The 71,258-nt window shown below is 47.1% G+C and overlaps 2 protein-coding genes across 2 annotated transcripts in view; both read left to right on the top strand.

The window, feature by feature from the left end:
• The first annotated feature begins 21,674 nt into the window (after positions 1-21,674).
• Neurl3 (neuralized E3 ubiquitin protein ligase 3) lies at positions 21,675-30,127 on the top strand. Its single transcript, XM_032900916.1, has 5 exons — positions 21,675-21,712; positions 22,194-22,436; positions 25,999-26,487; positions 27,022-27,075; positions 29,556-30,127. Exons 2-5 carry the CDS (start codon positions 22,409-22,411, stop codon positions 29,747-29,749), a joined length of 765 nt encoding a protein of 254 aa, XP_032756807.1. The 5' UTR covers positions 21,675-21,712; positions 22,194-22,408; the 3' UTR covers positions 29,750-30,127.
• A 28,870-nt stretch (positions 30,128-58,997) lies between these two features.
• The window catches only part of Uggt1 (UDP-glucose glycoprotein glucosyltransferase 1), a 110,425-nt gene continuing 98,164 nt past the window's right edge, over positions 58,998-71,258 (top strand). Inside the window, exons 1-2 of the mRNA XM_032900915.1 lie at positions 58,998-59,217; positions 67,350-67,485. Of these exons, the coding sequence (XP_032756806.1) occupies positions 59,160-59,217; positions 67,350-67,485 (194 nt within the window). The 5' untranslated portion in view covers positions 58,998-59,159. The remainder of the gene's footprint in view (positions 59,218-67,349; positions 67,486-71,258) is intronic.

The raw sequence follows: 71,258 nt of genomic DNA, 5'->3' as shown, positions 1-71,258 counted from the left end.
ACACATACAATGGTGGGGATACAGGGAGGGCGTGTGTGCCTGACACATTCACAAGGCTGAGCACCCAAAGTGGCCAAGGCCATGGGCCACACAGGGTCAACTGAGCATCTAAACAGGAATATACTTGTCTGTCACCTCTAACCCCATCTTGGGTTCTAGGTAGGCAGACTGGCTGTCCTAGCCCAAGATCTGTGGAAGGGGCTGGTGCCCCATGCTGGTTCTACAGTGGGGTCTTGGGGGTAGCTCCCAATACTTGTACTAAAGTGTGATAGACGGTCTGGGGTGGGGAGGCACCTGTTAATCCCACGGAGGGAGCTTTTGACTCCAAGTGACAGCTGGGAGCATCTTCCCTTTCTGACACTTCAGCGATGACCTGAAGGCAGGACGGAAAGTGGAGGAGGTTCTGCATCGTTGTGGCATGCTCTAGGGAGCCTCTTGGGTCTGGTGTACAAATGTATGTCTGTCACTGAGGGGTGGCATGGGCTGCAGTAGAGCTAGCACAGAAGAGTTGGCACTTTGGTGGCCCCTCAACTCCTCCTTAAACTACTGGGTACGGTGTTGGGGAGGTATGGGTGCACAGGCTGGTGGCAAGGGCATGCTAATGTGGAATCAGAAGGCATGTGCTAATGGGTTGGGCTCAGGAGGTATGTGCTAATGGGTGGGACTCCCTCCATGTGGGAGAGCATCCTTCCTTTTTGCTGAGCTCTCCCATCTCCGCTTCGGCTGTCAAGGGGAAGTAGAGACAAGGACTGGCTAAGGATAACAGGCTATGTTGTCCAGCCAAGAAAGCCAAGGTCAGCTGTGTAGGAAGATTCCTGCCAGACTCCAGAGTCTGCAGAAAGACCCTTTCCTCCTTCCCATGATGCTCCATCCGGGGCTTCCCAAGATCCAAGAACGCCTGGAGGGAGAAGCCTCCCGAGGGTCCTAAGTTCTGAACTGGCAACTAAATCCACAGGATTTCCCTCTGAGCAGGCTGCTACCCTCTGATTTGTAGATGGGGCACTCAGGACTGAGACAGGGAAGGAGACCACACTGTGGGTGAATGGCTGAACGCCAGCTGCTTTTTCCTTGAGCGCTGTAGAGGAGGGGACCCACTGGGGGTCCCACCGGGAGCTTGTAGCCCTAAGGCTCATAGATGCAGCAGCTCCCGTCTCTAGTTCCGGGAATCTCCAAGCCCTCGGTAAATTCAGAGAACATTGCTTCTGATTTCTGAACATTTTTCTTCCTGTGGTTGGCCCTGTTTACTGAGGGCTCTGCCGTTAATCAGAATACTGAGCGAGTGCATGCACCTAGCCACACGCGGTGTGCAGGGTGTTCTGGGGAATTCACTTTTCTGGGTAAGGCAGGGTTAACTGGAATTCTGTCTTCTTAGGCTTTATTGAAAACTTTTCTACAAATGACGGTCATTCCCCCCCACCCCCTGCTGCTTCGTATTTTGAAAAGCTCTACCACTTTCTAAATATGTGACCTTGGTCAAGTTACCTAACCTCAATAACCTCAGTTTCCTGATCTGTCAAATGAGCACAGTGCTGACTCGCAAGGTTATAACAGGAAGGAGGAGCCATGCTTGGCCTGCATGGTTTGCTCAGAAGCAGCCAGTCCTGTACTGTCTTCAACGTTGGCAGTGGGTCCTAGGAACTCAAGGGTCATCTGCTCCAGTGACACCGTCCCAGGGAGACAGTGTTCTGCCTTCTCAGACAAAACTCAGTGTAGTCTTTGCACAGATGAGCCCAGGACCCTGGGGCTGGAGCCTGTGTGTTCCCTGGGTTTGTTGTTTCCCCTGGGAAAGCAATCCGTTGGTGAAGGGAAAACCTGGGCCCTGTCTTCCTGACAATCATTCCATCTCACCGTGTCCTCCACCTGGCCTCTGAGCGTAGTGTAGGATCTACTCTTCCCAGGAAAGAGACAGGGAAGTGGGTACCCAGCCCCTAGCAAGGCAGGGAAGATATGGGATCCAGGGAGAAAACTGGGTAGGCTCTGGATTCTGGGCAAATGGAGGAGACTAAGAGAGTACTGGGTTTGAATCTCAGCCTGAGGTATCCCAGGAAGCTTGTTTCTACCCCACTCTCCTTCCCTTCCTCCCTCCTTTCCTTCCTGTCTTTTCTTTCCTCCCCCCTCCTTCTTTTACTCCCTCCGTTTTTCATTTCGAGATTGTGGCTCCTGAGTAGCTTGTGCCCCTGCCGGGCTTGGGAAACTTTTATTGTCCAGCCCCTGGATTGACTTAGGTTGAGAGACCGAAGGGCTGCTCAAGTGGGGGTCTCAGGGGCCACCAAGTTATAGATGGTTAGAAGCTGGATGGTGAGTTCTGGGAATCAAACTCAAGTTCTTGTTGGCCATGGTGAGGGAGGAGTCAGTCAGAGAAGGACACTGAGAGAAGAGACTCAGGACACCTTATGACAGCAAATCAGCCACAGTGTTCACATAGATCCTATGAGCATCCTGTGTCCTTGAGAAGAATAAGTCTTTTGTGTGTGTGTGTGTGTGTGTGTGTGTGTGTGTGTGTGTGTGCATATGCATGTTTGTGTGTGAGTCAAAGGTCAAAGGACAGCCTCTGGCATCAATCCTGGTCTTCTACCTTGAGACATTCTCAGCACTGATGTGTAGGCTAGGCTAGCTGGCCACAGGGTGATTCCTAAATCTGATCCCCATCTTGCCACAGGACTCGCTGGGATTATAGACATGTGCCCTACCACGTGCAACTTTATGTGGGTTCTGGGGATGTTAACTCAGATCCCCACAGTGTGTGATGTCTTAGTTAGGGTTGCTAATTGCTGCGATGAAACACCATGACCAAAAGCAACTTTGGGGGAGGAAAGGATTTATTTGGCTTACATATTCTGAGTCACAGTTCATTGAGGGGAGCCAAGGCAGGAGCTCAAAGTGGGCAGGGATCTGGAGGCAGGAGCTGATGCAGAGTCCATGAAAGGATGCTGCTTACCCGCTTGCTCCTTCTTATAAGCCTGCCAGTGGAAGAGACCTAATCCTTGAGAGACTTAAGGCCCAGGGAAGGCAGATGCTGGGGGGAGGGGGCAGTGAGATGACCCTCTCCGAGGTAAGGGAGTGGGGGATTACAATGAGGAACAATGGAAGGGGGGGTCAGGAAGGAGACAATGAATGGAATGTAAATAAATAAAATAATTAATTAAGTAAGAGGGAGAGAGAGAGAAAAAAAAAAAAAAAACCCCAAAAAACAAAACTAGCCAGCCCGTGTGGCAAGTGCTTAACCCACCGAGCCATCTCCCCAGCCCACATCCTGCCTATTGCAAACCATCTTTAGATGGTTTATCATACCTGACGCGATGCCAATGCTCTAGAAAATCATTCTTTAAAACAATTCTTTTGAATGTTCTGTCTGCACCCATGTCTGTGCACCGTCTGTGCACAGTGCCCATAGAGGCCAGAAGAGGGCGCTGGACCTCCTGAAACGGGACTGAGCTGTGAGCCGCCATGAGCAGTGTTGGAAATGGAGCCTGGGTTCTCTGCAAGAGCAGCCAGTGCTCTTAAGTTCGGAGCTAGCTCTCCAGCCTGCAAATCATTTGTTTTATGGGACAGTGACAAGAAGAAAAGATAAGTGCCCTCTGCTGTTTTACTTTTTTAGAATATTCTGTATGTGCAGCTGGTTGACTCTGCAGATCCGGAAACGTAGGTGTAGAGAGGGCTGATGTATGGATGACTCCGGATTTGTAGCGTCAACCAGCTGCGCATACAGAATGTTCTAAGAGAGCATGAAATGAGAGCTTCGTGTACGGATGAGGCTCACTATCTGCCTCCTGCTTGGACTGTTGATATTTCCAGTGATTAAGTTATATTTCTGTCATGTATATCTGACTGGAGGAATAAAATGACTCAGTATCCTTTGTGCGCTTTCCAGGCAATGTCAAGACTCTTAAAAGAGCTCCAATGACCCTCCTCCCATTTGTATACATTGACATCTAACAATGCTTCAATGTTTCAATCTGACTTTACCGTTGTAAATTATTTAGTATCACTTTTGATAAAAATCAATGACTCTTTAAGCTTGAAAATTGTTGAGCGTTTTTTTTTTTTTTTTCGTCGAGTGTGGCAGGTTCTATTTTCCCAAGACAGGGATGACTATGTCTCCACCCCACAGGCCGCGCCTTTGTACTCTCCCCCAAGACAAAGTATAATTCTTCAGCATCTGGGCTAACCATGGTGACTTATTTGAGTCAGCGGATGTGGTGGAAGGGGCACCCTGTGACGTTCAAGGCTGTGTGGCTGTCCCTGATTTCTCAGAACTCTTGCTTTGGACACTGCCGTGCATAGGCCATTTTTTCAACAGTCTCCATTAGGTACTGTCCTTCAGGTCCAAGCACAGGTGCTAGGCTTGTGGATGAAGAGGACTCCACATGCTCCCAGACCTCAACATCTCAAGACGCTGCAACAGAGGTCCTGAGCATCAGAGAACAGAGTCTAGGTCCGCAGCCAGGCATGATGGGACATACCTGTAATTCCTGTACCTGGGAGGGTGAGGCAGAAGTGTAAGAGTGAGGCTAGCCTGGGCTACACAATGACCTCCCAAGGAGCCTGAAGTACTTATAGAAGCTATGGGTGCACACCTGTGATCCCAGCACTTGGGAGGCAGAGGCAGGAGGATCAGAAATTCGAGGTTATCCTCAGGTACATAGCAAGTTTGAAGCCAGCATGGGCTATATGAGTCCTATCTCGGAAAAACCAAAACCCCAAATAATAATAAAAATAACAATAACATGTTCAACTCATTTAAATAGACAAATTTTTTTTTATTAACTTTGGGGTGTTTGTGACAGGAAAGTTAATTGGACACGTGACAGGAAAGTTAATTGGACACGTACACTCTCGCACATGTTTTCTGAGTTCATGTTCTTTCTTTTCACCACATAAACCATGAGCAATTCTTTTATTGAGAATCTTAAATGGGGGCTGGAGAGATGGCTCAGCCGTTAAGAGCACTGTCTGCTTTTCCAGAGGTCCAGCATTCAATTCCCAGCAACCACATGATGATTCACAACCATCTATAATGGGATCTGATTCCCCCTTCTGGTAGGTCTGAAGACAGCAACAGTGTACTCACATACATAAAATAAATAAATAAATTTTTAAGAAAAAAAAATATTGAATGACAGACCTTGTTTTTGTCTGTAAGTATCTTTCCCCCATACCTTTAAATATTTATTTATTTATTTATCTATTTATCTATTTATTTATTTGTTTTAAGATAGGTCTTTCTATATAGCTCAGACTGGCCTTACACCCTTGCTTTAGTCTGGCTGAGAATTACAAGTGTATATTGTAGCCAGCCTTGCTAATTATTTTCTAACCTAAAAAGAATTGTTTTTTTGTTTTGTTTTGGTTTTTGAGACACGATCTTATGTAGCCTAAAACTGACCTCAAACTCATCATGTAGTTGGAAACGATGCTGAATTCCTTGTGAGGGTGTCTGCAAACGATTCGGCCATCAAAGAACTGATCTTCAAGAGGCAAGGAGGAAACCCAGTTCAGCACGACTCAGTAGCTGATGCTGGTTCAGACTTTTAGCACCTGAGGCCAGGCTGTTTATTTTAGGAATACTTAAGCACAGAGCAATTTTGGGGAAAAAAAATGTCTCCTGGTGACAATGAACTCAGTCCTTAATATGTTTAGACTGAAACTCTTTGCAGAGTATGAACAGCCTCTTCTACAAAGATACATTCCGTTGACTCAGAAACAGCGCTCCACACAAATGTCTAGGGAGCAGAAGCGAGGTAAACGTAATGTCTGTGGGGTCAGGGTTGGCCCGGCCCTAAGAAAACAGAGAGGCTATGTAGGCAGGCGTGAAGTACAAGCAACACCTCTCATAAGGATGGGTTTTATGGTCTGAAAGGTTGTGCCCAAAATCTGAGGGTGGGAGGGTGGGTGGGGAGTCTAGGGAGAACATACATAATACCCAGGGGATCTTGGGGAGCCTGGCCTTACAAATAAAATAGCAAATGAACCCCTGGCTATAAACTACCTCTGTTCCCAGCATTCTGGGTGGGAAACAGGTAAGCATCTTCCTTTGAAGAGACAAATCTGCATGTTTCACTTCCCTGGTTTCCTAGCACTTAGCCATGTGCACTGGGATCTTGTACCCTCTTCAACTCCTCATCCTCCTGCCTCGGACAACAGAGGACTGGGATGACAGGCATGTACCAGTCTTGGGTTCTATAATTTATTCCTCCCCATTACTTTTAAAATGCTCATTAAAAAAAGATTTACTTTAAATGTATGCGGATGTGTGTGTCCATAGTGGGAGATACGTGTATATGAGTTTGGGTGCCTGGGAAGGTCAGAATGATTGGCAGTTGTGAGCCCCACAGTGTGGGTGCTGGGAAGCGAACTCGGGTCTTCTGGAAGAGCAGTGTGTGTTCCCAACTGCTAAGCCATGTCTCTGACTCTCCCCTAGTACGTTTGAATAATGCTTTCCATAGATCTGAATTTGAATTCGATACTAACATTTTTTCAGTATCTTAAAAAGCACACACGCACACACGCGCGCACACACACACACACACACACGTATTTTATTGCTGGGTATGATGGTGTACATTTTTAACCTCAACACTTGGGAGGAAGAGACAGCAGGATCTTTGTCAGTTCGAGGCCAGCCTGACCTACAGGGTGAGTTCCAGGACAGCCGGGGCTACACAGAGAGATGCTGTGTAGAAACGAGCAAGGAAAACTGTTCTTACTGCTGAATGACTTCTATGTGAAGATGTCTCCAAGTCTAACTATTGCCCAGGCTGTGGTTCTTACTATCCCTCACTGGATCGTGTGCCTAAAGACTTGTTTCCAGGGTGACATCGTTAGGAGGTGTGTGCATCTAGAAATTGGAGGTCTTTAGGCATGGCCTTATTTCTTTTAAAATCTGACTCATTTTGGATTTGCAGATAGGGTCTTACTCTACAGATCAGGCTGGCTGGCCTGGAATTTATCATGTAGCCCAGGCCACCTTCTCTACCACCACTTCCAACTCCTCCTCCTTGTCCTCTCTACAGAGAGTGGTGTCTCCACCATGTGTTCCTGCCAGGATGCATCCAGGATGACCTCATCAGGGACTGTGAGCCCAGAAAACTATAAGCCCTAAAAAAAAAAAAACCTTTTTTTTTTTTTTTTTTTCTTTTTTTCGGAGCTGGGGACTGAACCCAGGGCCTTGCACTTTCTAGGCAAGCGCTCTACCACTGAGCTAAATCCCCAATCCCAAAAAAACAACCTTTCTTGTTGGATGTTTATTCTCTGGGGTATTTGTTGTAAACATGGAAAACTTAGTAACTCCTATTTAAAGTTTATTATTATTTTATGTGTGTATGTCTGTGCACCACAAGTATGCTGATACTCTAGGAGCCCCGAAGAAGGTGTTTGATCTCCTACAACTGAAGTTACAGAAGGCTATGAGCTGCAACATGGAGGCAGAGAATTGAACCCGGGTCGGCCAGAAGAACAGTCAGCCACCAGGCCAATCTCTCCATCCCCACTAACTTCCTCTTAAGTGAGATGTATTTTCTTTCTGATTGCTTTTGAGATTTACCTGCAATGCTCAGCAATACCCATCTTTAGAAATTTATTCTTATGTTCTTGCCCAAGACTGAATAAGCCTCTTAAGTTTGAAATACCATGCCTATTTCCCATTTAGAAAAAAATCATCTATTTTTTAAATATTACAAAGATGCCTCTCCTATTCATCTTTTGGAATTCCTATTAGCTTCTCATTTTGTCACCCAGGTCTCTGGACCTTTCTCTCAAATATTTTAACTCTTTGATAGAGAACTGTATCTTGATGAATTTTTCTATATCCCCTTGTAGCCCACATGACCTTTATCAACTCTGTTTAACCTGATGCTCTAACCCTCTATAATAAGTTTACTTACTACATTCCTTAAATTTTTATTATTTACTTAATTATAATAATAATGATGATGATGATGATAATGATGATGATAAATAATGTGTGTGCCCTTGTGTGTGTGTGTGTGTGTATCTATGTGCGTGGTGTGTATGTGGTATATGTGTCTGTATTTGTTTATGTGTGTGTGGTGTGTGTGTATGTGTATGCCTGTGTGTGTGTACCTGTGTGTGTGTGTGTGTGTGTGTACCTCTTTGTGTGTGTGTGCTGTGTATGTGTGGTATGTGTATGCCTCTGTGTGTTTATGTATGTGTGTGTGTGCATGTTAATGTGTATGGGTATATGTGTATGCATGTGCCTGTGTGTACCTATGTGTGTATATGTGTGTTTGTGTGTGTGTATGGCATATATGTATGTGTGATGTATGTTTGTGTGCATGTGTGTGTTTATGTGTATGAGCTGTATGTGTATGCGTGTGCCTGTCTCTCTGTGTGTGTGTGTGTGTACCAATACCACAGCATGCATATGAGGTCAGAGGATAACTTGTAGAAATCAGTTCTACCTTATGGGTCCTGAAGATTGACCTCAGGTAACCATGCTTGGTGGTGAATGAGCCATGGCTCTGGCCCCTCCTTTATTCTTTTTTTTTTTTTTTTTTTTTTTTTTTTTTTTTTGGGGCTGGGGACCGAACCCAGGGCCTTGCGCTTCCTTGGTAAGGCCCCTACCCCTGAGCTAAATCCCCAGCCCCTCCTTTATTCTTAAAAAAAAAAAAAACAAGGGGTTGGGAATTTAGCTCAGTGGTAGAGCGCTTGCCTAGGAAGCGCAAGGCCCTGGGTTCGGTCCCCAGCTCCGAAAAAAAAGAAACAAAAAAAAAAAAAAAAACCAAAAAAAAAAAAAAAAAAAAAAAAAAAAAAAAAAAAAAAAAAACCCCAAAAAACCAAAATCTGCTGGTTGTGATGTTGCACACCTTTAATCCCAGAACTCAGGGGGTAGGCAGGGGGATCTCTGTGAGTGTAAGGCCACTACGGTGTGAGCTCCAGTCGAAGCTGGTGCAGTGAGACCTGGGCCAGCCTCAACAAACGAAAAGCAAAACAAAGCAGGTCTTCCCCGTCATCTGCCCTCTGCCACGCTCCCCTCCCCCAGCCCCTTCTCCTTTAGGTTTGTTTGCTACTGATTTGTGGACAGGGTCTCACTGTGTAGCAAGGCTGGTCTGAAACTTATTATGTAGCCCAGGCTGGCCTTGAACTCATGTCAGTCCTCCTGCCTCAGCTTTCAGCTGCTGGAATGAGACATTATACCTAGTATCCTGCCTTCTCCACGTCTGCCCTTTCTTAGGTGACTTCACGTCTCTCTCGGTTCATCATTGTAAGGTGGTTTACTGATGGTCCTTCTGGTGGGTGGTGGCTGGTGCCATCTGCAACTGTGTGGGAGGGCGAGCTCCTTACCCAGCGAATGTTTTGCTCTGTGGTGGTCCTGAGTGTCCTGCAGTATTAAAAAGGCCACAGAGAGGTCTTATGTTCGCTATCGCCAAGTCTTATGTTCTTTTTCCGGAGCTGGGGACCGAACCCAGGGCCTTGAGCTTGCTAGGCAAGCGCTCTACCACTGAGCTAAATCCCCAACCCTATAAGTCTTATGTTCTAACGCTTCTTGGGGGAACCCTTTGGATCAACTTTTTAGCTTAGAACTCTCTTTTTTTAAAAAAAAAAATATCTATTTTATGTATGTGGGTACACTGTCACTGTCTTCAGACACCAGAAGAGGGCATCGGGTCTCACTACAGATGGTTGTGAGCCACCATGTGGTTGCTGGGATCTGAACTCAGGACCTCTGGAGGAGCAGTCAGTGCTCTTAACTGCTGACTGCTAGCTGGGAACTCTTTATCGTACTTTTGGATTCTAGCTTCACAAATAGTTTTGGTTTTAGAATTTTGTTTTTCCTAGGAAACTCTCCTCCCACCTGGAGCCCTAAGCAATGCCAAACTCCGGCCACGTCCCTGACTTGGAGGGCCTGTTCTGTCCTTCAGGGTTCTGGCTCTACACAGTGCCCTCCATTTTGTTTCTCTCTCAGGCCTCGCTTGCTCCTGGGTGGCTACTGCTTCCCTAGCCCCTGTTCTTAGTCCCTACCGTCTGGCCTGGTTCCTCACTAGGCCAAGGCCCAACTCAGGCTCTAGACTTCACTATGCACCTGACCCCTCAGTGACCCTCAGTGACCCTCAGCGACCCCTCAGTGATTTTCTGCCCTTTTCTGAGGTCCATGGCTGTGCAGGCAAAGTTTTTGTTTTGTTTTGTCTTGCCTTCTAAGCAAGCGGCCTAGCAACGTAGCTATATTTCCAGACCTGTGTCATCTTCCTTCTTTTAAAAGACTTTTAAAATCTATTCTTTGACAAGTTCATACATGTATATAGTACATTTTAAATCTTAAGTTATTATTATTAATATTTTGGGTTTTTTTAGACAGTCTCTTTGTGGAGCATTCCCTGTCCTGGAACTCCCTTTGTAGACCAAGCTGTCCTTGAACTCCCAGATATCCACATGCCTCTGCCTCCTGGTTCTTGCCCTGTTTGAATTCTTGTCTTGACTTCCTTCAGTGATAGACTATAACCTAAGGGTGGTTGTTGTTTTTGTTTTTGTTTGGTTTTTGAGACAGGATTTCTCGCAATAGCCCTGTGTGGTAGTGTGATAGGATTGACCCCATAGACTCATGTTTGAATGCTTGGTCCATAGGGAGTGACAGTATTAGGAGGTGTGGCCTTGCTGGAGTGGGTGTGGCCTTGTTAGAGTGGGTGTGGCCTTGGAGGAAGTGTGTCATTGTGGAGGTGGGCTTTGAGGTCTCATATATGTTCAAGCTATGCCCTGTGTAGAAGACAGCCTCCTTCTGCTGCCTCCAGATCAAGTGTATAACCCTCAGCTCCATTAGCACCACATCTGCCTGGATGCTGCTTTGCTTCCTACCATGATGATAATGGACCGAACCTCTGAAACTGTAAGCCAGCCCCAATGAAATGTTTTCCTTTTTTAAGAGTTGCCCTGGGCATAGTGTCTCTTCATAGCAATGAAAGCCTAAGACATTGGTTGTCCCAGAAACTCCCTCTTTGACCAGGTTGGCTTCAAACACAGAGAGATCCACCTGCTTCTGCCTCCTGAGTGCTGGGATTAAAGGCGTGTGCCACCACTGCCAGGCTGTGACCTGAGAGTTTTAAGACAAAACAAACAATTTCCCCCCAGCTCACTTTTGGTTACATTGCTCTATCGCAGTAACAGAAACCCTAAGACATGGCAGTTCTTGCTTCTTTCTGTCAGTCTGTATGTATGCACACACATACACACACACACACACACACACACGTTTGGGGTGTGTGTGTGTGTAGAGTACAAGCTGGCATGTGGGCATCTTCTATTGTTCTTTACCCTTGTTTATTGATACAGGGTTCTCTTGTTGAACTTGGAGGCTTGGGTACCACCATGCCTGGCTTTCCCCCAACCCCCAAGACAGAGTCTATGTAGCCCTGGCTGTCCTGGAAGGTGATATGCAGACCAGGCCGACATCAAACTATCAGAGATCCACCTGCCTCTGCCTTCTAGTGCTGCGTGTGCTACCATACCCAGCATGCTTAGTTTTGATGAGGGCATCAGAGATCAAAACTCAAGTCTTTATATATTTATTTATTTTATTTATTAAGATTTATTTATTATGTATACAGCGTTCCACCTGCATGTACTCGTGCAGACCAGAAGAGGGCACCAGATCTCATTACAGATGGTTGTGAGCCACCACGTGGTTGCTTGGAATTGAACTCAGGACCTCTAGAAGAGCAGACAGTGCTCTTAACCTCTGAGCCATTTCTCCATTTTTTTTTCTTTCTTTTTTTTTTTTTTTTTCGGAGCTGGGGACCAAACCCAGGGCCTTGCGGTTGCTAGGCAAGCGCTCTACCACTGAGCCAAATCCCCAACCCCCTCTCCATTTTTTTTTTTAAAGACTTATTTATTTATTATATATGAGTGCATTGTAGCTGTCTTCAGACACACCAGATGAAAGCATCAGATCTCATTACAGATGGTTGTGAGCCACCATGTGGTTGTGTTTGAACTTGGGACCTCTGGAAGAGCAGTCAGTGTTCTTTTTTTTTTTGGTTCTTTTTTTCGGAGCTGGGGACCGAACCTAGGGCCTTGCGCTTGGTAGGCAAGCGCTCTACCACTGAGCTAAATCCCCAACCCCGCAGTCAGTGTTCTTAACCACTGAGCCATCTCTCCAGTCCAACTCAAGTCTTTATGCTTGCATGGCAAACAATCGGTGATACTGGCATCTCCCCAGCTCCCAGTAATACTTTGTTCAGGATTTTTCATTGTCTGCAGGGGAAGGGAAATCAAGATTAATTCAATCCTTGGAGCTGGCAGAATGTGAAAGCACAGCCTTGACATTTAACTAAGCCCCTCAGGGTGTTTTAGGAGGTGATGCCTGTTGGGGTCCAGGCTTTCTTCACAAACCACACGAACACCGATCTCAGTCAGACAAGGATGGTTTATTGAACTCACACCCTAAGACTGATCCGTCAGGGACACAGTTTGGACTTGGGAGCTGTGACAACGAACACTGTCTAGGGTCAGTAATATAGGAAAAAACATAAGGAGCTCATAAGCAGATATGGGGTGGGAGCTGCTGCAGGGTAGCTGGCCTCCCAAGTTTTGGTACCAGTTTAGAAATAACTGTTCAAGGTGATCTCTATCTTGCTTGGTTCTGAGTGAGGGCTACTTGTAGTGGGTTTGGCCAATTGCCACTTGTATTCTAATGTTAATTTGGGTCCCCAAAAACGAATGACACAAGTATATGTGCATAGCTTCTAAGAGCCTGCCCCCAGTTGGCTTTGATTGGTAAATTAGAATACCAACAGCCAATAGCTGGGAAGGACAGATGAGGGGGAGTTTGGATTCCCCCCCCCACCAAACCCTCACCCCCAGCAGTGATCTGAAGGAGCGAGAGAAGGAGGAGATTTGTTATGACAAGAGAATGTGGAGGAGAGGAGGGATGCCAGGCCTGAGGAGAGTGCAGGCCAGAAAGGCATGGCCGCAGCATCTGAAGGAACTGAGAGAACGCAGCCCAGTTAGGCAGCCCTCTGGGTCTACAGCAGCCAAGATAGAATATAAATTTAGGAAGTAATAACTTGAGATTATTGGCAGGAGGTGGATTAACCGTGGGGAGATTAGGCAGTGACTCAGCTACTGAGCTGTTTAAGGCATATTACAATGTAAAGGGAACACAAAGCATTGAGGCGGGTAACAAACCTGACGTCGAGATTTATAAATAAATAATTAATTGACAGCCATGGTTGGGGAATTTCCAATAACAATAACAACAATAAGTCTCAGAACATTACTGGGTATGCGGGCAGCATGACCCTGCTCTGAGTCACGTTATTTTTCTGTCAATGACTGGCAGGCCTGGGACAAAATGGCTACAGCTATGCTAGGAGCGCAGGCCTCAAACCAAGTTTGGCCTGGGGACAATGTTGGTTCACAGGGAGAGCTGAACTGCTTTGCACTAGGAGCAGAGATGTGAGGTGAAGAGATTGGAATTGACTCCAAGAGAGGAAAAGAAGAGGCCTGGGTAGGGGTGGAGGAAGATGATAGCTCATAAAGAATAAAGGGTGAGGGCTGGAGAGATGGCTCAGTGGGTAAGAGCACTGGTTGCTCTTCCAGAGGCCCTGAGTTCAATGCCCAGCAACCACTGGGTGGTTCACAGCTGTCTGTAACTCCAGTTTAAGGGGATCCAATGACTTAAGACTTCCTCAGGCACCAGACATGCCCCAGAATCCATGCAGGGAAAATGCCTATATACATATATGTATAATAAAAATAATTCTTAAAAAGTATTAACAGTAAGGGATCTTGGTGTGGGAAATGCTGGTTTATTATTGGTTAATATACTATTTAACTTTGTTCTCTTTGCTAAGCTGAACTGTAAGGCCTCCCCTCATGGCTCATTCACCGTGTGACCCCAATACCCAAGACAGGGTACTTATAAGAAAAAAGGATTGTTTAGCTCACAGATGAGAGGTTTTGAGATCTGCTGTCAGTATCACCTGGCTCTGGCGAAGACCGTTAGGCTACACCACAAGGTGACAATGTCGTTATGGTGGACGTGCGAGCTAAAGAGGAACTCTCAGGTTGAAAAAAGAGTATCTGAGGGATTTTAAGGATGAGCTTTCAAGACAGGGTTTCTCTGTGTAGCCTTGGCTGCCCTGGAACTCACTCACTAGACCAGGCTGGCTTTGAACTCACAGAGATCAGCCTCCCAAGTGCTTGGGATTAGAGGAGTGTACGACCACCACCCAGCTGAGATTGGTCTTTAAAAACCAAAACAAGAAACCAAAACAAAAACAAGTGCTGTGAAGGTTTAACTATGAGCTGTCCTCCCATGTTTAGTTGAACACTTGGCCCCAACTCCTGGTGCTACCTTAGGAGGCTATGGAATCTTCAGGAGGCGCACCTAGGAGAGAAGCACTCCACTCAAATCAAGCCCTTGGCGTTTAACCCAGGCCTGCTTCCTGCCTCGCTCTCTGCTGATCCCTCACGATGTGAACAGACTCCGACATTATGCACATCCTGTGGCTGTGGAACGAGATGTTCTACGGCGAGCTTCCACTGAAATCACGAGGCAGGATAACCTTCTCTGAGTTCGCATGGCTTCTGTCAAGTATTTCACTGGTGCACTGCAAAACTCACCGTTAGTCTTGTTCCCTCGGGGGCTTCTGGTGCCCCACATCAATCCCTTCCAAGAGCGGCACCCAATGAGCTCTTTTGAAAAAGATGTGTTTCTTTTACATAATGGGTACGTATGAGTTCCAGCGTGAGTTTTTGTGTACCCTGTGCATGCTATGCCCTTGGGGACCAGAGGGACCAATGTCCCCTAGGACTAGAGTTACGGGTGTTTGTAAGCCACTTCCTGCCAGTGCTAGGAACCTAACCTGGGTCGTCTGCAAGAGAAGCACACGCTCCTCAGTGCTGAGCCACCTCAGCAGGCCACAAGGCTTTACCTCTTAAAGGTTCCACTGCCTCCCAACGCCACACCAGGGACCAAGCTTCCAGCTCACAAATCTTTGGGGGATAATCCAGATCCAAACCACGACAATGGCTGTTTGCAAATGCCTGTCTAGGTGAACTTGAGCAAAACCCAGGACAAACAGCCTTCCCAGGGTCCTCTCTGGGGAGCACCATGCTGCAGAGAAGAAAATATTCATGGGAAAGAGAATGGGAGAGAGGATAATTCCGTAGAAGGAAGGATCAGGGTGAGGAGAAGCACTCATGGGCCTCTCCTACCTGCAATCCTTGGAGGCTCTGAGCAATAGGCAGTGGCTGTCTCTATGAGCTGGAAAACAAGACTGATGTCTTTTTAATTTTTAAATTTATTTGTTTGGTGTGTGTGTGTGTGTGTGTGTGTGTGTGTGTGTGTGTGTGTGTGTGTGTGTGTTGAGACGTGGTCTTACTTTGTAGAACAGTCTGCTCTCAAAACTCACGACAACCCTCCTTGTCCGGGCCCACGCCTCCATGGTACTGAGAACCGGGTGTAGGCCTGCACGAGGTTTAAGAAAAACACATACTTTGGTCATTTGTGTTATGTGAATGCCAAATCTTTTACTGAGATTCACCAAATATATACCCCAAGTTCACAGGGTGGAGAAATCCAGGAAGCACAGTGGGGAAAAAAAGGCTTACAAAGAAAGAAGAACAAAAAACAGGAACCAATTTAACAATGTTACTGCCCAGGTGTACCACCCAGGGCAAACAGAAAGGTCGGGGTGTTCCTTTGTTAGGAACAAAAGGCTTCCATATGCATCAGCAGGGTTCAAACACTGACAGGGCCCAGGAGGGTCCAACACCTCCACCTTAACATCCTGAGTGCTGGGATTATAGGCATGACCCTCTCTGCCTGGCCTCTCTGCCAGGTTCTTGCTTGATTTGTGGGGTTTTTTTTTTTTTTTTGAAACAGAGTCTCATTATGTTGCCCTGCCTCTCTGAACTCCCTCTGTAGCCCAGGCTGGACTTGAACTCAGAGATCTGTCTGCCTCTGCCTCCCAAGTGCTAGGATTAAAGGCGTGTGCTGCTACAGAGAGAGAAAATGAGAAAGAGAGAAAGAGACAGAGACACTGAGAGAGACAGACAGGGAGACAGAGACAGAGAGACAGCGAGGGTGAGAGACAGAGAGAGACAGAGAGAGAGACAGAGACACAGAGAGAGACAGAGATAGTGAGACAGAGACAGTGAGAGACAGAGAGAGACAGACAGAGAGAGACAGAGACAGAGAAAGTGAGAGCACATGCAGAAGTCTACTTTCCAGGGTACGTTTGAAATCCTAACTCTGCTCTGGTGGGCACAGCATCTAAGGATTCATGGCTGAGGAATGGAGCTAACGGCTAGCAAGAGGCCTGACAATGGGCAAACTCCAGCAGGCCTTATGGTTCACAGAGCGAGGGAAGCATGGAAAGTTCTAGAAGGCTGGAGCAGAAGGCGGAGGTAGTAGTCTGGTACTTCTGAGACGGTGCAGCTCTCATTGCTACCTAGATCGATTGCCTTCAACTCATTCGTTTTACATCTGTCCTACCCCTAAACTTTAACTGCCTGTCTTCGTTATTGATCCAGTGCTGTGAAGAGACACCATGACCAAAGTAACTTTTAGAATAAAGCATTTAGTTGGGGACTTGTTTACAGTGACAGAGGGTGGGGAACATGGCCGCAAGCAGGCAGACAGGCATGGTGCCGGAGTCGTAGCTGAGAGTTCATGGTTTTGTTTGTTTTTGTTTTTTTTTCTGAGATAGGACTTCTGTTTGTATCCTTGGCTGTCTGGCAACTCGCTGTAGCTCTGTAGCCCACCCCTAATGACACACCCACCTCAGCATGGTCACACCTCCTAATCCCGCTGTTTGCTGTTCCACCAACTAGAGACCAAGAATTCAAATGTGTGACTCTATGAGGAACAATCTTATTCAAACCATCAAACGTGCAGCACCAGGGTGGTTGGAAAGGAAACTGGCTACGTTAAAAGATGTATTCTTTTATTTTACATATATGAATGTTTTGCTTGCATGCATGTCTGTGGACTATATGGACCCAGGGAGGCCAGAAGAGGGTGTTGGATATCCTGCAACTGGAGTTACAGATGGTAGTGAGCCGCCATAGGGACCTAACCTCGGTCCTCTGCACCGCTGGGCCGGTCTCAAGCCCTACGCCAGTCAGCATGCTTTGGCCTCCCCCACCTGGCCCCATTGCCACTAACAGCCAACTGACACATGCCTGAGGACATTTGGTATTGACTTGGAGGGCTCAGTGGAAACTCCCCCGCCCCCCAGAGTTGTTAGAATGCCCATGAACAAGCCGAGTTGGTGACTGAGACCCTAGGAACCTTTGGGACCCTGGGGACAAGACATTTTCCCTTCTGAGTATCAGGCCCACAGTCTCTCTCCTCGCCACCAGGGGGCAGTGCTGACCAAGTTTTCCCGAAGGTTCCTCTGCGCTCATTCAGAAGAGTTTCAGGTTGGAAGGGAAGTAAGCCAATGTAGGCTCACGTTACTTGTGCTTTCTGGCTGTGCTCACAGCTACCTAACAACCAAACCAGTTCTTCAAGGTACTTCTCCAGTCCAACACTTCTAGAGAGGCCCAATCCTGACTTTTGCATTAGAATGGCTGTTCCTAAACTTTGTGTGGTTAGAAGTGCATGTGGATGTGCGTGCGCGCGCGCGCGCGCGTGTGTGTGTGTGTGTGTGTGTGTGTGTGTTTAGCAGCATGCACATGGAGGCATGAGTGTGTGTGTGTGTGTGTGTGTGTGAGTGTGCGTGTGTGTGGTGTTATGGTTCTTCCCTGACATTTACTTCACAGTCTTGAGGCAATAAACATTGGTCCCTTGGTATCCATAGAGACTACTTCTAGGTCCCACTCAGGTATCAAAACCAATGATGCTCAACAATGAGCATCACTTACAATTTTTTCTTTTTGAAACAAAATCTCCTGTAGCCCAGGTTGGCCTCAGATTGGTATGTAGCTCATGATGCCCTTGGCTTCTGAGCCTCCTGTGTCCACTTCCCGGGGGCTAGGGTGACAGATTCATACTGCCATGCCTGATTTATGCACTGCTAAGGGTAGAACCTAGGGGCTTTGTGCATGCTGGCCAAACACTTTACCAACTGAGCCGTAACCCTAGCCCTAGTTCTTAAATTTAACCTATGTAAATGTTCAACCTATGTACGTTAATATTCAACCTATGTGCATATCCAGGGGGAGAAGGGTAAACTGTAAACCATCCTTCCTTCCTTCTATTTTGAACAGGGTCTCACATAGCCCAAGCTGATCTCAAACTCAACTTTTAAAACTCAGTCTATGTGTATGTGTATGTGTATGTGTATGTGTATGTGTATGTGTATGTGTATGTGTATGTGTATGTGTATGTGTATGTGTATGTGCGTGTGGGTCAGGGGATTTGGAATCGGTTCTCTCCTTCTACCCTTGTGGGTTCCAGAGATCACACTCAGGTTGCCAGGGCTCTGTGGCAAGCAAGTCCCTTCACCCATTGAGTCATCTTCCCGGAACCGTTTGTGCTTCTTGTGCCTCAGTCTCCCCTTCTGTGGAATGGGAGTGGTTACAGATAGACCCTTTCTGAGGACTGTTGGCTTAGTACAGTATTGGGTTTATAACAACGATGTCTAGGGGAATATTCTCTGTCCTTTCCCTCACAAGGGTCATGACTAGGACCCTTGGTACATGCGACAGACTGATGGAGGAGGCGCACACATTTTTGACTACTGTATGTTCACAGTACAAAGCAATGGCTTCCTCATGCCATCGACACACACATATGTAATGTGCTTTGGTCATGTTTAACCCCCACTGCCTTCTGTTTCTTTCCCCCATGGATCCCCTTCCTCTTTCCAAAGAGTGCCTTCTAGCTGAGCATAGTGGCTCACACCTGTGACCCCAGAACTTTGGAGACCAGGGCAGGGGGATTGCTCTGAGTTCCAAACCAGCTTGAGATAAACAGTGAAATCTGTCTCAAGACCATGAAGCATCCACAGAGTCCCTTGGACTGTCTTCCTTCCTTCCTCCCCCACTACCAGGGATTGAACCTGGACCTGGTGCGTGCTGGGTAAGCACTCTATGGCTGACACATCTCCTGGCAGCCTTACTCTCTTAAATTTGCATTAGTGATGTTTGTCTTTCTGAGTCTGGCTTGTTTCATTTCATATGACTATCCCTAACTCTGACCATTTCCCTGCAAATGACATAACTCTACTCTTTATGACTGGCTGAAGCTGCATTGCACACACACACACACACACACACACACACACACACTTCCTTTATCTGCTGCTGTGCACCTTGGCTGACTGCACAGCTCGCCCGGTGTAGAGTGCATTCACTTAGGACGGATGTAAGTTTCATGATACCCAGAGCCTTCCAGAAATAAAAACTCAGATCGGGGAGCGGCAAACAAGGATCCATCCCAAGTGGAGAGGTTCTTGGTAGTTACTGTCTGCTGAGGGAGGGGGCGTCATCTTTGAGAAAGTTGCCTGTGAGGCATTCAGTAACCATGCACACATGCATGTGTCTGCAGGCAAGCGTAACTAAACTCAGTGGGCCATAAAAACAAACAAACAAACAAACAAACAAACAAACAGGAATGAAAGTTGGAGAGGGATCTGTAAGGGAGAAGAATGAGTCGAGTCCAGATAGGGTAGGAGGGGACAGGAGGAGCAGGGTTATGGAGATAAGGTTTGATGGTTCAGAGCACTCACTGATCCTCCAGAGGACTTGAATCGTCAGGGCTCACAACTGCCTGTATGACCAGCTCCAGGACGATCTGCAGCTTCTGGCTTCCAAGGACTGCCACACTTAGGGGCACAAAGCTCCATACAGACACATACAACAAACATGAGTAGGACACATACCCTCAGAGGTACATAGCTATATACAGACACACACGACATACATGAGTAGGACTCCCACACTCAGGGGCACATAGCTACATACAGACACACACAACATACATGAGTAGGACTCCCACACTCAGGGGCACATAGCTCCATACAGACACACACAACATACATGAGTAGGACTCCCACACTCAGGGGCACATAGCTATATACAGACACACACAACATACATGAGTAGGACTCCCACACTCAGGGGCACATAGCTCCATACAGACACACACAACATACATGAGTAGGACTCCCACACTCAGGGGCACAAAGCTCCATACAGACACACACAACAAACATGAGTAGGACTCCCACACTCAGGGGCACATAGCTACATACAGACACACACAACATACATGAGTAGGACTCCCACACTCAGGGGCACATAGCTACATACAGACACACACAACATACATGAGTAGGACTCCCACACTCAGGGGCACATAGCTCCATACAGACACACACAACATACATAAGTAGGACTCCCACACTCAGGGGCACATAGCTACATACAGACACACCAATATACATAATTAAAATAGTAAGAATAAAAATTTAAGATTGAAAAACCACACTATATACATGTATGAGATTGTCAAAGAATAAAACTTAAAAAAAAGTCAAAGAAGGAAAATGCTACCGGTCTGGGGATGTAGCTAAGCTGCTAGGGTGTTTGCCTGGCAGTCATGAAACTCATGTGTGTGTGCGTGTTATGATTTGCTTTTGTGGGTGTGGACATACACATGCTATGACACATGTGTGACGGTCAGAGGGCAGCTGTCAGTCTTCTCCATCTACCATGTGGGTCCCTGGGTCAGGCTTAGCAGCAGGTAAGAGTCATCTTACCAGCACTGAAGGGTGGAGGCAGGAGGATTGGGGGTTTAAGGTTGTGGCAAGGCTGGGCTCTCTGAGACCTTGTTTCAGAAACAGAGTGGAAGAACCAGAGAAATGGGAGGTCTGTGTGTCCGTATGACGGTCTGAAGTCGAGCCCACGAGTCACTGTAAATCCTATTATAGAGAGGACACTGGAGCATAGGTGAGTGTGAACACACGGTGATGAGCAGGGCGGGGCCTAGAAGGAGCAGTCTGTTCCGGTTCTACCCAGCCCTGATGTCTGTGGTAAGCACAGCGTGAGGAGCTCAGGGCTGGTTTCGTGGGAGAAAGGTGAGGGTAAAAGACCTCCCTGTCTCTGCTTCCTCCCAGATGTAGGAAGCCTGTCTAGAGTGGCACGTCCTGAACCCCATCAGTGGGGTAGTTAATGCACGTGGACGTGGGTGTCTCTGGCCTTGCCTTTTCCATCCGCTGGCTGCTGGACTGAGCAGGCTACAGGTCCTGTCCGGGGACCACACCACCTGCCTGCTGGTTTGCAGCTAGCCCAGTAATTTTCTATAAAGGCGAAAGCTGCAGAGCAGGCACCCACATTCCTCTATGGGGGGGCGGGGCATGGATAATCAAGGATTTCTTGGCTCCAGCCCTGGGTGGCCACTCAAGGCAGCCAGTGCTGCAGGTAAAGCCCAGCGAAGAAGGAGCCTCCAGAACTGTCCAGAGACCTGCCAGGAGCCTGAGCCTCTTAGATTGAGTCAGCCAGGGCACTGGCCAACTGCAGCCTTTAAGAGCCACAGGTCTCTGGCCCAAGTGGCTGGGACAGGCTCTGGAGCAGCTACCTGTGGCCTTGGCAGGAGTTATATACTCTGTAGAGACAAAGGGCACCCAGTAAGGGTGTGGCCGGAAAGAGAAAGTCCAGGGGTCACAGCAACGTCTGAGGTAACCAGGGCTACGCGGATGACACCCACCTTCCTCTGGCCACTTCTTCTCACTTAGGCACGGCATGCTGGCTGGAAGAGGTCCCCAGAGCAGAACATCAGACCTGAAGAGGAAGAGATCTGCATAAGGTAGCACAGCCGGTACAACCTGGGTTTCTAACCCTCTATTTCCTTCCTCAGTCAACCCCCAAGTCCTGTCTAGCACATTTCCAGGTACCTGAGGGACCTGTCTAGTTTTTTTTTTTTTTTCTTTTTTGTAAACCTCTAAACCAACCTTGCCACTGGGCAGGCTCAACTTCACAGACCCTAGGGTTTAGCTCAGTTAACCTACTTCAGCAGTGCTGTGCGCCTTCTGTATGTCGGGTTGGTCTCCATGCCGGCTGCATATCAGGGTTCCTGCATGCTCTTTGAAACTCTTGATGCCCAGATCTCACCCCAAGCTGGGGCCACCACAGTCTTTGTAGGGGAGGGTGGAGTTGGGGGGGGGACGGGGCACGGGTGTTTACTAACATGCGATTATAATTCACAGACAAGGGCTGATTAGAAGTCGAACTGAAAGAACCGTCAGCTGTGGCCACAGTTACAGTCCCTGCTTCCTTTCTTTTCTCAGGCCAGCTTGCCGTAGCAGTCCACTGTGAGCCACGAGAGGTCATGGGGAAAGTCCCGGATATCGTCATGCGTGACAGCATCTAATTAATCATCAACTCTGGAACGTGATCGCCAGCCTATAAAAGGGAAAACCTTCGGAGTCTTGGAGCCCAGACCACTGGCCTTCACAGACATCTCCAGACCCAGGGACTTGTGCCCCAGGAGGAGCCCAAGCTAATGGGTTCTCGCCTCAGCCCTGAGGCCAGTAAGTAGATTTCCTGTATGACTGGAGCTGGCTTCTGGAGTCCTGGCTGCAAGGAGTACGGGTGGGAGGTCTGGAACGGGGAGAACGGAGACCTCATTGGCTCCTAGAGTGGGTTTCTTCATAGTCTGGGCTGCGTGAGAGAGTGAGCTTTCAGTCTTCCCAGGAAGCCAGCAGAGGCCGGGTGTCTCAGACCCAAGATGGCTGCCAAGATACACACCCCTCCTCCTCCTCCTCCCCCACCCACTACTTGTAACCAGTCTTTAGGAACTGGATAAGGGAGAATCAAAGCTGGACTGGGGAAAAGGGTGGAGCTTAGGAGGACTGGTGGGAAAACGTGGGACTTCAGCTTTGCCTAATCGGCGGTGGCACCGTGGGCAAGTCATTTTGTCTTGTGGGCCCTCGGTTTTTCTCATCTGAAGGGTGGGACAATACTGCCACGGCCCCTGCTGTCCTTCAGGGCTCCAAATGTAGATGTCTAAATAGTAATATGACAGGAAGTTTCTCTGAGACACTTACCTATACCTGTGGTCACGTGTCCCATAGCAGAGGGACCTGGGTGAGTGGGCAGGAGATAGTATGCCACGCCTTAGATCAGAGACCAGGACCAGGCACCCTAGACCTGCCCCTGCAAGCCAATCAGCGCCCCTGCGTAGGGCCCCGTGGCAAGCACCCAAGGCTCACTCACAGTGGGTGGCCACGCCCAGAGCCACCTCTGCCAGGGCAGCTGTGTTTGGATTCAAGGCAGGGCGGTAACAATGCCAAAAGGGATGAAGTGTAACAGGTGCAGGTTTGTGCGTGAGTGTGTGTGTGTGTGTGTGTGTGTGTGTGTGTGTGTGTGTGCGCGCGCGCACGCGCGCGCGCGCGCGCGCGAGAGAGAGAGAGACTGAGACTGTGTAGCTGAGCCTGTGATTTCCTTGGGGCTGAGAGGACAGGAAAGGACCTTTCCTGAGCTTCCCCAAGTTCCGAGTGCTTCCAAACGGGGTGCAGAGAGAACAGGAGGCTGCAAAGGGCTGACTGGGTGCCTAGCATCCCAAAGGCCTTGGTGCTGAAGGCGTTGATAGTTGGGAGGCCATCGTAGAGCACTGGTGGCTGAGCATCCATCCCTAAAATCCCCAGAGCTTTGCAGCAGAGACAGTAATTTGTCATCATCTGCCCAGGGCTGGAGATGACCCCACAGACATGGCTTGCATGTCCCCAACTTCCTAGCAGTCTAGATCAAGGCCAGCCTACATCAGTGTGTAGCACAAAGATGGGGTCACTGGAGAAGGACCGCCTCTATGGTCCATGGAGCCTCAGGATCTGGCCTGGAAATGGGGCCCAGAACAAGAATTCTCTAGGTCTTGGTAGAGAAGGCTTGGAACCATGTGCTGACCCTGCCAATCAGGACAGACCCGATTAGAGAGCCATATCTAGCTTGTGCCCACCTCTGCCACTGCCCAACCCAGCAGTGGGATCTGTCATGTTGTTCAGTCAAAGGGTGAGAATATTCCTGCAAGACTCTGTGGAAGGAGCAAGGCAGAAGGAAGCTGTCCACCCTTTTCACGCCACTGTGACCCAGTTGTAAAGCCAGGAAGCAGTGCTCAGTACAAAGGAAAGGCGGGGCTTCTGTGTGGGACAAAGTCCTGAAGAACTTTGAGAGACTGACAGGGTAAGGGTGGCCTTCAGCCCTACTCTACCTGGGTCGAGTGCAGTGAATAACCAAACAAGCCATATGAAAGAGTGAGGGTAGCAAGGCCCGGCCTCAAGAGGCGCCTTGTGGCTTGCCAGTGGTGGTACCTCCTGGGAGCCACACCCAGGCAGTATCCCAGAGGCCACTGGATGTAGGGACATAAGGCCTGAGCATGCAGACCAGAGAAGGTGGTTCAAGTGCTCTGCTCACCTAGGGACCCATGGAGGCCCCAGTGTGTCCCTTCAGCTTCTTCCCTGTAACACAGGACATAGCTCCCAAAGACGCCTGGGAAGGCTCCTAAGTGGGGTTGGAGCTTTGCCCGCTCAAGCTGCCAACCAGGCCAAGGAGGACTGGCTACCATTTTAAGATAAGCAGTCCAAAGTTCCCAGACCTGAAGGGGATCCAAACCCTTTCCGTGGAGGCCGTAGTGCATGAGGCTGGGGCTCCAGCTTGGCCCTATTTCTGCTTTTGTGGTGGACCAGCAGGGTTGCAAGGGACTGTTTCCAGCATCTGCTCTGTCCAGGATCGTTGCTCAAGCCCCCTACAAACCTATCCACGGCCTCACTTGAGACCTTCACATCAGTGGTGGCTATGACCCAGCTGCGTGATGGGGAGGTAGCACCAGGACCCCAGTCCTATGTCTGGCTCTGCAGGAAGGCCTGTGATCTGCAAGTGGAACAGGGGACAGCCAGCTGGTGGGGGATGGGGCTCCTCCGGGGTCTGACTCAAGTTCAGATTGAGTTCATCTTTCTTTTGCAGCCAGCTTCCTCTTCTCAGTCCCCACCCCCACTTAAAGAGGAAAGGCAGGTCGCTGTTGATCTGATCATCTGGGCCAGGAAACTCCAGCTCTCTCCCAGCCAAGGCTAAGAAGGGTTGCCCAGCAGGGAACTTTCCCTCCTGGCTGCCAAGTGCCTTTCAAAAGTCCCTTGGTTCCAAGGCTCACTATAGGCCTTGGGGGGGCCTAGGCATCTCATGCTCTCAGCTTGCACCCCTGTGCTGTGGGAAACCGCTGCGTCCCCCCTCTCTTCCAGGATCAGTTCAATCAATCACCTTCAATGGGAGAGGGCTGATACTGCTCACCTGTGAGAGAAGGAGGTCAGAGAAGCAGAGAGAAAGCAGGGCTATTGTGAGCCACCTGCAGGGCGCACACCCGTCAGTGAGCCGGCCAGCCTGGCAGCTCCTCTAGGCTGGACACTTCATCTAGGGGCTGGCGAAATGGCTCAGTGAGTTAGGTGCTTGCAGACAAGCTGAAGGACCATATGGTTCAATCCCCCAAACCACAAGGTAGGAGGGGAGAACTGACTCCTGCGAGTTGTCCTCTCACCTCCAACCACACATCCTAGTACTGTGCACTCAATGGAGAAGTAAGTGTTAAAAGAAATAGAACCATTAAATTCATCCGAGTTCATATGTCTAAGTCTTTAGTTTCGTGTTGTTTAACAAGAGTTCACTGCCTATGTAGCTCAGGCTGGCCTGGCCTGGAACTCCTTCTATAGCCCAGGCAGGCCAGGAACTTGTTATTACTTTCACAGTGCTGGGATCACAGCACCACCACGAAAGCAAGCTGATGGCTCAGGGGTGAGTTTAGACAGGGCTTGGTACACATGGAGGTTCTTAGAATTCTGGTACTAGGCAGAAGCAGGAAACTGAGGTCAGGGGAGGCTAATAGACCAAGGCAGGTAGAGTGTGCTGCCCAACAGGCTTTAAGCAGATCCCTGGGGCTTGTGAGATGAGGCTTGAGGTGGTTTAGGGACTGGTGGTGGTTCCAGGGAACTGGGGGTGATGGAAATGGTGGAGGAGGAGGCCAGGGTGGCCCAGGGTGCTGGGCGTTTCATGGAAAGCCTGTGAGTTAGAATGAGCCCTCACTGACTGGCTCCCTGCTCTGCTCCACAGATGCCGAGGTGCCCCGAGAGGCTCTTAGTTTCCACGGGGACGCCACGGGCGCACAGGTGCATCTGGATGACCAGCGGAGCACAGCGCGCAGGCGCTCCACGTTCCACGATGGTATCGTGTTCAGCCAGCGGCCCGTATGGCCCGGTGAGCGTGTAGCACTGCGCGTGCTGCGACACGAAGATGGTTGGTGCGGTGGCCTCCGCGTGGGCTTCACGCGCCTGGACCCTGCGCAAGTGGCCGCGTCCTGCCTGCCACCCTTCGTGTGCCCGGACCTGGAGGAGCAGAGCCCCACGTGGGCAGCGTTGCTTCCAGAGGGCTTCGTTCGTGCGGGGAATGTGGTCTGCTTCTGGGTGAACCGTAGAGGATGGCTCTTCGCCAAGGTCAACGCTGGCCGCCCCCTCTTGTTGCGCAAAGACGTGCTGGTCCAGGGCGCCCCACTCTGGGCGGTGATGGATGTGTACGGGACCACGAAAGCCATTGAGCTGCTGGGTGAGATAATCCTTGGGGTTCCAATACTGAGTGTGGCGTGGAGACAGTCCAGGTGACTTCGTGCGTCTGTCTAGAGGCCCTGGTAGAACCGTTCATTCTTTTATTCTCAGTATGCCATCAGCCCATGGCCAGGACACTGGAGACATGAAATGGGCAAAAGCTTTTAGCCTTATTCCTATAAAGGCTTATCCTATAAAGGATAAGGTTAAGATATGACCAGTCCTCTAAACACTGATAGAAGGCTGGTCGCAGTTCATGAAGGAAGGAGAAAGCATTTGGATAGAACCTTGCACCTTAGTAGTTCGGCCATACTAAGGTGAACCAAAAACAAAATCAACAAAACCAAAAGCCAGACCAAACCAACCAAACAAAAACCCTACAAAGATGTGAGAGCTCAGCTAGGTTCTCAACACAGCCGTGAGACCAGCAGTGGAGAAGGGAGCTTGATGCTGCAGGGTAGCGAGTGCGCGTGCGTGTGTGCATGTCCGTGCACGTGTGTGGATTCCTGGCTCTGAACCTCCCTTTCTGCCTTAGATCCCAAAGCCAACGCCTGGATCACCAGTGGGGAGCCCATGCCAGAGCCTGAAGGTGAGTGCAAATCCCGGTGTGCGGCACTGAGTGGCTGGGCAGTCTGGCGGTTTAAAGTGATCTTTCTAGGTCCCACAGGCAGGTCTCCCACAGGTCTTATGTCAGTTTACTGCCCACTAGAGGTCCAGACACAATGTAATGTTCTGCCTTCTAGAACATCGCTCGGTTTCCCAAATAGGAGAACTGTTCCCAATTCATGAACCTCCCCGATCCCCGAGTCTCATATAGCTTAATCTACCCTCAAACTTATTCTAAACTCTCTTCTAAATGCTGGGATCACAGCCAAGTTTAATCTTTTTTCTTTTCTTTTTTAAAGATTTATTTATTTATTATATACAAGTACATTGTAGCTGTCTTCAGACACACCAGAAGAGGACATCCGATCTCATTACAGATGGTTGTGAGCCACCATGTGGTTGCTGGGAATTGAACTCAGGACCTCTGGAAGAGCAGTCAGTGCTTTTTTTTTTTTTTTTCCTTTTCTTTTTTTCGGAGCTGGGGACTGAACCCAGGGTCTTGTGCTTCCTAGGCAAGCGCTCTACCACTGAGCTAAATCCCCAACCCCCCGCAGTCAGTGCTCTTAACCGCTGAGCCATCACTCCAGCCCCTTAATCTTTTTTCTTAAAAAACAAAAATAAAAACAAAAAAACCCAACATCATCTACGTGCCTGGTGCCTCAGAGACCATCAGAGGCCGTTGGATCCTCTGGAATGGGAGTGGCAGGCGGTTGTAAGATGCCACATAGATGCTGAGAATCAAACTTGGTTTCTCTGCCAAGAACAAGTGCGCAAAGCTGCTGAGCCGGCTCCCTCCAGTCCCTCTTAAACAAACAAACAAGCGTAGTGGTAGAGTGATGGCCCTGCTGGTGAAGTGCCTGCGTGCTCTGAGTCGAGTCCTCAGAACCCACGTGAATGGACAGGCACATGCTGGGAACACGGAGACAGAAGCATCCTTGGGACTTGCTGTCCAGCCAGGCTAGCCAATCATCAAGCTCCAGGTTCAATGAGAGAACTGTACCAAAACAAAGGGGGAGGATGATGGAGGGAAGCCCCTGACATCATGTACAGACACATGTGACACACACACACACACACACACACACACACACAGAAACACGCTTACATGTGCACAACACACATACCAACATGTACACATACATAAACACACATGTGCATACAGACAAATGGTACACATACTGACACATGCACACATACACATACCTACACACGTGCACACACTCATGCACACTCACATACACATGCATACCCACACATGCATGACACATACACATGCACACACACAGGCATGCACACACATGTAGATATGTACACTGGGCTAGGGATACTGTTCAGTTAGTAGAGTGTTTGCTTACCGTGCACAAAGCTCTGGGTTTGGTTTACAGCTGAATAAAACCATAGTGATAAAAGTGGGCAGGAGAGGCTCAGAAGTTCAAGATTATCTTCAGTTACATATAGTGAGGCTCGCCTAGGCTAAATGAGACCTTTGTCTCAAAAGAGAAACAAAACAGTCAGGTGGGCATACAGCCTAGGTGTAGAGGCTTGTGTAGTGTGTGCCAAGTCCTGGCTCTAGATTCAGTTCCCAATATGAGGGGGGGAAAGGCAAAACCAAACCAAACCAAATCAGTCCCTAATCATAAAGCTTCATGGGCGGTGGAGGCAAGGCCTTTAGTCACGGCATTTGGGAGGCAGAGGCAAGCAGACCTGTAGAGTTTGAGGCCAGCCAGTTCCAGGCCAGCCAGAGCTACACAGAGAAGCCCACGTAAAATAAAATGAAATAAAACAAAGTAAAGTAAAGTAAAATAAAATAAAGTGAAATAAAATAAAATACAATGAAATAAAGTAAAGTAAAATAAAATAAAGAAATAAAATAAAATACAATGAAATAAAGTAAAGTAAAATAAAATAAAGTGAAATAAAATACAATGAAATAAAATAAAGTAAAATAAAATAAAAATAAAGAAATCTTCATCAAATAAGCAGAATATAAGCCTACAAGCAAAGGAAAAGACGTGCTAGACTCACTTGTTATTTGTGGGTGTGTATGAGCTTGTTCAAACAGAATGTATGGGGTTTATTTTCCTTATATCCAAGCTAGAGCTTTGCTGGATCCACCTTCCGAGGACGTGTTTGTGCCGAGAGGCTAACAATGCCCAGATCCCAGTCTCTTGTGAGCTGTCGTTTATGCTGAACTCGGATTTATAAATTCATCATAGGAACAGATCAGCCATAATAATGAGTGATCTTTCCATTGGATAGTTTCAGACCACAGAGAGCTGAAACTGGAAAGCAACAGCCTAGACAAGGGGCTGTAGGTATTTTGTAGGTTTTCATGCAGTTGCTTTGAGTGGATTCTCACGGGGAATCCTTTTCCTCGGGACACTGAGATTACCTGTCCTGTGCTAAGAGACTGGTGGCCTACCCTCCACGTGTGCCCCTGACCTATGCTTTCTTGTTTTCCAGTCACATCAGGAGAGGAGTGTGTCATCTGCTTCCACAACACTGCCAACACCCGCCTCATGCCCTGTGGCCACTCGCAGTTCTGCGGCTCTTGTGCCTGGCACATCTTCAAAGACACGGCCAGGTGCCCCATGTGTCGCTGGCAGATCGAGGAGGTGGCTGTGGAGCCTTCAGTGAAGTCTGGGGAAGGCTCCTGAGACGATGGCTTGACTGTGCAGCAGATGGGACCTGGCTCTAAGGCAGGCTCCTGCAGGAGGAGAAACCTCTGTCTGGATGTTCGGTCAGCAAGCCCAGCCAAGGGCCACCGTGCCTGATCTTGGGTCAGAAAGCCTTGTTAGCCACGGAGGCTCAGCGAGTCTTTCCCCAGCCAGAACTTCTGTAGAGGCTGAGGTGGTGCAGAGAAATCTCTCTGGCTGCTTTGGGAAGCCCCCAGCATGGAAGAGGCAGCCTGAGCTCCCGTGAGGACATGAAGGGATCCTGTTTGTGTCTGGTAAAAGTTACCAGAAGCAGGGACATATACCATGGCGATCTCCTGGCTGACTTGTGAGATAGCAAAATAAAGTTTGTTTTTGTAATGATGTCTCCTTCACCGTGCTCAGTGGGGGGAGGTGACACTCTGAACTGTTTAGGCTGTGAAGGCATTTGCTGTCCTGTCCCACCCCTTGTGGGCCCGCATTCTGCCCCACCACACACCTCTGGTGTTTGACTGTGTCTCCCTGTACAGCTGTCGAGTACGGGGTTTTAGGGAAGCATCGAGACACCACTCATGGGGTGGAAGAACACAGTCTAAGGTGAGGGAGGCTGAAGTTGGGGTTCACTGACTCCTGGGTACCCAGTTACTGGAGCTGCATAGAGGAGTCCAGAACGAAGGATTGGGGATCCAAGGCCTGAGAGTAGGCAAAGATCAGGGGCTCTCAAATTCCTGGACATCCAGGCATCCCTGAGTCACAAGGAGTTGAGAGCAGAGTTGGTGGCCCTCGGCCCAGGGTTGGGGAGGGGAGGTGGGGTATGGGAACTCTGGCTTAGATCATCGATGATTGTCCTTAGCTGGGTGATAATTGTTTGGAAGAGCAGAGACACCGTCTACAGGAGTCTTAGGCTGCAGCTCTGTAGGCAAAGGCCTTCTCCATGCTCCCCGTGACGGTTCTCGATGGAAGAGACAGTTCCTGTTTATCTATACCATATTTATTGACTGTTCATCATGGAAAATGAATGCATACCAACTCCTCAGGGTGGACCAGTTAGATATTTTTTGCAGGGAGGAATGTCTGGGAAGAGAAGCTCTAAAACCCTCAGGGCCTCTAGATACCTCATTAGCATGGAGAATTCTGTTCTGGGTGACAATTGTGGGGAGTGTGGTATGTGTTCCCAGCCAGGAATCTGGTAGGGAGCAGGGAGGCACCCACCGTCTCAGGTGTGTACCTGAGTGCTGGGGTCTCAGACCTGCTCTACCTTCCCACGTTTCCTGGCACGCTCAACTTTCTCACAGCCCCTGACCACACTGGCCTTACGGTGAGGACTGGATGGGACTTGGGCAGGTCCATGGGCTCTATTCACTGACCATGACAGGGATTCGGTCAATACTCCCAGCTCTGAGTCTTAACCAGACCTTGCCCTTCCAGTTGAGTTCTGGGGACTTCAGGAGTCTCTGACACTGGCAGAAAGCAGGTATTAATGTAAAGGAAGCCTAACCCGGGACTTTTCTATGGAGGAACCCCTATGCCCGGCATGTTTGTCAAATGTAATCAGTTTATACTGTTTAAACTGAGACTGGGGAACCAAAAACCTTCGTCCCTGATGTATAGGTGGTGGCTATGTTTCATTCTATTTGCGGGGGCTCAACCTCACAGTCCAAAAAGATCGATTAATTGGTGTGAAGGGGACGGCCAGGAGCTGAGTCCCTGCCAGGCGAAGTGTTATTAGGAAAAAAAGGTCTCAGGACAGAGCACTGACCCCCACCTGCGTCTACCGATAGAAGCCGAGAGTTTGCCGATTATGGACGCGGGGTTCCTATACATGGCAAGTCGCTTGAAGAACTCTTTATAGCCAGTTTTATAAACCTGTGGTCAGAGGAGGTTTGACATACGAACCTCCAGCCATACAATGAATCATGGAAGGATCTGCTTAGGGGCGGGAGCAGGGAAGCAAAGCAAAGCAGTTCAGGGCAGAAAACCTCTGTGTCCAGAAGCTGTGTGTGGCTTCTTCACCCAGCGAGCACTGTGGTGATGATGGCTTAAGATCACCGACTTGCAGAATCTGGACTCACCTGGGAACGGAGTCTCAGTAAGGGAGTGTCTACTGCAGGTTGACCTTTGGGGATGGCTGTGAGGAATGTCCTGATTAGGTTAATCGAGTGGTAATCCCACCTTGAATATGGCTGGCACCATGTCAGAAGTCAGGCCTCTAGACCCAACCTTCCTAATGCTGTGACTCTGATACAGTTCCTTAAATCGCGGTGACCCCCCAACTGTAACATTACTTCATGTATGTTAATTACTTCATGTAACTGTAATTGTTGTTGTTATGAATCATGATGTAAGTATCTGATATGCAAGACAGCCCCTGTTGAGAAACACTGCCCTAGACTGAAAGGGAGAGAAAGCCCAGGGCACAGGCATTCAGTGGTCGGCTTCCAGACTGTGGGCCGGCACACTTGTCTTGGTAACCAGTTGTCTCAGGCTCTGACTTCCTGGAAATAATGGAGTGGAAGTTGGAATTGTGGGCTAAAATAAACCTTTGCTTCCCTAAGTTGCATTGGTTGGGATACTTTGTCACAGGATTTGGAATATTTCTGAGGTCACAAAGAAAGAGATGACCATCATAATTGTTATGGTTTGTATATGCTTGGCCCAGGGAGTGACACTATTAGAAGGTGTGGTCTTGTTGGAGTGAATGTAGCCTTGTTGGAGTGGGTGTGGCACTATTGGAGTAGTCGTGTCACTGTGGGCATGGGCTTTAATACCCTAGTCCTAGCTTCCTGGGAGCCAGTCTTCTGTTAGCAGCCTTCAGATGAAGATGTAGAGCTCTCAGCTTCTCCTGCACCATGCCTGCCTGGAGGCTGCCATGCTCCCGCCTTGACGATAATGGACTGAACCTCTGAACCTGTAAGCCAGTCCCAATTAAATGTTGTCCTTATGAGAGTTGCCTTGGTCATGGTGTCTGTTCACAGCAGTAAAACCCTACGACAATTAAAGTGTCTTATCTGTGCCCTTACTTTTGCACAAGAGTTGTTACCCACTGGCAAAATCAGCGGACTAAGCGCAGGGATAGGGACGTCCTTCTGGTTTTTATCCCTGATGCAAAAAGGAAGCTGAATTGTACCTGGCTGGTTGAGGCCCAACCACAAGATCCAGTTAATGTAAGATAAGAAAAAAAAATTAAAGCACAAGTTGTTTTATTTTTTTCTTTTCTGTGTGACTAAGGAGGAAGTGGGGTCAGGAAGTGGTGGCTTAGAGCCAGTCAGAAGCTGAAAAACAGCTTGCGGTTTGGTAAGGAGGAAGTGGGGTGTACTGCGAAAGAAAAGATAATTGTTTGTTGCGTCTGAAAGGGCAACTGGAAAAGAAAACCAGCTGAACACCGCACTGAATCCATCTTGCAAGGAGGCCCCTGAGGCTAACAAAGAATCCACTTCAGATGCAAGTGTAAGCTTACAAACAGGAGAAGCCTCTGAGGAACATGAATGTCATGAGAGAAGCACTCAGTTACACAGAAGGCAAGTATACCTGAAGGAACAGCTAGCAGACCAGACAGACCTGGGTGCTCCCACGGCTGCATATGTGTGGTTACAGAGAGTGGCCTGAAAAATATCTAGATGTGTTGGGAATTAAAGACATGATTACTGAAAATAATGTAAATAAACATCTGGTGCACTCATGCACGCGAGCGTGCACACACACACAAACACACACACACACACACATCTGATCAGTTGACATGAGGAGGTGAGGGTCACAGCAGGATGGTGGAATAGTCTGGAATCACCTAGATTACCTGTGGAGTTACCAAGAGATGAGAAATAGATTGATCTGATAGAGAGAATAATGTAGAAGTTCAAAAAAGCTTCTCCACCAGGAATCTACAGAGAGAGAGAGAGTTAAGAGAGAGAGAGAGAGAGAGAGAGAGAGAGAGAGAGAGAGAGAGAGAGAGAGAGAGATGGGGAGGTTGCTCAGTGGAAGACTGGAGTAGCATGGCTCCTCTGAGAGGCTAAAACAGAAGGTCGTTGGTTTGGAAGGTTCCAGTTGGACACAGACCATACTTATAAGTCGGGGTTCATGCCTATAATCTTAGGACTTGAGAGGCTGAGGCAGGAGGATGGCTGTAAGTTCAAAGTGAGCCTGGGGGTACATAACAGGTACCAGGTTAGTCCGGGCTACTTAGCAAGATCTTGTCTCAAAAGTACCCACCTCTTTAGTTGACTCCAATCTGTGAATAAATGAATGAAGGAAGAAGGGAGGAAGAAGAGAGGAGGGAAGGAACCTATGTAGAGCCGTCAAATTAGGTGAACTTATATATTGACTGCTGGAGCCCAGTAGTCTTCAAGGCTAATGCCTAGGCTGGAGAGATGGACGAGCAGTGAAGAGCATTTGCTGCTCTTGCAGAGGACCTAGGCTTGAGGGTTAGCACTCAGGTAGTGACACCACTGTCACTTGTCAACTGCAACTACACACACACACACACACACACACACACACACACACACACACTGTACATTCATGAAAGCAAAACACTAATGTAGATAAAATAAAATAAACCCTTATAAAAAGACTTGGATGTCTAGCTATAACAACTCCGAATAGAAGGCTGAAAGAATAGTTTCTAGAACACTAGCAGTGCAAAAGAGAAGATATAAAAAGGCTCACACTTCGTTATTCCCAGATCACCCAACTGAATCCCTTGAAATCCCTTGTCCTGATTCACAGGGCTTAGAACTGAAGTCTTACATCTGAGCAGATGTCCACGACTTCCCAGACATCTCAGGAAACCTCTGAACAGGACATAAGAAAGTAAGAGTTGAAGCCAGTCATGGTGGCTCATACCAGTAACACCAGCAAGGCTACGGCAGGAGGGTTGTGAGCTCGGGGCAAGCCTGGGCTGTGTAGTAAGCTCTTGTCTCAAAAACAGGAGAAGGAAAACTAAAGCAGATTTCAGTAGAAGAGGGAGAGAACAGAGAACCTGACCACCCAAATTGGAGCTGATGTGTTTCATTTGAGACACTCCTTCACTCCTTCACTGTGATGAGGTTTGCCCAGTAACACAGATTGGGTTGAAAACATTATAAGTCAACAATGCATTGAGTCTGTCTGGCCTACTAAACCTCCTTTCATTTCTGCTACACAATCTGCTAGTGGGGACAGATTCCTGTGAGAGCCAATCTACCTCCCAAGAGAGGCATTAATCCATTCCCATGGCCCAGCATCTCCCACGAGGCCCCACCTCCCAATGCCAATCTATTTCTTATGAGTGTTGGAGGGACAAACCACATTCACACCATAGCAACCTACCAATGGCCCATAGGGATATGAAGAAGAGTTAAACTTCATGAATGACAGGAAGATGCAAACTGAAACCGAGAGACCAAGGAAGTGTCAGCTCGCACCTGGAAAGATGGCCATTATCAAAGACATGGAGAGAGGAGAGTTTATGAGGGCATGAAGAAATGAGAACCTTAGTCATTGTCACTGGAGTGTAAATAGTATGGGGGTCCTCAAAGGGTGGAAAGTAAAGCAACCACATGGTCCAGGAGTTCTGCAGGGCCTGCGAGCATCCAAAGTCAGTAAGCCAGATTTGTAAGCACCCCTCCCCCTGCCCCTGCCATTGTCATGCTCACTACAGCACCATTCACAGTAGCGAAAGTCCAGGACATCTTAAAAGCCCAGATAACAAGTGAGTGGATAAACTAAATGTGAAGGGGGGTAGGATATTATTCAGCCTTTGCACGCTAAGTGAAATAAGCCAGACTGAGCAGAGTAATTCCCAATGGAGAAGGATCCAGAAGGCTGATGCAGGGCAGGTGACTACAGTCAGTAATGAGGGGCTGTGTGATTAGGATTTGCCAAGGGACTATAGATCCTCCACCTTTCATCTCAACCACAAACTGGCAACTCTGAAAAACAAGAGGCTAATTAGCTTACTATATCCACATTCTAAAACATCACATTGTGTAACTTAAACTTTTTGCCTGTCAATCATAGTTTAGTAAGGCTGAAACAAAATAAAGATACATAGTTTCAGTGACTGAGTGTGTGTAGACTGAAGGTCTGGTCTGAGACCCAAGATACTGTAGCCTGCTGGTCCTGAGGAGAGAGGGGTCAACACCTCATGGCCTTAGTTGGTCTGGGTGGAGGTGGGGTTGGGCTGAGGTGACAAAGTACCAGGAGGTGCCAGTATTAAAAAACAATAGCAAAAAAAAAAAAAAAAAAAAAAAATAAAAATATAAATAAAAATAAAAAAAAGCCAATAGCATCAGAAACCCAGTGATATAAAACGGAATTGCAGTAGTAATGTTGAGCAATATTGATCCTCTTTCCAGAAGGATGACTCCTGAGAACCTATAATGTGGTTGGCTGACTTCTTAGATAAGCAGAAAGGCTGGACAACTGTGTCAAGTCCAGCGCACTGCAGACGGTTGTGGTCTATTGAAGCAAGTTCAGCATCCTCCCCAGATCCTTGTTAGGGAAACAAAGCCCCTGGAAGTGAGGCCCATGCTAGGGAAAACACAGTGAATGGGCATTCGTGAGCCTGGAGAACTACTCCACAAGAAGAGTGGATTTGGTTAACTCCAGCCACTCTGTTGTTTCTTCAGACAGAAGCCCTGACATTGAAACATTGGTTTTTCTTTCTTTCTGAGGCTTCTCAGCTGTGAAACAAAGGCTTAAGCTTGGTTCAGTGGCAATGTGAAACTGAATGAAGCTTTAGCTGCCTGGAAAAGGGGGAATGGAAATGAGCTTATAGCTTGTTTGGTTTCAGGTTGTTTTTTAAATTGATAGTTTACAGGAAAAAAACAAAACAAAACAAAACAAAACAAATCTATGTCTTATTTGGCTGCAGCAGAGACCTGGTGCCTCCAGTGATGTCATCACTGAAGGGCAGATCTGAAAGTGATGTAATGTTTGTTGTTGTTTTGTGGTTCTTCAAGACAAGATTTCTTTGGGTAGCCCTGTCTGTCCTGGAACTTGCTCTGTAGACCAGGCTGGCCTCAAACTCAGAGATCCTCCTTCTTCTGCCTCCTGAGTGCTGGCATTAAAGGCCTATGCCACCACTGTCCAGCTGTTAGTTTTTGTTGTTTTTGCTTGTTTAATTTTGCTGTAATAGTTTAAAGCAGAAGATGATGTAATGGTTTTAACTGGCTTCAAGCCTCAGCTTTGGTATCAGCTGGCATTAGAAGATACAGAGTTGCTTATGAGTGCTTTCTTCTGGATTTCCTTGTTACTTCAAGGTCTTATTTTCTCCTGTTGTTGTTGTTGTCCCTCTTCCTCCTCCTCTTCCTCCTCCCCCTCCTTCTTCTTCCTTTTCTCCCTCTTCTTCCTCTTCTCCCTCTTTTTCTCTTCCTCTTTTCTTCCTCCTCTTCCTCTTCCTCTTCTTCTTTCACAGTAAAAGTATTTCTTAGGAAAATAGAAGCTGAGCTAGCAAGATGGTGTGGGTAAAAGCACTTGCCTTGAAGCCTGGTGACCTGAGTTTGATTCCCAATTTTATGGTGGGAAGGAGAGAAGTAACTCCTCAAAGTTGAGGAGACTTTAAATGTCTACCATGGCATATGAACACATGCAGTACATGCACATGCACATGCATGCATGCACACTGACATGAATAAAAGTTAGAAAGGGCATTGATGGAACAAAAACAAACAAACAAAAAACCTTGTAAACCCTTACCTAATGCAACACAAACTTAGGACACACTGTGTCCTAGCAGTTCTGGAGAGTCTCTATGGAGAGTAGAGCCTGTGTAAGAATACCTGTCAGAATGTTCCAGAAGAGGCTCTTGTGATAGGCATGCACTTGGAAACAAACTGGTTATACTCAACAGAAGGCAAACGCAGTTGATATAACTCAGTTTCCTACAGTGTGTGTAGTAAGAATTTTGGTTTCTTTAATAAATCCAAGTTATGTTAGGTGAATGTGTTTTTGGTTTAACCCCGGGTGTGGGGATAAGAGACTGCTTTACAGCAGATGATTATGATTTGCCTCGTGCTCTAGCAGGGGTGTGATCTTTGCCAGCTGCAGATAGTTTAATTCTGGGGACTCTGGAGAGGGTGTAAATGGGAGAGCCCTGAGAGGGCCTGAGAAAGTTGCTGCTCCCCCTGCTGCTCCCCTGTTGCTGCTCCCTGCTGCTCCCCTCTGCTGCATGCTCTCCCTGCTGCTCCCCTGCAGCTCTCCCTGCTGCTCCCCTGCTGCTCCCCTGCTGCTCCCCTGCTGCTCCCCCTGCTGCTCATCCTCCTGCTGCTTCTAGCTCCTGCTGTTGCTCTTTGTCAAGTGGTCTTGAGCAAAGAGACAAGAAAAGGTTGGAAAAATCTTAATGGATGCAGTTTGCACTTGCTCCGAGAAACCCAATAACCTTAGTACACAGGAAGTAGTCTAAAGAGGTCTATGCCCCCTTTCCCAACTAACTTTCTTTTTCTCCTGCCTAGTGTTGGGGGTTGGAATGGATTAGGGTGGAATAAGGTTAGGAAGAAAGGTAGAGGTATAAGAACCCAATAAAGGGGTTGGGGATTTAGCTCAGTGGTAGAGCGCTTGCCTAGCAAGCACAAGGCCCTGGGTTCAGTCCCCAGCTCCAAAGGGGAAAAAAAGAAAAGAAAGAACCCAATAAAGTAGCTAAACGGATATTCCAACAAGTGTGCATGGTGCTTACAAGGACTAACATATCTCCCCTTCACCTCTTCCTTTCTCTTTTGTTTTTTTCTTCCTTCCTTTTTACTCTTTATTTCCTCTGGCATTGATGATAAGGCCTTCATGAGGAAGTCATCTACGCAAACTCTACTACTCTACTGCTGAGCAAACCCTTGCTTTGATTTTATAAGACAGGTCTTACTGTGTAGCTCAGGCTGGCCTTGAACTTGAAATCCTTTTGTCTTAGACTCCCAACTAGCGCCACAAGGTCTGGCTTCTGTTTCTGACATCCCAAATGTTGTATATAGTCAATGTCAGGTAGATTAAGATACATAGAATGATGTGTGCAGGTACCTGTTAATGTGTAACAGAGTGAGAGATACCCCTGGGAAAGGGAGGAGAGTAGATGAATGGTCATGTGCATTTTATTTGCAGTCTTGTTTTTGTTATGATGGGGATGCATTTTATTTTGTTTAGGAAATAAAAATAATTCGCTTTGGAAAACATTCTGCTGATTCTCCAAAAGCACAGTTAGCATATGAGCCAGCGGGTCCGCTCTCAGTGCATGCCAATTGTTCTGAAAGCACATGCCCACATGAACAAAGTTCAGAGAAAAACCATCCATTCACAATAGCCCCAAGATGGAAACAACCCAAATGCGTGAACCAGCTGATAAAGAGATGGCGGAGTAGGGCAGGGGTCACAGTGCAGGAGTATTACTTGGTCAACACAACCGTGTGAACAACTGAGGATGAGCCCTGAAAACACCGAGAGAAGGAAGTCTGTCACCAAGGGACACGTGGGGGCTGGAGAAATGGAGCTGGAATTAAAAGGATACCCAATGTCAGTTCTCAGCACCCATGTCAAACGGCTCATAACCACTTTAACTTCAGCTCTAGGGGACTGACATCTTCCTCTGGCACCCACGTGTGTGTCGAACAGAAGCTACAGCAACAACAACAAATGGGGCTGGCGAGATGGCTCCAATGGTTGAGAATATTTGCTCTTGCAGAGGGCCCACATTTGATAGGCAGAATCCACAGGGTGGTTCACATCCATCTGCAACTCCAGAAAAAGACGATAACTGACCTCTTTGATCTCCTTGAGCACTAGGCGCGGGCACACACACACACACACACACACACACACACACACGTTGCACATACATGCAGCAAAACACACACATTAAAAAGTCTTATAGAGGGCTGGAGAGATGGCTCAGCGGTTAGAGCACTGACTGCTCTTCCTAAGGTCATGAGTTCAATTCCCAGCAATCACTTGGTGGCTCACAACCATCTGTAAAGAGATCCGATGCCCTCTTCTGGTGTATCTGAAGACAGCTACAGTGTACTTATATATAATAAATTAAAAAAAAAATTTAAAAAAAGTCTTATAGAAATAGAAAACCAAAGGGTCACGTGTAGCATGAGTCCATACATGTAAGTATCCACAATAGGAGACACAGACACAGAAACTAGTGGGTGGCCAGGGCTGGGTTTGAGGGAAGCATGGAAAATAAAAACTTAAGCAGCAGTCTCTACAGTGTTTGCCTACAGTGTTTGCAGACACCAGGCTCTGGGGCCAGTCCTCGGCACTGCAGAATCCTGGCAGGGGCGTGGGGCGCAGTACTTCTGCAAACCCAGCAAGGGAGATGGAGACAGGAGGACGAGAATTTCAAAGTCATGAAGTAAGTTAGAGATCCATGTAGGTTAGAGACCTTGTCTCGGGGGAAAACAAACAAAACAAACAAACAAAAAAACCCAGAAGCAAAGGTTCTGGTCTCACAAATGAGACAAAGAAACTTGTCTCGATCCTACTGATGGTGGTACACATTTGATGGTACTAAAGCCGCTTGATTGTTACTTTAAAAATTTGTTTTTGTTTGTTTTTTTGAGACAGGGTCTTATTGGGTATCCCAGGCCGGCTACCCTCTTGCCTTAGCCTGCACATGCTGGGATGGTAAGTTCGAGCCACCACAGTGAGCTGCCATGGGCACAGGTTAGGATAAGGAGTATCGTCTGTGAGTTATATCTCGATGGAAAAATGGTCAGCCAAACCAAAACCTCCACAATACTCTGGACGAAGAGCAGGGGGAGCAGAAACAAACAAGGGCAAGCAAACAAAATCAGGAAAGCAACACAGATCCGGGGGTGGGAGCATTCAGTGGTGGTCCTGCTCCCCGAAGCTGCTAGGAAGGTGGAGAGGGGAGGAAAGGGTATCTCAGAGAGTCAGAGGCGAGTGGGGAGATGGAGAGGGGCAGGACCGTGTGGGAGTCCGGAGGAGAGAGGTCAACCTGTAATCAGTGTGGCCGAAATGGAGGTATTTAAAGAGACCCCTACGTTTCTCCATCTGCGCACCAGAGTCTTGAAACAAAGGATCTACAAGATGGGAATTTCCTCAGGAAGAGAAAGGGGACCTGGAGAAATGGCTCAGCTGTTAAGAGCTCCGACTGCTCTTCCAGAGGTCCTGAGTTCAATTCCCAGCAACCACATGGTGGCTCACAACCATCTGTAATGAGATCTGGTGTGTCTGAAGACAGCTACAGTGTACTCGTATACAATAAATAAATGAATAAATAAATAGAGAAAGAAGAGAGAGAGAGAGAGAGTGAGTCCCAGCCAGGGACAAGGAGGTGGGGCTTTTACTGCAGCCTAGACGCCTAGACATGATGGGGTCAATGGTAGGCAGGACTGCACTGAACCACCTAGATGTGCATATCCCTAGCCTTTTATTTAAACTTTAATATAATTTCAGGACCCCGAAATGGACCCTCAGAGGGTCACTGAATCTTCCCATTTGGCTACATTGAATAAATCTCCACTTTTGGCCTGTTACTAATTTTTTTTTAAAGATTTATTTATTTATTTTATGTGAATACACTGTAGCTATCTTCAAACACACCAGAAGAGGGCATTGGATCCCATAACGGATGGTTGTGAGCCACCATGTGGTTGCTGGGAATTGAACTCAGGACCTCTGGAAGAGCAGTCAGTGCTCTTAGCTGCTGAGCCATCTCTCCAGCCCTAATTTTTTTTTTTTAAAGAAAAAAAATCTTATTTTACCTTTGAGTACATTGTAGCTATTTTCAGACACACCAGAAGAGGGCATTGGACCCACTACAGATGGTTGTGTGGTTGCTGGGAATTGAACTCAGGACCATTGGAAGAGCAGTTAGTGTTCCTAACCACTGAGCCATCCCTCCAGCCCACCCTTCTGCCATTAATTTGGCTGTTCTAATTGAGGATAGATGGCTGAACTTGGAATCTTGAAGTACAGACTGTGGCCCCCAAGTTCAGTAGCAAGCCTGGCTAAAGCAGCAGGAACAGGAGGAGAAGGCTCGCTGTCCTATCAGTCTTCAGCAGAGCCAGCTTCAAGGTTGTGCCACAGTTGGGTGCTAATCCCATCCGGGCCTGCTCTCTCATTGTGCGTGCTAGGTGACAGGTGAACCACTGGTAAGCTTCGTTTTCCTGGAAGCGGCTTGATTTCTAGGTTGCTGGAATGGAAGGGCAGCGGATGAAAGCAAACAGGGGTGTTTCATTAATCATCTTCTAGAGAATACTTGGCCTAGTTAGAAAGGAAAGCAAAATCCCTGTGTAGGACTGGCTGTGGGGTGTGAGCAGGAAGCGTCCAGGTCGGGCCCGGGACTGATGAGGGGCTTTCCTTGAAACTGAGGAAATTCCTGTGGCTTGATTAGGTGTCTGGCATAGCTGCTTAAAACCCCCTGTCCTCCCTCACAGCCTAGCCTCCTGTGGTGTTCGGCCCCAGCTGGAGCCCCGCACTACAGCGCGCGTTGGCATCCTGCTTCGGAGAAGCTGCTTGAAAATTTCAGCATAGAAGTTAACAAGGAAAGGATGGAATTGGAAGGTCAGATGTCTGCGTCTGATTGAAGGGGACCGTCACGCTACTGTCCCCATTTCTTCCCAGCTAGTTACCACTGACCAGTGTCCCTGCAACTCAGGAGGAGTTCCCTCGCGAGCCGGTAGGGAGCGCCTTCTCCATGTTCCTCTGCTGCACCCAGCTTCTGACGAAGGAGAGAGCAGGTGGTGGCAGTCCCATTGGACAGACACCTGAGCCTCAGAGGCGGTATCTGACCTGCCTGAAGCCACAGTCCTCAGTACAGCAGTCCTCAGTACAGTTGAGATCGGAAGTCCCAGCCAAGACAGAGACCCTTTGCCTCAGGATGGACCCTTTATGATTTTGAGGCAGGATGGAAAGTCAGACAACTTTGGGAACATGGGAAGAGAAAGGAGAAGCTTCTGGATGACCTTTCTCACCTGACCTGAGGACCAAGAATTCCAGAATGCCTTACACCTTTCTCATTCCTCGGATGTAAACCTGGGGATCTCTAGGGATCCATCAGAAACCCTGTTTGCAACAAAATACATGGTTTAACTTTTGTATTACCCTAGTTATACTGATTTTATTTCATCAGATTGGAATCCTACCCAAGGTACCTCCAGAGTCATCCTATAATTTCATTTATGAAAGAGAGATGGGGGAAGGGAGGGAAGGAGGGAGGGAGGAAGGGAGGAGAAAGAGAGAGAGAGAGAGAGAGAGAGAGAGAGAGAGAGAGAGAGAGAGAAAGAGAGAGAGATTTAATTCCAGCACTCAGGAGGCAGAGGCAGGTGAGTATCTGTGTGTTTGAGGCCAGCCTTGTCTACATAGTGAATTCCATACTAGCAAAAGCTAATAGTAAGACCCTGTCTCAAAATCAAATCAAAGCAAAACAGGCTTGACGCTCTCGATGTGCCAGCATGCCGGCCTGAGTTCAATCCCCAGAATCAAGGTAAAATATCAAACATGGCTTCCCACGCTTGTAACCCTGGTGCCGATGGGAGCAGGGAGCCAAGATCGGAGCATCAGCGAAGTTTACTGGCTGGCCAGCCTAGCCAATATGGTAGTCCCCAGGTTCAGTTAGAGACACTGCCTTCGAATACATACATACATACATACATACATACATACATACATACATACATACATTCATACATACATGCATACATTCTGCAGACCCATACATAGACCCATGCAAAGCCCTCAATATAGAAGACACCTTTCTCCCTTTCAAGTGTCTACTTTGCCCTGTTGATGGCCACACAGAATCTCTCGTGTGCCACTGCCCCTGCTGGTTCACACCGAAGATCATCACTCTTTTGAGTTTGCCGTGCACACAGCACTTTCCTTTAGGTACCTGATCAAGCACCCGGAGGAATTATAAACTTCCATGAGAACAGAAAATATTGCCTTCAGGTGTCAGGGTAAGGACTACTACTAAATCTACCCCAAACCACCCCACTCAGGGTTTACGCAGGGAAGAACCCGTGAGTCTGGGTTCTCCATCACCCCTGTGTCAGTTACTCACTTTGGCCTCTAGGGGGCTCCCCAGGAACACGGACAAGGAGCCATCGTCTCAGTTCCTTCATCCTGGATTCTAAATGTGAACGAATGGATGCAGTTTGGTAATCCACAAAAGTAACGCCACACGTTCTGGAGGAGAAAGACGTATCTCATCAGAGGATGACAATCCGTGAGCCATGGGGATCAATGGGAACTCCGAGTGACCAGTATTCCTTGAGAACACACAACGTCTCTGGTCACCTCTGGGTAAGACTGCCCATTTTAACCAATCAATTGATTAATTTGGTTTGCGCGTGGATGTGTGCCCACTGGCGAGGTCATGCATGTGTAGAGGCTAGAGGTGGACTTCAGGCATCCTCCTCAATCACTTTGCACTTTCTTTTTTCTTTTTTGAGGCTGTCTCACTAAATCTAAAACCCGCTGTTTAGTTAGACAGGCTGGCCTGCAACCCGGGGAGATGCTTGTCTCTTCCCTTAGTTCTGGGGTTACAGGCATGCAACATGCCTGGCTTTTAACTGCATGCTGGGTGCAATCACACGTGTGCATCCACATCTTACACACGGAGCCATCTCCCAGCTGGGAACACCATATTTGATGCATATTTGACTGGTTTCCCTCAAGCTTCATCACCACCAGTATCTAATTGGTGCTCACAACCAGATAGACTTCTGACTGCTGAAGCCGTATCTTGCTTGTACCACTCTGAGAACCATCTCACCAGCCACAGAGTCAATATTTTAAAAACATGGACTGGAGAGACGGCTCAGTGACTAAGAGCATTGACTGTTCTTCAATTCCCAGCAACCACATGGTGGCTCCCAACCATTTGTAATGAGATCTGATGCCCTCTTCTGGTGTGTCTGAAGACAGTTACAGTGTACTCATATGCATAAAATAAATAAATCTTTAAGTAAAAAGTGAAGACAGCAACAGTGTACTCACAGAAAGTAAATAAATAAATCTTTAAAAATAATTTAAAAACACATTTTGCATGCCTGCTTTCTGTTAGGATTTAAATCTCGGCCCATGCCTGGACAGAACACACCAAGCCAACATGGTTGCGTGTGGAGAGGTTTAATGAGAGAAGAGAGGAGAGGAAAGGAGGCCAGCCATGGGCATGTGGGGGGAAAGGGCAGGATGGGGAGAGAAGGGACAGGGAAGAGCAGAGAAGAACAAAGAGAACAAGAGGGAGAGGAAGGGGGCAAGCAGCCTCCTTTATAGTGTCAGGCACAGCTGGCTGTTGCCAGGCAACTGTGGGGCAGAGCATACCTGGCTGTTCCCAGGTAGCTGTGGGGGTGGAGCTTAGACAGAATACCAACATTCCCCGTTTTGGTTTAATTAAAAGAAAAATTAGAGGTGATGGTGGAGCAGGGATAGGGTCATTGTGATCTTTGACCACTTTCTACTTGCTTTGTCTACTTGCTTTTTCCCTACATGTCTCTAGGGAACCTGGAAAAATGGGTGTAGGGATGTTTGTCCAGTCTTAGAGTTGGCTGTTTCCTTGTTGTCCAGGGTCTGTGGAACCATCTGAGGATAGGTCAGAAGGAACAGGTCCAATAGAAGCGTCTGTGAATGTGAGAAGAGATTGGATATCTGGAGGTGGCTTCTCTGGAGCTGTCCTGGGTGTAGTAAGCGCCTGGACTTCACAAGATGCTGAAACACACACATATATTTATTATAGGCAGAGAATAAGATTAAGTGTATTTGGAAGAAAAGAAATCTTTTTCTCTTAGATGAACATTTGAAACACAGAGGAATCCCACCATTTGGAATAGGTAGCAAGGGGGAACTTTAGGCAGGTGTACTTATCTGGGTGGAGTCTATTTGGTCCATGAGAGATAGGTCTGAGGAAGTTTCCTGTAGCTTATGCGTTTACAAAAGAGATAACAACATGAGTTAAGCTTTTTGTGGAGCCAGACTCGCTTTTCCTGCTGCTGCGAACCAGGGGCTGCAGTGGCAGGCAGAGCCCAGAAGCCCCGCATGAGAAAGCGCCAAGTGAAGGGGTCGCACGCACGTGGGAAAGCAGGTCTCACAGAGTTCCTGCGGAAAGGGGCCACCTGCTTTTCAGGGGCATGAACTGGGAGGTACCGCAACCAGGAAGGGAGGAGGGGGAGGCCTGGGGGCGGGGCCAGACAGAGATATTGTTTTCTGTTTAGTGTAAATTATACCAAAACACCCCAGGAAAGGGGGACAGGCAGCGAAGACCGATAGACCTGTGGGTAAGAATAGGGATTAATTGCTCCTAATAGTGCTGGGGCTACATTTAGAGCCGGTGCTCCTGAACCAGAGAGCAGTCTATCCAGGCCTGGCCGGGCATTACACTATCTCAAAAAAGAGAGAGGAAAAGTCTCACCCAAGGGAAAAGGTCCTAGAACGAGGGTCAGTGAAAGGGTCCACCCCCAGAGGCAGCACAGGTAGCTCCAAGCTCAAGAACGCTCTCCTGAGACCTTGTGTACACCATGGAAAGTCAAGCTCTGAGGTAAAGAAAGCGCACCTAGGTCGAGTAGGTACCGCTCAGCAGCAAGTACTTGAAGAGGGTGCTCTCCTTGGAGGGCAGCTATAAGCAGGGCATGACAGCGATGGGGGGGCCTGCTGGAGTGGTGGAAGTCCTGAATCCCACAGCAGCCAGCAGGTTATGGTGCTGGTTGGATGGCGTAGATGGCATAGAGGAGGCAAGCAGCTTCGATCGAATTCTGGTGGTGCGAGCAGAAGCAGCAGTGGATTATAACGGTGGGGCCCAAAGGCAGGACGCGCGGTGGCGATCTCGAGTGGTGCTGGCAGAAGGGGCGAGCATCTCCAGTCCTCCTCACTACAGCCAGCGCGAGCATGCAGCCCATGGCGAGCGATTGCAAATGTGCCCTGGGCCAAGGGTGGGCTGTGGGAGCTCACAGCTCTAGCCCTCCCCACAACAACACCGAAGCTCTACAAGAGTGTGTAGACCTTGACCGCGCCTGGTGCTGGGGGCTGTGGCCCAGGCTTGTGGTGGGAAAGGCCTATCCTCCGCCTTGTGGGTGGCAGCAGGGCAGAGGGGTGCCAGGCCATGTGGGCGCGTGGAGATCAAAATCCTCACACGGGACACCAATGTTAGGGTTTAAATCTCGGCCCGTGCCTGGACAGAACTCACTAAGCCAACATGGTTCTGTGTGGAGAGGTTTAATGAGAGAAGAAGAGTAGAGGAGAAGAAAGGCGGCCGGCCATGGGCTCATGGAGGGGAAGGGGGTGGGGTGGGGAGAGAAGGGATGGACAGAGGGGAAGAAAGCAGAGAAGTGAAGAACAAAGAGCAAGAGGGAGAGGAGGGGGCACATAGCCCCCTTTATAGTCAGGCACAGCTGGCTGTTGCTAGGCAACTGTGGGGCGGAGCATATCTGGCTGTTCCCAGGTAGCTGTCGGGGTGGAGCTTAGACAGAATACCAACACTTTCTTTTCTAATTTCTTTGTTTTGATTTGATTTTGTATCATGACAGGGTCTGGCCTCATAGCACTATCTAAATTAACCAAGGATGACTTTATGGTCTTGCTCCACCTCCCAAGTGCTGGGATTACAGGTATGTGCCACCATGTCTGCTTTATGCCATGTTGAGGGTGGACCAGGGCATCATGCATGCTAAGGCACGCTACCAACCAAGCAACACCTGCAGCTCACACTTCAGCTTTGTGGCCTTGCCTCTTCCCCATGCGTGTGTGTATGTGTGTGTGTGTGTGCATGCGTGCGCGCGCGCGTGCATTGTCCTGACCGGTTATTTATTTATTTATTTATTTTTACCACTGGAAAGTAGTGCAGGCAGAAAGGTGCTTCACTCTAAAGCTTCGGTATGTATCCCCGAAGAAGAGAAAAATTCTACAGAATTTTACATTAAGGGCTAAGAAATGCAGCCCTATTGGGAGAGTGCTTGCTTGGTGTGCAGAAAACCCTACATCACATAAAACCAAAGTGGTAGCATATTCCTATAGTCCTAGCACTTGGGATGTAGGCAAGTTAGAAGTTAGCCTGTGGGGGCTGGAGAGATGGCTCAGTGGTTAAGAGCACCGACTGCTCTTCCAGAGGTCCTGAGTTCAATTCCCAGCAACCACATGGTGGCTCACGACCATCTGTAATGAGATCTGATGCCCTCTTCTGGTGTGTCTTATGACAGCTACAGTATACTTATAAATAAATAAATCTTTTAAATTAAAAAAAAAAGTTAGCCTGTGAGGCATATAAGAATTCTCAGAATTAAAAAATACATTAAAACATAATTAGTTTACAGAAGCTCCTCCTTATTTGTTGTACTGGATTCTAACTTTTTATACACAGTAATATCTCAAAAGGGACATTCTGTCAGATCTGTGCCTGTCAGCAGGCCCAAACTTCCCATTATAACTGTCTGCTAGTCAGAAACAGTGCCAGCCCCAGGGGGTTCCTGAGGAGTCTCCAGGATAGTCAGTAGCTTTTCTCAGAAGTTCCACCGACCTACATGCCCCTATAAAAACTGGGTACTGAAACTTGTGTTTCCTTTTTAAACTGCTACGCAAGGAGATACATTTCATTAGAAAACAAAACAGTATCAGGACAAGGCATAGTAGTGCATGCCTTTATCCCAGCACTCTGGAGGAACACTCAGACAGATCTCTGTGAATTCAAGGGGTCAACTTGGTCTACATAACTAATTTCATAAAACTGTATCACTGTGTAGTCCTGGCTGGCTACACAGTGAGAGCCTGTCTCTAATTAGCCAGTCAGTCAGTCAGTCAGTCAGTCAGTCAGGCAATCAAGGGCTGGTGAGATGGCTTAGGAAGTAAAGGCAATTGCCACAAAACCTGTTATGTGAGTTAGATCCCTCAGACCAACACAGGAATTAGACAACTGATTCTCAAGGGTTGTCCTCCGACCTCCACGCATGTGCAAGTTGCATAGGCAAGCACGTACACAAGAGAAATGAACGTCAAAAGAAAGCCCTGCATAATGCTTCAAGTAGCTTTACAATTTTGTGTTGGTCCAAATGCAAGCCCCCTTCAGCTGCTTCTGTCTTCCAGGGAAAGCACATTTTATCGCCACCATGGTGCAGAGAAATGGAGGCTCCACGGAGGCTAAACAAGCCCTGCTCTTTCTTTAGCTGAAGCCAGAAGTCCAAATGCACATCATTTTTAATATCACTGAGTTTTGATAACAAACTTCAGAGTCTCAAAGGACCTGGGTCCTTTGTTATTCAGCTAACCACCCACGTGGCTTCCCAGCAGGCACATCAACCTCTGCACGCACCAGGTGTGAGGCTGACAGCTCCAGCTGTGTCCAAGGTCCAGCTGCAGAGCCTCCTTTTCCATAGTTTATTTAACGGGGCCTCATCCAAGTTCTAATTAGGAGGCCAGACGGTTCTTGTTTGCCAGGCGCTAATCCGGCTTCCTTATGGCTTTCTATTTCTAATGCTGTTCCTTAGAATATGACCTGTGTACGGCTGGTTTTGTGTGCCAACTTGACACAAACTAGAGGCAAGGAGAGGAAGGAGCCTCAGTTGAGAAATGCCTCTTTAAAATCCAGCTGTGAGGACTGGAGAGATGGCTCAGCGGTTAAGAGCACTGACTGCTCTTCCAGAGGTCCTGAGTTCAATTCCCAGCAACCTCATGGTGGCTCACTACCATCTATAATGGGATCTGATGCCCTCTTCTGGTGTGTCTGAAGACAGCTACAGTGTACTCATGTACATAAAGTAAATAAATACATCTTTAAAAAAAAAATCCAGGGGCTGGAGAGATGGCTCAGTTGTTAAGAGCACCGACTGCTCTTCAAGAGGTCCTGAGTTCAATTCCCAGCAACCACATGGTGGCTCACGACCATCTGTAATGAGATCTGATGCCCTCTTCTGGTGTGTCTGAAGACAGCTGCAGTGTACTTATATATAATAAATAAATAAATCTTTAAAAAAAATCCAGCTGTGAGGCATTTTCTCAATTATGGATCAATGGGTGAGGGCCCAGGCCATTGTGGGTGGTGCCATCCTTAGGTGGTGGTCCTGGGTTCCCTAAGAAAGCAAGCTGAGCAAGCCAGTAAGCAGCAACACCCCCACCAAGCCCCTGTATCAGCTTCCGCCTATTGTCCTATTTGAGTTTCTGTCCTGGTTTCCTTTGATGAGTGATATGGAAGGGTAAGCCACATAAACTCTCTCCTCACCAGTTTGCTTTTTTGGTAACACTGTTTTGTTGCAGCGATGGCAACCCTCTCTGAAACAAGCTGCGATCGATTGCCAATGTAAATACAGTGCAGACCTGATACTCCTGCCTCCCAGCGCCTCTGTTCTCCGCCATGCACGAAATCTTCTGTTTCACATCGAAGACTGCCCAAGCATTTGCGGACGGTGCACGAGGCACTCACTGTTCTTCCCGTTTCCACCAAAGCTGCACATGCAGAACTAAATGGAAAAGAGTCTCTGAATCCAGTATCTGAGGCAGGCAAGGCCTCGAGTTCCTTCAATCAAAGCACTTGATGGGCTGAGGCAGGACTTTAAGTTTGAGTTTGGAAAAGAAAAAAGTAAGACAGTCTATAGGACAATGGCTAGTACTGACTTTATTTATTTATTTATTTATTTATTTATTTATTTATTTATTTATTTATAGTTAGGGATTCTCTCTGGGTAGCTCTGGATATTCTGGAACTTGCTCTGTAGACCAGAGATCTGCCTGCCTCTGGCTCCAAACCTCTGGGATTAAAGGAGTGTATCACCACCTCCCGGCTTCTTTTCATTGTTCTTAATATTTGTTTTTATTTTATGTGTACAGGTGCTTTGATTGGATGTTTTGTATGTGAACCATTTGGATGGATGGTGCCTGCAAAAAAAAAAAAAAAAAAAAAAACAACCTCAAAACAAAAACAAAGGGGGTGGGGATTTAGCTCAGTGGTAGAGCACTTGCCTAGCAAGCTCAAGGTCCTGGGTTCGGTCCCCAGCTCCGGAAAAAAAAACAAAAAAAACAAAAAAACAAAAACAAACCAGAAGAAGCCATCAGGTCAGACCGCCAGGAACTGGACAGCCGTGAGCAGCCACGTGGGTGCTGGGAAAGCCTGTGAGCATTGAGCAACAAGTGCTCTTCACTGCTTGAGCCATCTCTCTAGCTTCCTGTTTTAGTTTTTGAGACAGGCTGACTCTGAACTCCTGATCCTCCTACCTCCAGATCTGGAGTACTCTGTTATAGCTTGTACCACCAAACTGTTTATGTGGTGGGTGGATCCTAGGCATAGAACTAAGGGCTAAAGAGTTAAAAAAAAGTCTCAGGTGAGCTGGGAAACTTTGGTCAGGGAAGCTAAGAACACTGATAACGTCAGCAAACAATGAGAATCAGGGAGTTCCGGATAAGAAGACAGCAGACCAACCTCCCATGGTATTTACAGCTTTGAAACAGCAGAGAAACAGACCTGCAGATGGAACCTTCTACACCCAAAGTTTCCTTTTCCGCCCTTTAAAAATCCCAACTCCTCTGTGCCTTGGTGCACACTCTCCGCTCCCTTGAAGAGACTGTCGGACTTCATTGTTCTTTTCTTTTCCTTTCTCTCCCTTTAAGGCAGCAGTCGGGGGAGCGGGTGTGGGTCTCACTGTGTAAATCTGGCTGTCCTAGACCTCTCTATGTGGACCAGGCTGACCTTGAACTCACAGAGATCTGCCTGCCCGGCCTCCGGGGTGCTGGGACTAGCATGTGCAGTACCATGCTCCTTCATGTTCTAACTTACTTCTGTAGAGGTTTGGTTTCCTTGTTTTATTTTCATGGTGCCTCAATCAGTCTCAATCTAACAGGAGCTCTGTTGTACGACATGGTTCCCGGGAAGGTGTGAACATATATATATCCACGTACCCCGGGAAGGGAAGTAACAGCAGGAGGGCTTGGTGACTGGACTCTCCCTCTGGAGCCATAAGTCCAAATAAACCCTTCCTTGAGTTGGTCACAGTGCTTCATCACAGCAGCAGAGGGTACCTAACACACTCCTTTTCCGTTTGGCTGCGCTCATCACCACCACACTTTGCTCTCTAAGTTTCTCTCTCTCTTTAAAGTCTCCTAGAACACGTTTGAATTCATCAGTATAGAATTACCTCAACAGAGAGCCCAGCAGCACTCTTCAGGTTCCTTTGCTGCCTAACAAAATATCTGGGACTAGGTATTTTATAATAGAGGCTTTTTTTTTTTTCCTTGCAGTTTTGGAATTTGGACGCAGTCATGGGGTGTGGCAGGCAGCAGAAGACTTCGGGGTTCATGTTTACTCCTTTTATAACTCACTCTTGGCAGAACAAATACGCTTTTCGAGATGGTAAAAATTCTTTCCAAGGGCAGCGACTTCAAGGACCTAATCCTGGCCCACGAGGCTCCATGTTGCCAAAGGTAACTATCTCCATCCAAATCAGCAGCTTTGGTGGTGGTAGGGGGCGCTGGAGAGATGGCTCAGCAGCCAAGAACACTTCCTGCTCTTGTAGGAGTTGAGTGGGTTTCCAACTGTGTCAGGTAGCTCACAACAGTCTCGAGCTCGTGTGTGTGTGTGTGTGTGTGTGTGTGTGTGTGTGTGTGTGTGTGTGTGTGTGTGTGTGTCTAATGCCATCTTCTGGCTGCCGTGGGTGCCCGTACACATGATGCAGACACTCAGATGTAAGACACCTGAGGTAATTGCCGTCCTCAGACTTACTCTGTCTGCTAACCTAGGCCCAGGCCTGGAAACTTCTACCCTCCACACAATCTTATGTAGACCTAGAATCAATCTCTCTCTCTGTCTCTCTCTGTCTCTCTCTCTCTCTCTGTCTCTCTCTGTCTCTCTCTGTCTCTCTGTCTCTCTTTGTCTCTGTCTCTCTGTCTCTGTCTCTCTGTCTCTGTCTCTCTGTCCCTCTCTCTCTCTGTCCCTCTCTCTCTGTCCCCCCCCTGTCTCCCCCCCCCCATCTGTTTGAGGCCAGCCAGGTTTACGTGGTGAGATCCAGGCCAGCCACGACTACATAATGAACCTCTTTCTCAATGAATGAATGCATGAATGAAAATATTTAAGAACCACATTTCTGATCTTAAGATCTACCTGAATACACCCCTTTCTATTTTTCTAGAGTGTTCCTTTCTCTTCTCCTGTTTTCTTTTAGTACCAGCAATGCACAGGTGTGATTTCCCACCCCCGCTCCCCCTCTTTGGGAGATAGGATCTTACTATGGCCTAGGATAGCCTCTAACTCCTATAGCTGAAGATGACCTTGGACTTGAAAATTAGCAAAATAGCAGTTTGCAGAGAGTTCAGATACTGAGCACTGAGCCTTGGAATTGATTTGACATGTGTATAATGTGAGCACTAGATTTCAGTCACACACACACACACACACACACACACACACACACACACACAGAGGATTCAGTGGGTAGAGCACTTGCTGTTCAAGTAAGAGAAAATGACTTCATATTCTCAGAACCCATGTAAAAGCAGAGCACAGTAGTACACATCTGCAATTCCATGTAATACCAGTGCTTCTATGGAGATATGGGTGGTGGGGACAGGAGAATACCTAGAAACTCATAGGCCAGCTAACTTGGCGCGCACACACACACACACACACACACACACACACACACACACTCTCATAGTGACATTTCATATTTACATTTAAAATTGTATATATATATTATATTTTTATATGTACTTGTGTGTTTGCATGCATTTGTGTGCAGGAGCCCACAGAAGCCCAGAGATGGTATTGTATTCTCTGGGATTGGAGTAATGATTGGCTTTAAACTGCCAGGTCCTCTGCAAGGACAACAAATGCTTTTAACCCCAGGGCCATTTCTCCAGCCCTGTCGCAATTATTTGTACCTAGTAGCTTTCTTAGTATATGTGGTGGAATAAAATATCAAAGTGAATTTTATCTTTTCTCTTGTACTTTGTGTGTTCACTATTGGGCAGGTGCATATACGTGTGTGTGTGTGTGTGTGTGTGTGTGTGTGTGTTTTCATGTAGAGGCCAGAGCTCAAATTTTATTGTTCCTTAGGAACTACCTACCTTGTTTTTTGAGACAGTATCTCTCACTGGGACCCAAGCCTCAGCAATTAGTCTAACTGGCTGGTCTGTGATGTCAGTAATCCTCCTGTGTCTGCCCTCTACACACCAGATGTTATATGCATATATACGGTGGTTTGAATGGGTGTGGTCCCCATAGATTCATGTGTTTGAATGCTCCCATAGGGAGTGGCACTATTAGGAAGTGTGACCTCCTTGGAGGAGGTGTTTCACTGTGGAGGAAGAGCTTTGAGGTCTCAAATGTTTAATCCATGCCCAGCATAAAAGGCAGCCAGGAGACTGGCTCTCAGCCCTTCCAGCACCATGCCTGCCTGCTGTCATGCTTCCCGCCAGCCATGATCATAATAGACTAAACCTCTGACACTGTAAGCCAGCCTCAATTAAACGTTTTTCTTCATAAGAGTTGCCTTGGTCATGGTGTCCTTTCTCAGCAATGGACGTCCCAAGAGACAATGTATACTACTTTTATTACTTGTTAGAGAATTTCATATATGTATACAATGTATCCTGATCGTATTTGGCCTCTATTCCTCCAAGACCCTCGCCTACTCCCTGCTCTCTCTCCATGACTTTTTGTGGGTTTTTAAAATAGCTCGCTCATTTCACTTTGCACTGCCCATATACCCACACTGTGGGGCCTCTCACTAGGACATGGCCAACCTCTAAATTCACAGCCTTAGAGAGAACTGACTCTCCCTTCCCCCAGAAGCCATGTGCTGTCAATGCCTATGCTCTGCTCCCAATCCATGCTAGAACATTGACTTGATCTTGGGCATGCAACTGTAGAATTAAATATCTAATAAGCAGTAAATTCCTCCCGCCGGCATGCTCGCTGTCTGCCCCAATGTTCCGGAATGAAAGACATACAGTTGGATGTGTGGGCCCGTGCGTGCGCGTGCACACACACACACACACACACACACACACACAGCCTTAATATTTTAATATGCCTCATATGGCACAATAGCTGGGTCAATGCCTAACCTCCGCTGCTGATTAAATAAATCTACCTCCCACTGATAATTTCAAATTACTACTTACTAAATTCCGTGTTCTCCCTTTTGCTGCCTTGGACCAGTTGGGCAGCCCTATTGGGCCATGCTTTCCCAGCTCCTCCTTCACAAGCTGGCTATACCTCCCTGTCCTCCACTCTTCTCAGGCATGGCGGCTCTCCTCTCCACCACATTCTGCTGGCCTGGCAGACCTCTCTTCTCTTCTCCTCCTCCTGGTCTCGAGCCCTGAAATCCTCAAGTCCCAACTCTGTCTGCTCAGCCATTGGGTGCTGTCATCTTTGTTACCAATTGGTGACAGGGTCCCTCAATGTCTTATGTGCGACTCTGTCACAGGAGACTTCTCTGATGAGATCTGAGAGTTATATCCATCTGATTATAGAGAGAGATGAATTTAGAGGGTGATTTGATGCTATGTTTGTCAAAATGGTAGTAGGAGGTTAACCCCTGGGCCCCTGTGCTCCCACGTCTTGGGTCTCAGTCAGATTTACAGTATCAATATTGTATTTTCTCCTGTGGAGCGACCTTAAATCCAGTCAGAAGGGAGTAGGTTACCCTTCTACCATTCATGCCATGATTCTAACCATAGGCATATCTTGACATGCTGGTCATTACTGTACTTCATGGGTTTCACAACTGGGTAAGATAGATGATGACTTTTCCTCCAAGCAGCCTGCATACTGAGAGGACTGAGTTAGCCAGAGCCAGGTTGACTCCATGACAGGCTGCAAACTGGCAGTTTGGGAGACTAAGCCTAAGTTTCTGTTTCCCAGAAATGAGAACCAGGATCCAGGAACCTGTGGTCAGCCAACCAGAGCAGCTAATCTGAGAACACCTTGTCATCTGGCCTGAAGGAACTCTTGGTAGCTGGAATGAGTAATCAAGCCCCTGGGAAGTCTCCAGGTCTCTAGAGATAGAGTTAACCAATCAAGATAGAAGGGCATGCCCTCCTCCCTGGAATTCCCCTAACTGACAATAAAAGCCAGGCCACCAGTCCACTGGGTCTCCCTTCACAGATGGGGAGACACTGAGTGCAGGAAATTCAGTTGAACAAACGCTTTCTGCTTTCGCATAATATGAGTCTGGGGTATCATTTTTTTGGTGATTCTTGGACCCTCACAATATCACCTTCCAGCACTATAAAAGTTAGTCACCAGGGAGAAGCTTTTTGGTCAGTACTAATTTGATTTCACCATGTCCTGTGGCTAAAGTGTGTGGTGTCTTTTTTTTTTTCTTTCTTCTTCTTCTTCTTCTTCTTTTTTTTCTTTTCTTTTCTTTTTTTTTTTTTTTCTCGGAGCTGGGGACCGAACCCAGGGTCTTGCACTTGCTAGGCAAGCGCTCTACCACTGAGCTAAATCCCCAACCCCATGTGTGGTGTCTTTAGCAACAAGGTTCTTACCTTCAAGTTCTGGTGGGCAACCAGAGCAATAGCGATAGCTTGCTTTATTTGGGGATGGGGGCAGGGAGGGGCGGTTCTAGGATATCCGATAGCAAACTTTTTATATGATTGCTTGAGATCAAATTCAGGTCCGAATGGTTGTTTGACAAGCATTTTACAGACTGGGTTATCTCCTCAGGCCTTCCTTGTATTAAAAAAAAAATGTGTGGTTTTGGGGTTGGGTAGGGTGGCTTACACCTTTAATCTTAGTACAAAGGCTTCTCTGTGGGTTCCAAGCCACCAGGTTTATACTGAGTTCCAGGCCAGCCAGGCCCACATAGTGAGATCCTGTCTCAGAAAACAAAGCGGTTACTAGCATATTTTAAGTTTGAAAAGGTTTATTTCTTTTATTTTATTTGTGTGAGTATAATGGCTCTTCCTGGTTGTCAACTTGACTACTTCTCGAATGAACTACAGTGCACAATGGGAAGGTTCCCCTCTGAGCCAGGTCTTGAGGCTGGGAGGTACAAGTTTCTGATGTAAATCTTGGCATGGAGATCTTGAGGTGTAGTGGCTACGAAACCCAGGAGACTAAGGCAAGGAGATTTCTGAGCTCAAGGTCAGCCTGGGGCAAAACAAGTCCCAGATCCAGGCATGGTGATACACACCTTTAACCTGGGCCACATCTTCTGCTGGAGACCTACATAAGGACATTGTAAGAAGGAAGATTTGCTCTTCTCCTGCTTGCCTTGTGGGACTGAGCGATTACTGGATCCTTGGACTCCCATTCACAGCTGATCATCATTGGAGAGGAGGTACAGACTGGAAGTCATGATAACAAATTCCCTTACTATATAGTCTACATCTAAGTTCTGTGACTCTAGGGAATCCTGGCCAGACAGTGAGTGTTTTGCCTGCCTGCATGCATGTGGACCATATACATGCCTGGTGCCTGCGGAGGTCAGAAGATGATGCATAAGGGCTAGGGGATAACCACTCAGTGGTAAAGCACATGCATTGAATGCATGAGGCCATGGTTTAACCCACAACATCAGAAACTACACTGCTAACAAGGGGAAATGAAATTGCTTATGTGGCCCACCCTTTACATTTGTTTGTGTGTATGTGTGTAGGTGTATTTGTGGCTTGGTGTGCATGTGGAGATCAGAAGACAGGACGACTTTGGGAAGGTTTTTTTTTTTCCTCCCATGAGTATTCAACTCCAGTCCATAGACTTGTTGGCGGGCACCCTTACCTGCTGAGCCATCTCACCTACTCTATTGCACAGCGCTGGTCATGTAGAGACCTGAATTCTGCCACTAACTCACCTCAAGTGTTCCAAATTGTCGACTTATTGTTTCTGTTCTACCTGTAAGAGGCACAGTTGTCTCTCCTGCCCTCACGACAGACAAAATAATAAAACAGATAATAAAAATAAAAACCTACAGAGAACTGATTTCAGAGCACAGATGTGCCACTCCAAAAGCTGGAGAGAAGATCTGGAGTAATGATCAGTGCTTGTGCTCTCTCTCTCTTTCTCCTCTGTGTGGGTGCCTCCGGGTTGGCACACATGTGTGCTCATGGGTGTGCAAGCTAGAGTTCAGCTTGAGCGCTGTCAATTCTCAGGACACTGTCCAGTTTGGTTTTCTGAGAGTGTCTCTCCCTAGTCTGGAATACACCCATTTGGCAGGTAGCCTGCTGGCCAGTAAGCCCCAAAGTTTTGCCTGTCTCTACCTCCAGGGTTAATTGGCTAGTGTGTCTGTGCACATGTGCATACATGTATGTATGTATGTATATATGTATGTGTGTGTCTGTGTGTGTGCATGTATGTATCTGTGTGTGTGTGCACGTGTGCATGTATGTCTGTGTGTGCATGTTTGTATGAGTGTGTCTCTCTGTGTGTGCACATGTGTATGTATGTATGTGTGTGTATGTATGTATGTGTATGTATATATGTATGTATGCATTTGTCTCTGTGTGTGTGACTCTGCAGGAGCTCAACTGACACTTCATATTCTTCCCAATCACACTGCATTTATTGAGGTAGGACTCTTGAGCCCAAGAATTCTGTCTAGCTAGCTAGCCACCTTGCCAGAGGTACTGTCTCTGCCTCCTGAGAGCTGGGATTCCAGGCAGCTAGTACTACAATTTCCCAGAGATTACAGGGATCCCGGAGATCTGAACTGTCATCTTCACATCTGGGCAGCAAATACTTTATCTACTGAGTCATCTCCCCAGCCTGTGCTTGGCTTTTTTAGTGCATTCTGGGGATTGAGCTGGGGTCTTCCAGGTTGGCAGCAAGGAACTTTACTTGTCTTTTCTGCTTTCGCTTCCCCTGATACTGCTTGAGTCTTGGAGGTGTTTTATTTAGAGCTGAGCTCACATAGTCCCAGCCGGTTTGACCAGTTATGGGTCTTTGTATTAACCAACATCACATACTCTGAAACAAATTTATAACTTTTACTTCCTTTTGAGATAGGTTCTCTCTATGTAGTCTGGGCTGGCCTGGAACTCACTCTGTAGACTAGGCTGGTCTTGAACTCACGGATATCCTTCTGCTTTTGCCTCTTGAGCTTAACAGTGTATGTTTGTTTAACTTGAGAGGAATAAATCATAAAAGTAGGGAGGAAAAAAGTTGAAGTAACTATTTTCCAGTACCTTTGGGTACAGTCTTGATGCTCACCCACATGCACTAAGTCTTCTAGGATCTTAGATACAGGAGGCTGGCGGGATCAACCACGAGAGGGGAGGGGCCTGGAAGAGGGGCGGGGCTTATGCCTCCAATATGGCGGCCTCAGGACTCTCTGGCAAACCCCCGCCCGCACTCGGTAGCCGGAAGTCGTCTTGCCTTCGCCTCTAGGAAGCGGAAGTGTAGGGGCAGCTGGCAACTGGGTTATTGCTTTGAGAAACCGGCTTGTGAGGAGCGGCGGGAAAGGCGCGTGTCGGCTTCTCACTGGCGCAGCCTCCCCGGCAATCGCCGCTGCCCCGCCCTGCTCAGACGTCGTTGCAGGCACTGGAGTGGACGAAGCGCGGCCCGGGCATGTGCAGCCGGGGGGATGCGAACGCTGCGGGTGCCGCGGCTGCGCGGCGGGTGACAGGTACCTCGGGTGGCGAGGGGAGGCCTCGGGAACTGGAGAGGGGCCAGCGCGGGAGGCGAGCGTGAGTCCGAGTCACCTTGGGCTTCCTCTTGTACTCTGACTCGGTTTCCCCTCCAGTGTTCTCTCTGCGAGCGCCTCAAGCTGTCTGTCCTCAGCGGTCTTCTGTTCTTTGCCGGGGGCGGCGGGCTCACTCCAGCAGTCCTGACCCCCGTTTGAAGTGTAGGAAGAGGAAGCGCCCCCAGGACTTTAGACCAAATCTGACCCTAAGTAGGTTGAGAACCAGTATTTTGCATGACTCTGGAGAACGAGTTGGTGTTTTTATAGGTTTCTGTTTTCAGGTGATGCATCTGTGGGTGATAAGATCTCTTGGCGTGAAATTGGACGGTTCACTTCACTTTTGCTTGTGATCTGCATGCATCTCCAATACGTTATGGACGAGAGCTCTTCTTGTTGCTGGGCTGAAATCTCTCTTGTTCTGACTTTGTTGCCAGGTTTGAGATGGAGAGGCATGTTTTGTTTGTTCCGAGACCTGGGATTTTACCCTAGCCGTGCCTTGGAAACATCTGTGCACTTGCAAGCCTATTGTAGTATTATGAAGTTCCTTATTTTCTACGAATACCTTGTACACTGGCTAACACACGCAGACATAACCATATCTGTTTGCTTCCCCTATCCTTTTGGAGATAGGGTCTCAGAGTCCCAGGCCAGCCTTGGGATAGAGACTTGCGGCCATCTCCCTGCTTGGAGACATTTTAAAGAGCTAGTTAACACTACAAAACTGGAGCAGATTGTAGCTTTTCCACTTGACTTGCTTTGATAAACTTAGCCGAAACTTTCTTAAATGAAAATTTTTTGTTTTGTTTACTTAGTTTCTGTTCTGTGTGTGCAGGACAACTTAGTGGAGTTAGTTTTGTCCATCCACCATGTGTGGGTTTCAGGGATCAAACTCAGGTCACCAGGCTTGCAGGACAAGAGCCTTTACCCACAGAGTTCTTGCTAGAACTTTCTTCTTTGCTTTCTTGAGGGGGGATATAAAGAGACAGATTTGTCTGTCTGTCTATCTATCTATCTATCTATCTATCTTATCTTATCTAAAGAGAGAGGGAGGAAGGAAGGGAGAGAGGGAGAGAGAGAATGGATATGTCATGTAGAGATCAGAGGACCACTTTAGGAGAGGGTTCTCCCCTTCCACTGTGGAGGTCTGGCGATTGAACTCAAGTTATCGGCATTGTACCAAGTGCCTTTATCCATTGAGCCATCTCCCCGACCCAAACTTTATTAAAGATTAATAAAATTAATAAAAATTGTTTTATTAATAATTAAACAATACTTTGTATAGCAGCAGGGTATCTTAGTGCACATTTAACCAGAGGGCAATAGGTGGAGCTCTAGAGAAACCTCAGTTAGAGGTCTCTGCTGCCGTCCAATCAATCCTTCAGGTTCAGATGAATAGTAACTCCTTGGAGTTGAAGTCAAATGTATGATTCACAGAGAAGAGCTATTAGGAACCGAATGTGTCAAGTTTAGCTAATTCCTTCTCACTTGGATGTTTCCTGTTATTTTTATTTGCTACACACACACACACACACACACACACACACACACACACACACACACACACACACATACACCTTGAAACTCAGTTTGTAGACTTTTTGTAGTTTTTTTTTTTAAAAAGATTTATTTATTATATATAAATACATTGTTGCTGTCTTTAGACACACCAGAAGAGGGCATCAGATCCCATTACAGATGTTTGTGAACCACCATGTGGTTGCTGGGATTCGAACTCAGGACCTCTGGAAGAGCAGTCGGTGCTCTCAACCGCTGAGCCATCTCTCCAGCCCTTAAGAGTTATTTGACTCTTCTTTAGTTTAAAAATGACGAAGCAGCTGGGTCTGTGGTGGTGCCCTCCTGTAACCCCGGCACTTGGGAGGGAGATAGAGGTATAGGATTTGGAGTTCAAGGTTGTGTCCAGCTACATAGGAAGGTGGAGGGCAGCACAGGTCATTACAAGAGCCTGCTTTGAAAGAGGAAGAAGGAGTTTGGTGATAACTGAAGAATCGTGGTGCCTGCTTTGCTTTCCAGAAAGCGAAAGCATCCACAACACCTACCTGTTACTTACAGTTTTTAATATTTCATTGTGGATCATCCAGTGAGCCTTAGTTTAAATGCTCTAGGCGCTCATGGACTGTTGCTAATGGACTGGGGCCTAGAACTCATTAGAGTGCTTGCTGGTTGCCCAGCGTGCTGGCCGGCTTTGCTCTTTCAGGTGCCGTCGCTCAGAATCTTTATCTTCCTAAGCAGCACAAAAGGATCACTAGGGTCAGAATGCTAGTGGAACTTACATAATGAAAGAGAGCATTCTCAAACAGACAAGCGCTTCAGTGAGGGTTTTCCCAGTTCCTCTGGACAAGTTTTCCTTCCAGTATCACTTACGGGCTGGAGTACGGAGTCAGGTTTGCAAAGCCGCTCTTTACTGTGTACCTCTCATCTTGTCCCCATCTGCAGTGGTGCTGACATAGGAAGGGTGTATACTTCCTCTGTAAAATACTGCAAGGAGGGCAGGAGAGATGGTGGTTCAGCCGTTGAGAAAGAGCATTTATTGTTCTGTGAGGGGACACCCAGATTCTGTCTTCTGCACCCACAACAGACAGTTTACAAGCCCTGGAACTCTAGTTCCAAGAGATCCAATGCTCTCCAGCCTATTTGGGTACCTGCACACACATGGCATATATAAATCCACTTAGCCTCTTGTACAAGACATGCTAGTAGAAATAACCAATCTTTAAACTATTGTAAGAGTGCCTCTCAGTAAGCTTCTCACCCATATCTTCCTTATAGTCGTAACCTTTATGCTTTTCCCTGTGTGTTTGGGAGGTGCATTTGTGGGTGTATGGAGGCCTGAGGTCATTGCTGAGTCTTCCTCATGGGGCTGGAGAGATGGCCCAGTGGTTAAGAGCACTGGCTGCTCTGCCAGAAGATCCGTCCTTGATTCTTAGCACCTGCATGTCAGCTCATAACTGTCCATAACTGTCCATAGCTCAGTTTTGGGGGACCTGACACCCTATTCTGGCCTCCACAGGTTTCAGGTACAAATGGGGTACACATACCTACAGCCAGGTAAAAACCAATACACACAAAACATAAAAGTAAATCTTTAAAATAAAAATATTCTTAGAAATTTATCTATTGATCTATTAAAACGTCTTTTTTACTCTCTACTTTATTAAATTACTTTTAACGTGATGTTTTTTACCATGTAGACCAGGCTGTCTTTGAACTCATAGAGTTCTGTCTGCCTTTGACTTCTGAGTGTAAAACAAGGATGACTGTTTTTCAGGTTTGGTTTCTGACATTAAGTGACCAAGTCTGGAGGAAAGTCAAAGTAACCACTGTATTCCTTTGGGATAGGAGAGGCCCTAAGACTGAAGTCTGCTCAGATGCTTCTGGCTTGGGTATTTTATAGGTCCTCTGGGTCCTCTTCTTTCTCCTATTGGTCTTCTTAAGATACCTACCCCAAAGCCTTCCTGCTCTTTCCCTTTGAAAAGTCTCCTAGAAACCAGAAGCCACATGTCAGTGGCTTCCCTCTGTTTCTTCCCCCTGCCCATGTGCATTACTGTAACACCCCTTCAAGGGCTGCTGTGCACTAGCGGTGTGGTCCTGGCCTTTGCAAATCATATGAATCTTGGCCTCATACTCCTCTGTCGTTTTCTTAACCCCTTCATGAGTGAACTGGTGTCTATTGCACTGTTAGTGCCTGCTGTGTTCCAGGCTTCATCCTAGGCCTGAAGCCCAGGACAGACAAAACTCCCTGTGCTCGAGGAGCTCATCGTTAGCCCCAGAAGTCAGCCTAAGTATGAACCTGTCAGGTGGTTGGGAGGATTGCCCCAGTGCCAGTTTTAGGCCTACTCCCTTCAGATTGACATAGTTCCTTCCAAAGACATACCCAAACAAACAAACAAACAAACAACCAAAACTTCCATTTGGGGAGGGGTTTGCTTCAGGGACTCTCTTCCATAGCCCCAGCTGTTCTGGAAGTCACTTTATAGAGTAGGCTGGTCTCAGATCCACCTGTCTCTGCCTCCCTAGTGCTGGGTCCAAAGGCACGCACCACACCTGATGCAGAAAAACCCGGACCTGCCTTTGTTCTTGAGAGAGAATGTGGTTTGCTCAGTGTGAGTCTGCAGAGACTACATCACCACTTCCCCTGAAACAGATAGGAAATGGATAGCACGGTACTGTAGACTACTAACTCTGTAAGGCACAGCGGTGTGCTCTTAACATCCCAGGACTTAGAAGCCGGAAGCTCCCCAGTTCCAAGCAGCCAGGGTTACTGAGTAAGATCTTAAAAACATACAAACCCACTAATGGGACAGAACAAGGTTCTAAACTCTGCCAGGTAGTTTCCAGCATCTGGAAGGGAAACCTCTCTGGGCTTCCCTTGTCTTCTTCTCAAATGGGGAGTGGTACTTCCTTCTCTGGCAGCACATCTGTAGACTGACTGCTGTGTGCCAAGTGTCATGCTGTGTAACGAGGTAGACATGTTGGTCCTGTGCTCACTGGGTAGAGAGACCAGGTAACAGGGCGCACGTGAGGGACTTGGACATTTACACCCACGTCACAGCTCCTACCTGTCCCCGTACGGAGTCCTTCCTCACCCCAAGTGCTTAGCTTTCCTTGTTCTCTGTCTGCTCTTACACTATACCCACACATGCATTTGTTCACAGATATACTCTAGCTCTGCTAGGCTTTGCTAACTTTGTCAATGCAGGGTTTGGTTTTTTTTTTTCTGTCTGATTCTGTGACCTTGGTTAATATTATACATTTTAGTCTACCTATTTTCCTGAAAATTTTGATGTTTTTCTTTAGAACTGAATAGGATTTGTGTGTGTGTGTGTGTGTGTGTGTGTGTGTGTGTGTGTAGGAATTTTGTTTAACATGTATTGATGGACAACTAGGTTGATTCTAATTCTTTGCTATATTGACTATAGCAGCAGTAAGCATGGAGGCACACATCTCTAGGCCAGGGTGTGGGGTTTTCTGGATGTCTACCTAGGAGTGAAGTAGCTAGGTCAGGTTGCTCTGTTTTTAATTTACTGGGAAATCTCCAGTGTGATCTACACAATGGCTGTATTTGTGTCCTCACCAACAGGGAATAGGAATTCCTCTCCCCACATCTCTCCAGCATTCATTGTCAATTTGGCTGTTGACAGTCATCCTGACTGGGGTGGGGCGTTATCTTAAACGAGTTTTGATTTACTTGGTGGGTAGTGATATTGAACACTTTTAGAAATACCTGTTGGCCATTTGCATTTCTTCCTTGGAAAGCTGCCTACTCATCTTATTTGCCCATTTGGTGATTGACAGTTTTATTTCCTTGCTACTGAATTTCAGTAGTTCTTTGTAAATTGTAGATATTCTTCCCTTGCCTGAAGCATAGCTGAGACTGTCTCCCATTTTGTGAGCTGGTTGCCCTGTTGGTTGTTTCTGTTGCTGTACAGAAAGTCTTTAGTGTTGTCTCTTCCAATACTTGGGGTTAGTTTCTGCACTACTGGTATTCTATTAAAAAAGCTCTTGCCTATCCCAGTATCGAGCAGTATCTCGTTTTCTTCTAGAAGTTTTTATTTATTTTTATTTCATTTATTTATTTATTTCATGTTTTTATTTATTTATTTATTTCACGTTTTTATTTATTAGTGCACACCATAAGAGGGCATCAAATCCCATTACAGATGGTCATGAGCCACCATGTGGTTGCTGGGAATTGAACTCAGGACCTCTGGAAGAGCAGTTGGTGCTCTTAACCACTGAGCCATTTCTCCAGCCCTAAAGTTTCAGGTTTTAAAGTTTCAGGTTTTAAATTAAGGTCCTTAACTCATTTCGAATATTTTTTGTACAAGATGAAAGGTAATCAGCTGTTGTCTTCTGCAGGTAGAAACTGAGTGTTCCAGCGCTATTTGTTGAGTAAATGCTCTTTTCTCTTTTCCCCAGTGTGTCTTTGGCTCTTTGCTAACTTTGTCATTTAGTGTCAGGGCGTCTGTCCACTGATCTGCCTGTCTGCCAGTGCTGCAGGACCAGCCTCTCTTTATCCCTTTAGCTCTGGGCTGTAATTCGAGGTTGAGCTTGTCAGACCTGTAGCCATGTGTGCTCTTTCCTCTTTTCTTGAAAAATATTTTTTCCTGTAGTATATTCTGCTTATTATTTTCTTCTCCCTCAACTCCTCCCAGAATCTCCCTACCTTCCTACCCACCCAACTTCATGTCCTTTTTTTTCTCTCTTTTAAAAAACAAACAAAACTCCCAAAACAAGCACACACCAACACTCAAAACCTAAAAATGAAAGAAAACGGAAACCAAATTATACAAGTAAAAGACCAACAAGAAAAAAAAAAAATTTAGGGGTTGGGGATTTAGCTAAGTTCGGTCCCAGCTCAAAAAAAAAAAAAAAAAAGACCAACAAGACAGAAATGACCCAAATAAAGCAATTCGAAACAAGCAAGCAAACAAACAACCAAAATCTACAGAAGCACAGTTGAGTCTGTATTGTGTTGGCCATTACTGCTAGGTGTGGAGCCTGCCCTGGGGAGTTTAATATCCCCAGTTGGGCTCTATTTTTCCTTTGCAAGTGGGTGTCAGGTGCAGGTGGCTTTTTGGTTAGGGATGGGAGCCTGTGTCCACTTCCCCCTCTTGGTGCTGAACCTGTGCAGGCCCTGTGTGTGCTGCTCTTGTCTCTGTGAGTTCATACAGGCATCGGTCCTGTTGTGTCTGGGGATACTTTCCTCAGTGCCATCCTTCATCTCTGGCCCTTACAATCTCTGCCAAGCTCCCTGACCTGAGGAGAGGATTTGATGAAGATGTTGCATTTAGGACTGAGTGCTTCATGAACACTGGAAGTGTTCAGTGTTTGTTTGTTTGTAGAGGTGGCTGGGCTTGAACCTAACACTCTTCTAAAAGAAGTACTTTGTATTTTTATACTTTATTTTGTTTCAATTATGTTTCAGTCTTTTTGTACACTGTATAAAGTAGGCTTTTTAAAAAAGATTTGTTTGTTTACTATATAAGTACATTGTAGCTGTCTTCAGACACACCAGAAGAGGGCATCAGATCTCAGATAGTTGTGAGCCACTATGTGGTTGCTGGGAATTGAACTCAGGACCTCTGGAAGAGGTATAGCTCTGTGGCAGCGGTGGGAGTGTCTGATTTAGGAAATTCTGTTGGCAGTTTACTATCGTCAGGTCATGCAAAAACTGCTGTGGTCTGGATGCTGCAGATGGGAGGCTCTGTGCCGCTTCCCAAGGAACTTGGATTCCCTCCTTTGTAGATGGGAGCCGATGGCATGAGAAACTCCTGAACTCTTGGCGGATTGCAGCTCCAGTCTTTGAGTTGTTACTTTTGAAACGCACTACATTGTTTCCTAGAGCTAAGGAAACTAAGCTGTGAACTGGGTGGCTTCTCACAGCAGATTTCACTCTCTTTCAGTTTTTAGGCTACATGTCCTCAGTTGAGGTGTGGCAGTGCCATATTTCCCCGAAACAACGAGGGAGAACTTTTGCTGACCTCTTTCAGTCTCTAGTAGCCCCAGAGCCCCAGATACTCCTTGACTTGTGGTATAGTTCAGTGTTTGCTTCCCTGCTCACAGGCACTCTGGGTCTGTTCACATTTCTCCCTCACTTAACACTAGTGATACTGGATTACTGTCCTGATGACCAAAATGTTATTGCCTTGTAAACACTCTGTTTCCAAGTCAGTTCCCGTTCTGAGGTGGCAGGGTTATGGCTCTACCACACCCCGCCCCCACTGGAGAATGTGAATCAGCTTCCAGTACTACTAGTCATTTACACTGTCTGTCTTAGTGTTGTTTACCCTCGGAGTTGCATGTGGCCTGCTGTGTGACCAACATCACCCTTTAGGAAGGGAAGTGGTACCCTTGTAGGAAAGGCTGTAGCCAACTAGCCAGCTTTAACTCTCACTTTCTGACTTTCCCCGCTGCAGGCCATCCTGGTGTGAAGTGCTCTTGGTCTCAGAAGTATTTGTTTTTGTTCCTTCACCGTTATCTTGTGCTATCTTATTAACATTTTGTGCTTCCTTGTGGAATTTGAACAATACCTTCTTTTCCTTTTCCCTCTGTAGGGCTCTGTTACAACATGGGACTCCTGATTGCACTGGCCTTACTGTGCCTGTTTTCCTTAGCAGAAGCCAATTCAAAAGCCATTACCACCTCTCTCACCACTAAGTGGTTTTCTGCTCCACTGCTGCTGGAAGCCAGGTAAGGAGGTATTATTCTCTTCTTCTGATGGGATACTCTAGACCTAGGGTCTGCAGTAAATGGATGCTCTGTTCATTTGCTTGTGCTAACCACCCTAGCAGTGCCCCTGTACCCTGTACATGGAGGATGTCTGTGTACATGGATGCGACTGTCAGCTGCACAGGCAGGTTTCAGGACACTGCACATAAGACCCTAGGATAGGAGAATGGGGGTGGGGGAGGAAGGAGCTGAAGAACCCACCAGGTCTTCGCCTTTAAGGATGCTCCTGTTCTACTTTGTAATCTCCCAAATCTGGACACTTTTAAGTTTAGAGGTTTTATTACTTTTTTTTTTTTTTTAACTTTTGTAGTTATGTCATATCTTACTAGTTTATATCAGCATATATACACATTTAAAGTTTTTTTTGTACCACATAGTATTCCCTTGTATAACTATGTTGGTCCTTGATACTACATAAACCAATAAGGTGATGATCACATGCCTGTAATCCCAGCACTTGAAAGGTTGAGGCAGGAGGATCAGGAGTTCAGGGCCATCAGAGAGTTCAAAATCAGCCTGTGATACACAAGACAATGTTTAAAAAAGTCATCTTCAAGCTGGGAGTGGTGACGCATCTGACGCAGCAGCTAAGATGGAAGGTAAGTGATGCAGACACTGTCTGAGGACATCGTCATCACACAGCAGCACAGCAGTGAGAAGGCGGGAGTGTAACCGGTGGAATGCTTGCCTGCCTGCCAGGCGTGAGCCTGTGCTCAGTCCTCAGTGCTGCCCTGCCCCCTCCCCCAAAGATAGAAGTAGCCAGGGTGATGGGATACACCTCCATCCAGCACATGGAGTGGCTAAGGTAGGGGAATTGTGTGTTTGAGGCCAGACTGGACCTCATTGTGATCCTCTGTCACAAACAAACAACAGGCTGTAGATTATTATATAAAATAATTAAATCTTAAATTAGTAAAATAAAAAAGTATTAAGTGATTTTTTTTTAAGTGATTTTAAAAAAAAAAAAAAAATTCTTGGGTTTTTGTTTGCTTTTTAAAGACCAGGGTCTCGGGTTGGGGATTTAGCTCAAGCGGTGCAGAGCACTTGCCTAGCAAGCGCAAGGCCCTGGGTTGGTCCCCAGCTCCGAAAAAAAAAAAAAAAAAAAAAAAAAAAAAAAGACCAGGGTCTCGTGTATGGCAGACTTGCCTCAGATTTACTATGTAGGCAAGGATGACATTGAACTCCTGGTTGCCATGTCTCCATCCATCTGTTCAGTGTTGGCATTGTAACCACGTGCTGTCTATCATGCCTGGTTTATGCAATATTGGGGATAATGAACCTAGGATATCAGCCATCCTGGGCAAGCACTCTTAACATTGAACTGCATCTCCAACCCCTAGAAGTATCTTATGATACATCCCTACCCATGGAGTTGAGAAACCATGTCTGAAACTCAGCTCTAATTCATTCCTCAGTTTTTCCCCGGTTTCTTTGATCACCACTGAGTATGTAGGCTATGACGTTTGCTTTACCAGCTTCTTTATTACAGCATCTCCCCATTTCGGGGCATCTCTGGCCATCTTCCATTCCGAGCTGTTACTTTCAGGCCCCTTCTCCAGAAGGTGTTGGCAAACAGGTGGTCAAGACGATGGCCTTGTAGGCATTGTAGGAGCTTCGTGTATTGAGATCATCGCAGTTACCTCTAGGGCTCACCGAGGCCACCATTCTTCCCTCCTGTCTCTAATGATGAATTTCGACACTGTCTCTGTGGATAGGATGTACCAGGGCATGTGACTGTTACAGATCTTGTTTTCCTTCTGTTAGCCCTCAGAGACCAAAACCATTCCTTTGTATATTTTTAGACTATGCCTGATGATTATGAAGGGATTTTTAGCCCTGCAATTGCCCATGAAATGATATAAACATCTAATTGAATGTTTTGAGCAGTTATAGTTACTATTAGAAATGTGTAAATAAGTATTATTATTAAAATTGAGAGCAGCAGTCATTAATTGTCAGATATTATAATGGCCAAAGGATATAGAGTACTAATGAGTTATAAATCAAATCTACTTGAATTTATATTGATTACTAGTCTAAGAAAATAAAATGAAATTACCACCACATTACAGATTCTGCAGGAAAGTCAGGTTGCTTGTAGGAATGAATACATCTCTCTCTCTCACTCCCTTGCCACTCTGTGTGAGAGACAGTTTTGCTATCTAGAGACAGGGCTTACCTCAAACTTGTGATCCTCCTGCCTCTGTCTCCTAATAACAATCTTTGGGATTGTAGGCATGAGCAAGCCCAGCTAGTTCCCTTTTTAGTTTTTCTGTGGATGAAGACTTTAGCGAGTTTAGAGCTTGTGTATTCAGAGTGTGGTTGCAGTCAGGGGTGCTGGCTGTAATCAGGGTGGGTAGCTGCGAGGACTTGCATCTGAGTAAGGGAGCTGAGTGCACAGACCGCTGCGGGTGCCTGCCTTACTCTTCCAGCCCTGCGGGGGACTCACCCGAGCGCCACAGTAGCCATGGAAACACTGGTTTGGTTTTCTTCTTAGCTTTCTGTAGATGAAGAACTTTGTGTTATGATGTTTTAAAGGTGTTTGTCAGTAAAGAAACGGCATGTGTTCTGTGCACATCACTCAAGTTCTCCATGATTAGGCTTTCCTAGGTGCTTCCGTAGGTTGCTGGGGCCCTAAGGTGCACAGCACCAGAGAGCAGCATCCTCTTCTTCCCCAACTGAAATGCTTTATAGCAAATCCACAGGTACTTTCACTCACTGCCGTAGGGATACAAAGCTAAAAAGCAGAACAGAGAAAAAAGCAGACTTAATAGTACTACACAAAAGTTACCATTATTTCTAATAACCTTCTATTATCCTCTTCTGGATTATTTCAGTGGATTTAGTAGTATTAGTAAGACTATTGCAATCTTAGGCCTTTGAAGTTGGATAGAAAATGTGTTTTAAGATGCTTGTTTGTGATTGTGCGGGAAGTATTTAGCCCGAGCGAATGCTTGTTTCGTTACCACTGTTGCATATTGCCTATCGTGACTGACTTCTTAGGACCTATTTTCTTAGAGTATGAACTATGCTAAGACCAGTCTGTTTATATCAGTCATTAGGCAGCCTAGAAAAACAAGTCTCGTGGAGGCATGGAATAGCGTTACTAGTAATGGGAAATTCTTGAAGCCCATTTCTAGAGAAGCTGTGCATCACCAGGAGTTGTTTCACTTTCCCATGTTTCTGTGGTCAGCTGTGGAGTAGAGTGAGAGTTGCACATCCCAGCATTGTCAAGAAATGGGTGTGTCTTTCTGTGGCTAGGGAAGCTGAGATCTAGGTCGTAGTTTGTCAAGACAGTGAGAGGTCACCACCACACGGGGACTGGGCTTCAGGTGGCAATCACCAGTTACATGAGTCATTCATTCAAGCACACAGTGCATTTATTTCAGCAAAATACTGACTCTTGAATGAAAGGAAATTCAGAAAGACCATTAAGATAATACTGTAATGCTAAAAAAGAGAAGTTCTTAGATTTGATTTTGTTAGATGTGTACTAATTTTAAGTTAAAATTCAGTGATCTTGAAAATTTGTTTTTTTTTTTTATAGATGTTAAAAGTTTAACACATGTTGTTGTAAAATTATAAAAAATGCTGTCTTTTATCCCGCACTTAGGTCCAGCACCTTGGTGCCCCAAGATATCTGGTAGACATCTTCATCTCAGTCAGCAGAGCCTCTCACCCGCATTGCTCCATCCCATATCACACTGCTGATGGCTCCTCTCTGAGCCTGGCAG

The sequence above is a fragment of the Rattus rattus genome, chromosome 4 (assembly GCF_011064425.1).
Source record: "Rattus rattus isolate New Zealand chromosome 4, Rrattus_CSIRO_v1, whole genome shotgun sequence".
Classification (NCBI taxonomy): domain Eukaryota; kingdom Metazoa; phylum Chordata; class Mammalia; order Rodentia; family Muridae; genus Rattus; species Rattus rattus.
Note: the sequence above shows the minus strand (reverse complement) of the source record. Positions and strands in the feature narration are given on the sequence as shown.

What these genes read in the sequence shown, in the direction of transcription:
- Neurl3 (XM_032900916.1), top strand. Translation starts at nt 22,409, where the DNA reads ATGGGTTCTCGCCTCAGCCCTGAGGCCA. An exon ending in GAAAGCCATTGAGCTGCTGG is followed by an intron (nt 26,488 to 27,021) that starts GTGAGATAATCC and finishes TTTCTGCCTTAG; the next exon opens with ATCCCAAAGCCAACGCCTGG. An exon ending in GCCCATGCCAGAGCCTGAAG is followed by an intron (nt 27,076 to 29,555) that starts GTGAGTGCAAAT and finishes CTTGTTTTCCAG; the next exon opens with TCACATCAGGAGAGGAGTGT.